At 38.6% G+C, this 54,179-nt stretch overlaps 1 protein-coding gene across 1 annotated transcript; it reads right to left on the reverse strand.

Moving 5' to 3' along the window:
- Window positions 1-22,552: 22,552 nt before the first annotated feature.
- Window positions 22,553-49,135, reverse strand: crip2 (cysteine-rich protein 2). Its single transcript, XM_036594200.1, has 8 exons — window positions 48,983-49,135; window positions 34,585-34,679; window positions 30,510-30,567; window positions 28,079-28,216; window positions 26,509-26,577; window positions 26,331-26,425; window positions 25,588-25,645; window positions 22,553-24,827 (listed from the first exon to the last, which is right to left on the reverse strand). The coding sequence occupies exons 1-8, from the start codon at window positions 49,023-49,025 to the stop codon at window positions 24,760-24,762; spliced, it is 624 nt and encodes a 207-aa protein (XP_036450093.1). The 5' UTR covers window positions 49,026-49,135; the 3' UTR covers window positions 22,553-24,759.
- Window positions 49,136-54,179: the final 5,044 nt, after the last annotated feature.

The following is a 54,179-nucleotide window of genomic DNA, read 5'->3' on the forward strand; positions in this document are numbered from 1 at the left end:
GGCTGAGGAAACATTTTAGTGGGTGATAATAGGTCAGCTGACTTAACTAGCCAGCCATGTTTTCGAGTACAATGCACTTGAACACAAAGACTTCATGATGGTGAGTTGAGTTAACTCACCAAATCGTAATTACAGTTTGGTTTGGGTCATTGGCAACTCGTTGGTTCATTGGTTTGCAGTGTTCACCTGGAGTGTACTGGCTGGTGAGACATTTTAAATTGTAAACTTGAGTAACGTGGGACTTTGTAGGCCACTTAACTACAGTTTCCTAGTGGTAAAGTCAGAAATGTATGTCTTTGGGAGTTCACTCAAGTAACAAGGGACTTGTATTTATGACTTTGTAAGACATTCAAGTACAGTTTCCTTGTGGTAAAGTCAGAAATTCATGACTTCAGTACTTAACTCAAGTAACATGGAACTTGTATTTATGACATTGTAAGACATTCAGGTAGACTTTCCTTGTGGTAAAGCCAGAAATTCATGACTTTAGGAGTTCACAAAGACTGTTTTTACCACTATAAAAGTGGGAAGTGGGGCCATCCAGTGATCACATGAAGGCAGAATTATTGGATGTTTTTATGAGCAGGATATTTGTGGGTGTGGATGATGGATCTGGGTGTGGAATGAAAAGAACAGTGTAAACAAACACAGAAGCCTTTGATTAGGTAATCAAGGCCTCTGGAACAACAGACAGTGACAGGGCTGAAGTCATCGCTTCTGTGTGTCTAGCTGTGGGGTGGAGGTGCTGGGAATAAGAGTGGCTCAGGTGAGCTGAATGGAGTCAGGTCTTATTGTGGACTGAATGTTAGAAGAACAGATGTTAGAGAATGATAACAAGCCAGTGAGTTAAAGATGAAGAAGTACATGCACATACAGTCACACGGCGACAGGGAGATATCTTCAGTGCTTCAGTGCTTCCAGCTATTTTATCACAAAGACAGCAGTGCTGTTTCATCATATGAAAAGGACAGAGTGTACTATGATGTTACAGCTGTGGCATTTCTGGTGTTTAAAGTTACATTCTTTAAGACCTGGGCTGTCAGTCAGAGCCTTCAATTCCATCTTGCTAGCAAGCAGACTTCATATTATTCACGCATAAGTTTAAGCAAATTTGTCCCTTATAAAGAAGTAGTTCTTGTCTGTTTCTTCTGTCATTTAGTAACACACAGGCAATATGTATGGTTACTGCTGATGTTGACAGTGGGTTATTAATGAGATATGGGACAGATTTTGCTGTTCCCTCCTGTACTCTGCCCTAGATTGCTCAGAGTTGCTGCATGGTGTGACCATAACAACTGAGCCAAAAGCATGTGAAGAGTATATATTTGTTAGACAGGTTAATGGGGCTTTTCCTCCCAGAGTCTGTGATTATTGGCAACGATACAAGCTTGGACGCAAGTCTTGGACACGAGTGTTGAGTCTGCTTAAGGACAGGGCTTCAGAGTAACACACTATGGCATAGATGTTTGCTTTGGATTACTATGTCAGAGCACTTGTGTAATTATTGCAGCACTGGCAAGGTACAGCGAAATATTTAAAGAGAGACTATTGCATGTGTAGTTCTAAAATAGTTTCCTACTTTTGCCATATGAATAAAATAGGTATTCCATACACTGTGGGCAATTGCTGTAATTGCACAGCAAATATTCACGGTAACAAATTACAGTACGTTATTGTATTTTGCCTTTAAGTCTGTCAATTTTGAACAGTTTACTGTATAATTTACACAACGCTTCTGCAAAAATAAACTATCCCTGAATTCCCAGAAATCTCTATAAAAGGCAATGAGAAAATTATGAACCTTGTTTCAAATTTTACATCGTTAACACAGAATAAACACAATTTCATGAACAGAAGATTTAATGTATATATAAAGTTTAAATGCATTAGACATGATAGAAAAATGTGAAACTGACCATGAAGTAGATTTGCTGGTCCAAATATAAGAGGTGGAGTCAGTAAATCAGTAATGTTGTGGGTAGTGCTATAGTTATCTGTAGAGTGTGATCATCAATGCCTTCACAAATCAGTATCAGTGATGCTCGGGCTCTCTGGGTTGGGGAACCTGTACTGGAAAAGTATCCTTGAAACCTGTAAATAGTAATTTCTATAATGCATTATAATTTTGCTGACATGACATCTATTAATATATTGTACTATTCAGCATACTATTTAGTACAATTTAGTGTGCTAGTTTATATACTGAACTATTGTAGTGGGCTCTATACCAGTTTATACCGGTTGAAATTCTTCCTAAGATGTGAGTTTTGCTATAATCTTTATACTGGCATGCCACAAATAAGTGGAGATAATGAAGCGTACATACATAGACAAACATGCTAACGTTTTCTCATTTAGCTGAATGGCTGAGTCAGGATGGTTTCAGTGAAAGTGTAAATGCAGTAGTTCCTCATCTCCTGATGAGTAGTCATTTGCAGTCTGAGGCAGTCCACTTTGTTTTCAAGGCAGAGGACATAAGACAGTAATATGGAAGGAACAAGCTTTCTCTTGGGCTTAGCCTTAGCTTTGCATGTACACCAGACTGTCTGCCACGCTTCTGTTTCCTTTCCTAACAGTGAAGGGAGAGTGCATAAAAATAAGACACTATTAACCTTGAAAAATAGGCTTACTTTAGCATCCAAAAATTTATTTGAAAAAAAAAATACATATATGAATACAATTTACCATGATACATAGTGAAACCAAACTTTACTGTGATGTACATTTTTGGCCATACCACCTACTACTAGTTTGTGTGTGGTCTCTAATCTTTAGCTGCAAAAACACAAGTATAACTGTAGACATACAGAAGCATACTGTGTTTGCAATGATTTTAATGCTGTAATTTAAAGTAAACGTTTGACAGTCTAATGCTGTGTATTTACAGTAATGTACTGCTGACAAGGCTGGCAATTATTATTTTTTTTACAACATAAAGTTAGATTTGTGTGTGTGTGCCTGCATTTACACACACGTGCATGCATGTGTGTTCATGTGTGTCCTTGTTTCGCTTTTTGCATGCACATGTTCACTTTTGCATGTGGTGACATTGCAGTGTTCATTCACATTTACATTTTTTGCCTCTCTGCTGCTGATTAATCATTTGTTGACTGTTGGACTTTCAACAGAAACAACACTCTGCTTGGAAAAATTCCGTAACTTGCTTACTACAGAAAGTCTTCCGATCTGTCCATGAGGCCCCACAGCAAGGTCAGAATTCTGATGTGTTCCAGGTCTGAACACAATTGAGCCAGAAAAGCAAGTACTGGTAACAAACATGTGGGCTGGCTGGAGGTCTTTAAAGATTGGACTGAGAATTTCATGTTAAATTAAGCTGTGACAAGTGACAGAAAACACAACCATGGTCATTGCTGAACTTCATAGGAGAGCAGCACTGTTATATTATAAGCCTGTTTAGAAACAACTACAATTTGTTGTTTGTAGCAACCTATTAAGAGCCTTTTTAAGAAGAGATAATGTGATAAGGTATAAGTTCATTATGTATTGTATTATTGCTTTAGTATTTTTTTTTCCTGTTGCTTACTGCCCTTACATCTGCTTGGGCCTCTAGTGAGCTATTTCTGTTTGCTTTGCTTCCATTTACATACAGGTGAATGTGTTAGATGTGTTGCAGATTATGCTCCAGCAGTTCTAGAAGCCAGGCTTTAAGAAGTACTTTATCTATCACTGTCACTGGACCAGTTGTGCTCACTGCAATTAGTCTAAACTACAAGTCATTGCAAGCCTGAGATATTGCTTAACACCCTGTTATTAGGAAATGGCTCCACTATCACACCCCAGTGCAATTTGTTTGACTTGTGATTGTTCTAAATCTGAGAACACAGTTCACATGGTTTCAGGTTTGTTTAAAGTGATTTTATACCCATTTGTGTGTGCATCTGTGTGTGGACATGTATTTAGTGCTTTGCGGGGACCAAACTGTGTCCATGATGGAGGCAGCACATTTTTTGACATTGTAGGGACATTTAATGGATCTCCATGAAAATATTTTTTTTATGTTTTTTGAAAAGGGCAAACTTTGATTTTTATTTTATTAAGTATAATAGAAAAAAGACTAAAATGTAACATTTAACTACAATAATACATCAGTTATTGGCAATATCTGCAGCAATATGAATTCAAAATTCTTTTATGTCTTGTGTAAATAAGTGGTCTGAAACACTATATCGTATGCTGCTCTGATGTGTGTTCTGTTACACTTTAGTAGAGCGTGTTTATTTTCATTCTTTCCTCGAAATGAGGGTAATCTGTCTGTATATTTTAGGAAATTGTGGAAAGGAACTTATACACGTATGTGTTTCATACAAAAGAATTCATATCAGTTTATAAAATCAGTTCAGAAAAGACTTTCAAACCATAATAATCTGTCTCCACCACATGCAAACAATCATCATTAAGGACGGTTTCTTGTGTGCACTCTACTGACTGGCAAACAGCTATTCTCCCCAAAAATAAAACAAGCTAACAGCAGATCAGTAAGAACGTTTCCTTAGCAACCCATAATTATTTGTTTGGGGTTGCTTCCTGTGCCATGGTAACAAGAAGTGAACATTAAAAAAAATAAAAAAACAGGAAGTGAAAAGCTGTCATGATTTTATGTGTATTTTCCGGTGCTCTGCTGTGCAAGAAAGTCAGCTTCAGAGCAGTTATATCTGTCCAGGCAGTTTCAGTTTCATAAATATCCTCACATGCTCTAGTGGTAGTTTTTACACCATGAGCAGGTTTATGTTGTCTCATAAAGCATACTTTGTTGATGAGCTGTAAAGGTTTTGAAAAAGTCAGAATAAATTGTGAAATGTGAGCAGGTAGTGACGTTTTCTTCTCAACATTGCTGTAAATGATTGCTCAGAGTAGCAATGAAATGTCTTCACTGATTATCCCGACATGTACAACAGCTAACAGTGCTCAGTTAACTCACTTATAGTTGGTTTATCAAATAGAGTCCGTATATGAGAAGATAGTACTTTGAAAAATTTGGGTGTTTGAGTACGTATTTGTGCCCTGTGATGGACTGGCGACCTGTCCAGGGTGTATCCTGCCTTCTGCCCTTTGACCGCTGGGATGGGCTCCAGCACCCCCCCGTGATCCAGAAGGATAAGTGGTTTCAGAAAATGTGTGGGTATGTATTTGCTTTGACAATTTGTGCTATCACTTTAGACCTCAGTATAAATGGTTTGAAACCAATTAAGCCTTTTAACCTTTTGATGGACAGATGGACGGATGGATGTATGGACAGAGATTGATTGATTGGTTGATTGATTGAATGATTTACAATTAAAGTTGGCATAATTACAGCTGCCAGGATAATACTGGGTAACTAGAGCTCTAAAAAGCTCTAAAACTTCTGATTTTAAAGAGTGGATTGACAAAATATTTGAAACTGCATGACGTTAGGTTGGAAAATAAATCAAAGAGAAAATCAAAAACATGGGATTATTTTTGGCATCACATATAGATGAACTGATTATGCCAACGCCCTCTGTTTTTGCAATGAATGCCTGCTTTACAAAATTGTACATATGTGCTGTATTGTATCTGTTGTATATTACATACATTACATATACATACATTGTATAAACATTAAAGTTTAATAAGTTAACATATCCTCTACAGGATTTCTTTTGCAAATTGTAGTGCACATTTTTTATCTATTTGCTGAGTTTAACATATTAAGGAAAAAAAAAAAAACATAAAATATAAAAGCCATCTTTTTTTTTAACCAAGTATGTTAAATTCTGCAAATATTTATTGCGTACAAATAAGCAAATGTTTGCTTGAATGTTATATTTTCATGTGAAGTATTTTGACTTAGTTATTCATTGTACATATTAAACTTATGTATTCAGTTTTCCTGGAGTAATAATTGACAGAATAGCACTCTATTTAACTAAAGTGCAGTTAATTGCAGACTTTACAGTGAAACAGTGCTCACTGAACCTTCTGAAGTTTGAACAGTTTTAAGATTGAATGGTAAAACCTATTTTAAAGAATTTCTAAAATAATCTATTATTTAAAACATGAAAGTTTAAACTGCAAATAGATAGTACCTCAGGACTTTTAGCGCCTGCCCCGTGTCGTTCCTTCATATTTTTCATGAATAAATCATGCAACACTGGAAAGAGGTGGGACATTCATAATTTGTGGCTAGTTTAGCAAATATTTCACCTGGCTCCTTGATTGTCATTTCAGTGTAGTTTCAGCTGCAGCTAGGCTCATCCTCCTACATGACAAATTGAAAGAACATGTCATCTGAGTCTGAAGAAACATCCCACAGAAATAACATAGTGATGACAGCTGCTGGATGGACTCAGCATACAGGAAGAGTCCTCTGTTAGCTGTAAGGTTCAGTGGTATAAAGGCACCACCCATTTACAATTCCTGATGTAATGCTAAATTCATTGTGGTACTGGTGAGGTTGCATAACCAAGCATCTAAAACTGTACAGAGAAAGAAAAGAGGTGAAACTTCCTTTGAGAGCAGTTTAAGGAGGGGTCACCTTTTGTCGGCTTTGTACCACCACAATGACATCATTGCTGTCTGTGAACAAAGAGTAATTCTTTCAGTGCTGACAGTACAAATAGCTCAAATATTTTCCTTTCATTCACTAACATCAAAACACACAACACATCGCCACAGGTTTAGCTGTGAATAGTGAAGAGTGTTTTCTACCACAATAAGACATAAGCATCAAAACATCTCATGTATCCATTACATCAGATGTGTTAATCTTTTCCTAATGTCGGTGTATAAGGTAATAATAGAGAGGTTCACATTTCATGGATCGTTGCTGTCGGGACAAACGTCATATCTTCATCTTGTTTTTCTGTTTGTTTTTGGTTTTTTTTTATTTAAATTTATTGATGCCTGCTGCCCTTTATGTTGTGTGAACACTGAACAGCCCAATAGAAATGGTCCAAAATCACTTGGGATTAAATCTTTTTACATGAACGGAAACTGATTGGTTACTTGATTGCAGAAAGTGTGTTTCCTGATGTTCTTAATGTTTGGAGATGTCGTGGGGCTACAGTGTCTTGTTAGGGAGAAAACCACAAGACATCCTTCCATTTTTGTAAACATAAAGAGTTTCCTCATCTGTTAACCGAGCAGCTTATTATTTTGCTATAAAACTTTTTGTATTTTGGTAGTGACATGAAAACGTGAGACAGCAGTTTTTGAATAAAGTTTTTTTGTGATAAATCTAATTCTTTCAACTTGACTTTTCAAGAAATTAAAAATTGTTGTTTTGATTGTTGTTTTAAATTGTTTTCTTACTGTGGGATTGCAGTTTGAACTAATTCAGAAGAATAGTCTATATATATATATAGTGGGGACTAAAAGTCTTTTTTTTTATTTAAGCCCGAAAGTAAACATAAAGTTGTACATTTTTTCACTGTTTACATCTCACTATTCAAATTTGTGACATTAACATGTTAAAGCCTTTGTACAAAAAGTTCTTTTTTTAGTCTAATCTCTTCCTTTTAAGCTTGTGTTCAGATGACTTTGGGGTTGATCTAATCTACTTGTCTGAGACTTTCGCACAAACTTGTGGAGTTTAAGCCAGCTTGAGTGCACGCTGTCATTTAAGCAAAATGGTGACGAACCAAATACTATCCTGTAAAGCTACCATTTAGAGACAGGAAGACAGGAAAAATGACTGGAAAAAAAAAGACTGGAAAAATCTAGCCTGAGAAATCTAAGATTTCTGCTTAGGCCCACAGATGGTAGGGTCAGAATATGGTACCAACAGCATGAATCCATGAACCCAGACTGCCTTATATCAACAGTTCAGGCTGGTGGAGGTGGTGTAATGTTTTTTGCCACTCTTTGGGCTCATTAATACCAATCAGTCATCGCTTGAATGCCTCAGCCTATTTGAATATTGTTACTGACCATGTGCATCCCACAATTCATAATTTACCTATATTCTAATGCAGACATGTCAAACCGGGAACCATCTGGGCCAAAGTGCTATGAAGATTAATGTTTGTCCTATTCTAACACTCTGAATTCAGTTTATGAAGGCCTTGCTAATTAGCTGATGAACTGAATCAGGTATGTTTAATGAGGCAGAGAACGGGTGATTCACAGCATGAAAGTGCGCCTGAAAAATCATGTCGATTTGGACCAGCATTACAATGGAATGTTTCCAACATCTTGGGAAATCCAGTCCATAAAGAACCGAGGCTGTGTTGAGAGCAAAGCGAGGCTCTACCTAGTATTAGTTTAGTGTTCCTAATAAAGTGCTCAATGACTATATATACCAACTAACATATTATTCCCACTGTTAAGTGTAACAAAGCACAAGAAAGGAGCAGCAATGAAAATACAATGTAAAAAAGTATTTAGGCATGTCATTTATCATTCATCTTATGTCCAATCAAGATTCACCAAAGTTGTTCAGATAACATTATATCCTGCATTTTTAAGAAAATCATAATGCTTACTTTCTAACAACAAATATATTTTGTAAATTGTATTTATCCTGATAACTAACAAAAGGTCACTGGTGGAAGCCTCAGGCCGTTGTCCTGGGCTGATTCTACAGTGCTGAATTTCTGCATTTTGATGGAATGATGCAAGACATTGAGCCTCAGGGTGGAAATCAGTCACAAGGGCTGTGGCCACTAAAGGGTGCTAAATGATGAGATCAGACTTAATGGGATGGAAGTTTGGGTAGGGCCTTTTGCTCTTTGTTCTTCAGCATGTGGAGGCGCTGATTTCTTGCCTACTGGACATACCCAATTTTCCAACTCTTTGCAGTGCCAACTTTCCAGCCCTTCTCTACCAGTCTCACTGCCTCCACTTCAGTTCACATGCTGTGATTCAGATGGGAGTTGGTTTACTCCCACATTATAGCTCAAGGTTATTCTAACATATATATAAATAACTTTAACAGGGCATCCAGGCATTGAGTATGTAGCCCGGCAATTTTTTCTGCAGGAACAGAAGTCATGGAGTGATTGCAATCTTTGAATCCTTTATATTATATTTAGCAGGCTTGCTCTGAAATTTTAATAAGCCTCGCCTTGTTTAATATTGCACTTAAGCCACTTAAGTACTGCAATCATCCACTCACCTCTGAAATTCTGTTCTCATTTGTTCCTGTGCTCTAAACCACCATAAACCAGCAGCATTACAAATCAGACTGAGCATTAATGCACACCACAAGATATTACACATATGCTTAGTTCTCTTTAGCTCATTCATAACCCAACACATGGTATAGATCAACACGTAATCAACATAAATGTAGGTTTTCTGGTGTATTATAGGGATTTGGACTTCTGGTTTGGCTTTTTTTGCGCTGTGCTTAAATTGAGCTTCCAATGTGGCTGCATTTGAATGGAGAGACAGTATTCAAGTGAATTAGAGGCAGTCTTAAATAGGTCCATAGCTGCAGTGAAAAGGCTCTGCTTCTGAGTTATGTCATAATGGAGGAACAAGCTGGTCAGGAGCAGAATGGACAGGAAAAGACTGCGACAGATGGGAGCTGATTATACTGCGTTACACTGACTATGGTGTACACCGATTATTGTTGTACAAGCTCCTTCCAATATAAGATTTAGGGTAAAATGGCTTGAATTACAGTGGAGCCTTGTACATAAGAGTGAGAGCACTTGCTGTTCTCCAAAGAGCTTAATCTCAGGCCCTGTAACCCTTTTTTGTTCTACTTTGACTAATTGGTATGCTTTACCAAGCGTCTTTATGTGGAAAATATGCTGTTAGAGAAATATGTGAGACGGCAGGAAAGGAGGCTGCGTATCAGTGTTTCTAGACGAAGGCTGGAGAAGCAGTCATTCTCCTCTCTTTGGCCTTAGTCCAGCATCAACAGGACTGCCAACACAGTTCTAAGGAAAATTTCTCAGGGTATACACACACACACACACACACACACACACACACACACATACACTGTAAATATATATTTACAGGTGGATAGATAAACATTTCATGCTGAATGGACCAAAACAAATGGCCCCACATTGCTTGGAATATAATTTCTTTACATTGGCATGCATTGTATCTACAAAAGATTGTAGTCACCTGCTCATCCAGTGCTTCTTCTAAATTTAAGGATAATAATAGAGGGTTTGCCCCTGCCCCCCGCCCCCCTCTTTACTGTAGTAACATCATCTACTCTTCTGGGAGGGCTTTGCAGTACAAGTTGGAACATTGCTGTGAAGATTTGTTTGTAATTAGCAACAAGAGCAGCGTTAGTGGAAGTACTCATGTTGGATGATTAGTTCTGGATCACAAACTGCACTCCGATTCACCCCAAAGGCACTGAATGGTGCTCCATCACTTCAGAGAATGACAAAGCTGCTGCCTACATTGCAAAACTGGAAGGCTTTATACCTCTCTAGCTGATTTCACATGTAATGTTTTGAAGATAAAAGAGTGTTTATGACAGCAGAAATATGTGTTTACACTTGATCTATGAATAAATTGACTAACATATAAGTTTATGTACTTTAAGAATATAAGTAATGCATTTGGACTGATTTTAAGTTACACTCGAAGCTCAGGCTAGGAATGCAAGCTGTCAAGTAGAAAGGAAAATTAAAGCTTAAGAATATTCAAGCATATTGTTGAAGTTCAGACTGATATTGGCTAATGCTAAGCATAACATGTGCATGTTACATAATCAATCTTCATCAGTCAGTCATCAAATATAATGCTATTAGTCTGTTGTTAATGCTGTTGTTCCTATAAAACTGCCCATTAAACATGGCATTTCTGTGGAAATGGCTAGTAAATTTGCAGCAGAGTGCTGTATGGATTTATGGTACAGTAATTAGAAACACACCTTACTCACTTTGGCCTCTCAAATCAGAGCAGCTAATCTCAAGATCTATTTTCTGTCTGTGTCATTAAGGCTCTTTGGCGGTTCTTATTAAGCCTTCAAGTTGACACTCCACAGACCACTTGGGTTCACATTCATTTGTATGTGTTCATTTTCCTCAGTGGTAGTGCTGTACGTAACCATATTTTTGGTACTTTGGTCTCCTTTGCACATGGAAATCATCATTTTATTTCAAGAGTTTTTTTCAAATGCGTCTGTTTGATGTGGCCTTGGCTGAAGATGGAAGCTGTGCAGTGGTCATGAGTTTTTAGGCTCAAAGGAACTTGGACACAGCCAAAGCAGTGGACCTGCTAAAACTCTGGACTATAGCAGGAGGTGTTGGGCTGAACTGATGGACAAAAGGGCCCAGACTTCTTACGGTGTTTATTACAAAAGTTATTATGTGTAACATTCAGTATGCTTATTAGACATCAGGCTCCCTGCATCCACAAAAATGTTGTTGGTTTTCCATGGTTTTAAAGCCATTTTAACCAATTTAAACCAATTTAGCTATTTTAAGACTTGTAATCTTGACATTTTTCAAGTAACCAATGTCTTTGCAGTGGTTACAATGAGTAGACTTTTTATTTATAAACAGGATTCCCAAATTTGAGGATGCACAAGGAAAGATACAAGACAGGAGTAGACATTTTCTAGAGAATAGATCTGAAGCAGTCAACTCTGATCTCGATTGCTAAGCATTTGCAGTCCACAGTTTTAGTGCAATCTAACATTTATCATGTGTTTCAGTTGCTGCTTTAGTATTAAATAAGTAGGTGCTAATCACAAGCGGTTTAGATGATGTATGTATGTATGTAATCACATTTTAGCTTAGCAGGAGTTCACAGCATCCAGCCTTTCGATTTTTAAGGGAGACCACATTTTACTAGCATCTGTAGTATCTCTGTATTGAAGAAGTCATTCTTCTGCATTTTGGCCCTTATGAACAGGAAATTAGAGATTTAAAATTCCTGCAGTATGATATGAAATGATACTGACGGTATTAAAATACTCTGGTATGCTGGACGTCTGAGAACGCACTCGTCTCCAAGGAAACCATCATTCTCAAAAACAAACAAACGTTGATTTGCTCTCCAGACAAGAAAAGGAAAGCTCAGGGAAAAGTTTCCCAAGCGACAGAGTTGGAACGGAGGGCTTCTGTGGTGGGTTTATATGGGAACGCTTTCAGACCACTGAAGAATGTAGCTCTGTGAAATAGTAGCGGATCTGCAGCTGTAGGAACTTGAGGATATTGCACACAAAGCCCATCTAGTCATCACATATTTTATGTATTTTGTCTCTGACGTTTCTCTTTGACTTGCACAGAGTACTAAGATAAAGCAGGGGTTCCCTGGTCCTAGAGAACCTTTCCTTGCACATTTTAATTTTTTTCCCTGCTGTAATCAGGAGTGTTACATTATTTTCTGTGCCCTCTAACAATACAGCCTTTGTTGAGCTGATTAGAAATTTTTAAATTGTACACATGCCTGACCCCTGGGCACCAGCTTCCCGCCGCCTCTTGTGGCTGTCATCGGTGCTCATGGGTCAGGCACCTGGCCTAGTACACCAAAGCAAACTTTCTAGTCCAGGCCCCTTGAGAGCCCCCTCCACCTACCGATTGACTAGTCACAACAGTAGCTGGGCATGTCTGGGTCTGGTAAGTGTTCATGCCGCTGCTTTGCGTGAGGAACTTATAAATCAGACAACTAAAATCCCAAGAGTTTGGAGACAGGAGTGAAATTTTATTCTAAAACAAATTCAAATGTCCTAAACTGAGGACATGAACAAAAGTGTAGGATGTGAATTAACCCTTGTGTTTTGTTCACTGCTTAACAAAGAATGTACTGTTTATAGGTCATATTAACCCATGCCATCTTTACCAGCACAATAGCTAATATATCTTTGCATCTCAGTTATTATAGAGCTTTCCAACAATGTCAAAACAACAGGATTTTAGTCTAAAGTATAAGTCAGTTAAAACCATTCTCTTTCAGCTCTGACTTTGAACCAATTTAGTAGAATGACACATACCCTTTTCACATCCATCTGGCTTGCATTAATAGTAGTTCAACAAGTAGATCGCTCTACAAATGTATGCATTTTGTTTTTTGACTAAAGGGCAATACCTACACTATTTTAGCTCTAATTAAAGTCTCTTGAGCAGGTCATTTTGACCAGAACATGGCACAAGGGTCAATCAGTGTAGAAGACTCATTACTTATTAAACATGAGAAAACAATCATACAAAACATTTGCTGGATTTAGTGTCATACGTAGCTAAAACAAACAATGAAATTGAATCAACATGAGGGAAGCCACAGAATGAAAAACACAGGTGAATTCTAACATGCAGTAAGTCTGTCAGCATTTTATAAATGGATGACCTGCTCCTGAATAAATTCCTTCTCTGCCCTTATTGTTTAATGGGATATGCACACTGTTGTCTGTACATACTTTACAACCCACAAAAGTTGGGACACTATACAAAATGAAAATAAAAATAGAATGTAATGATGTGCAAATCATTTAAACCTTATATTTAATTAGAAAAGTACAAAAAACACATCAAATGTTGTCTACTTTGCCTCAGTCCATCTTAAATGAGCTCAGGCCCAGAGAAGGTGGCAGCATTTCTGAATCCTATTTATATAGATGGTTTCTTCTTTGTGTTGTAGAAATTAACTTGCATTTGTGGCTGCAGCAACAAACTGTGTTCACAGACAATGGTGTTCCTGAGCCCATGCAGTGATTTCCACTACAGAATCATGTCTGTTTTTAATGTAGTGCCGCCGAAGGGCCCGAAGATCACAGCCAGCCAATATTGGTTTTCGGCCTTGTCCATTACATACAGAGATTTCTCAGGATCCTCTGAATCTTTTAATGATACTTTTTACCATAAATGATGAAATCCCCCAAGTTCTTTGCTATTTTATGTTGAGAAACGTTATCCTTGAATTGTTGCACTGTTTATCTGCAGTCTTTCACAGAGTGGTGAACCCCTTCCCACCTTTACTTCTGAAAGACTCAGCCTCTCTCAATCATGTTACTGAGCTGTTGCCAATTAACCTAATTAGTTGTGATATGTTCCACCAGGTGTTTTTTTTAGCATTACACAACTTTACCAGTCTTTTGCTGGCCCTGTCATAACTTTCTTGAAATATGTTGCCGGCATAAAATTCAAAATGGGCATATATTTAAAAAAAAAAACAATACTGTTTCTCAGTTTCAACATTTGATATGTTGTCTTTGTACTATTTTCAATTAACTATAATATTTAAATGATTTGCATATCATTGCATTCTGTTTTTATTTGCATTTTGCACAGTGTCCCAATTTTTTGGAAACAAGATTATACACTGCGCACACTGTAACTATCCTGTTTAACAAGTAATGAAAGTGTACACTAGCTCAAATGCTTTCATCTAGAATGGCAAAGTGGCAAGTGCCAGCCCTGGTAGTCATTTCCACTGTTTCCCCATGAGCAAGAAAAACACCAATATATGCAGGACAGTGGTACCCAGGACAGATAAGGCATGGATATTTGAAGACACTAGTGTAATGCAACAGTGGAATTTCATGGTCTTCATTGTTTAGATTTTGCTATATTTAGAGTGACTGCGACCCAGAAGGATAAGCGGTTTAGATGATGTATATATGTATGTATGTATATTTAGAGTGTCTTGGTTCTAATTTACTCTTGCTCCAGCTTTTAGTGTTCCTCAGACAACATTTTCTCTGCATTTATCTTTTTTGTCTGCATCTCTGTCCCCTTTCTCCACCCACTGTATTTTCCGTGAATGGACCAGTGGGCGAAGCACGAAGAGATGCTGACGTCACTGGGTGTTGCCTCTTTGGCTTCTGCATTGCTGCTAGTTTGGTCCTTCTAGTAAACACAGAATATTCATGTAACTTAAAAACACAGCAACAAATACAGAAGCCATGAAAACAAACAGCCTATATCCACTCTGTCACATATCTTAATCATGATACACCAGACAGTGTATGCTTGTCATATGTGCTCTAAAAACAAAATGACTGGTCCCTGAGGAATGGAACAGATGAAGAGAGAAAATACAGAGGAAAATTGGGTCTGGGTTAGATTAATTATGGGATGGCAGCCCAGATTAAAAGCCACAATGGGGTGGCTGGAAATAAACACATGCATGACAGGAAGAACAGCGAAAAAAGTAAGGAAAAGACCACCAGAGACATTAGGAAGAGCCGACAATTTCACATAAGTATCTCAGCAGGCTTTGTTGCAAGTCATAATGGTCCAGCCAAATGTAAAACTGGAAATAACCAGAGGCTTTAGAACCAATAACTCAGTGCTATATGAATTTATCAACTATTCATTACTTCCTCGCTGGAGTTATGGTGTATACACCTCAGACATTGTTTTTCTAATCACTTACTGTCTTGCTGGTGGGTTGAGGGGAGCTGTCCAATAAGGAACACCCTGCCCTCCACCACCCCAGCCAACGTGAACAGTGGAAACTGTTTCATTTCCCCAGATCATGACTATTAACTACATTAGAATCCCAAGCAGACAGATAATAAGAAGAACAGAACAGCAGATGAATAGCTCTTCTGTTTGACTTGGCAGGGACATTCAGTGGAACTGTGTTGCAGGCACATCTCAGACTTGTCTGATCTATGATGTGAGTCCCTGGACTGAAAGAAGCAGAGCCCAGGTCTGTGTTTATCCTTGTGTACCTATCCCAGCCTAGTTGGTCCAGTCCAATCACTGGCACACAGAAGGAGTCAGATGATAAGATGATGAAGCAGCTGGTTCCTGTTAGATACAGTCATCTTGGAGAGCCCCTTGTCTGTTTTCTATATCTAGGTTCTTGAGGCATGTGTGATGGTGAGAGGAGTTGAATGGAAGCTGAGCCCAGAAGGGAAGAGAAGAAGCAGGGACTTACTGTATCAAATTAATGATTAAAGCTGTGGTTCAGACAAAAAGCAGATCTACACAATCTTTTTTCCCTTTCCCCAAATGTAGACAATCTGCCAAGAAGTGTTTGGTGTCCAGAGTTTGCTTTAGCTTTGTATTGTTGCTACGAGGCTAATGTAGCTAAAAATAATGGATGCCTAAAGCCACCAGGTTACTGTGTGCCAAAATAGTCACATACTTGCATCAAACCACATCAAATTGTTAAGTAATCTCGAACTTGTCTATGTAGGTTCTGACACTGTAAGATACAGTTATCTTTAAAAATGGACTAACGTATATAACATACCTAAAACCAGTAGCAGCAGCCATCTTGAACCCTGACTCTTGTCCAGTGTTATTGATAATTTGATCATTTTCAACATAGTTTGAGGCAAATTTATGATGATTTAGGCAAACAGTTTGCACAGTGCTAATGTGGTAGCTACAAGCTGCAGTTACTAGGTGCAATAGTCTTGTAGCTCCAGTACAAAACTAAAAAAGCAAACTTCAGACACCAAGCTGTTTAGGATGATCTACTACATTTAGGAGTAAGAAGAAAACTTTGTAAGCATGGACCACTGCTTTAAAGCTTACAGGAAGGAGCTCATAGTCTCAAGTTCTGCAAATTGTTGGACACCATTTTCTCAGACAATCAATTTGAAATGTACCAGCCCACCTGTGGTGTGATTTTGGAGAAAAGCAAAGCTCTCGGGATCACATGAGGTCATGTAGGGCATGAGTGGGGGTGGCATTCGGCTAATATTGCCCGGATCCTTGGGGAATATGGAGCTTTAATGTCTCCTTTTTCAGCCTCTCAGACATTTTTCAGACATTATGGAAATCAGGCCTGTAAGTGGTACATAATGACCCTAGGCTGGAGCAAGTAGAGTTGAAAGAGGGGCGTGCCTATGTGCTGTCGAACTTTTGAATCCGAGTAACATCTGGCAGTGCATCTGAACTTGTGGGGCTCACGATAGATAGGAGGGAAGATGGATCGGACAAATAAATAAGAAATGCAAAGTGTTTTCAGGCTGAGGAACATCTGCGGCTTTGGATTACCATCTGCAGATCGTTACGAAAGAGGAAGGAGGGGAACAAGATCAGAAGAGGAAAGAAGTAGAGGCCAAAGGCTGGAACATAGCCTCATGGCAGCAAAAAAGTGAAGGGATGAGGTGTCAGAGTGAGGGAAAGTAATGGATGAAGACTGATGCTGATAATGATTTTGCTGTCCAAGCTGCAAGTAGTAGGAAGTTAGGTCATATACAGGGGAGAAGATGATCATATCTGCCAGTTAGCGTAAGCGCCAGTCACTATACAGCTACCAGATTGCAGCAGCCAGCATTCTCCCTGCTCTCAGTCACAGCAGGCTTGTTAACAGCAGGCGCCAACGTTGGCTCTCCGCTTCAGTTTTAAAGGTTTAATTGTCTGAGAGGAACATAGACAGCTGGCAGCATCACACCAGTGAGTGAAAAGAATCTGGACTTAATCTGAAGAGGGATAGAGGCTGTTAGAGGCATCATCAAATAGTGTCCTCAACTGACTGTGCCTGGGTCAGCTGCTGTTTATTGTCACATGGATGTCCATCCAGTATGTCAGAGAGGCAGATTACTACCACTTGATCTGACGATAGGCAGATTTATTTTCATTTTAGCTGGTCTGTACTGCGGTTTATCTCGTAATGAATGTGTGCTAACCAAGTGTATGTGCACAGCATTTGAATGCTGTTACCTATACCTTGCCAACATTGTCAGCTGTTCAGAAATATTTCAAAGTGGTTGAAAAGCTTTGTGTTTCATATCAGTGAGCTCATTTGCTTGAAAAGTGCTACCTTCAAGTAAAAAGCAAATAAAAATGTTATTGTCTTTGTTTTCTGTTGTTTAAAAAAATGGTTATAAAAATCAGATAAAAAAAAATCACCCATTGGCCAGTTTACCTGTAAAGAAATCAGAAAATTAATGATTGGCGTAGCCCTAACGGTTACTGAATAATAAATCTAAAGATTAATAAATGAGTAATAAGCCAAGTGTGCAAGGAGTTAAGAATTAACTTTAACGAAGCATTGTGCACATGTTCTATAAAAAGAGATTTGGTTTATCAGTGGAAAAAACAAAGGAAAGCTGACCGAAGGCCAAGATGATGTAATGGGTGCTCTGAGTTTGGCCCCGAAACTTAGTGACCCATTCAGACCCCACATAGCATAGCCACTTTGTTAAAAGAGTTAGCCATCTGGTAGACGAATCTATGATTTTTGCTCCAGTGGAAGATTTTGTTATTTCTATTTGGAGAATAAGACTGCACAAATGTGACTGTAGGGTGTGATTGAGAGAAGCCACACTTGCTGCAGACGGTGTTCCAGAGGAAAAGAAAAATAAATGGAAAGAGCATTTTTATTTCTCCTTTAAAATGTATTATATAGATAAATGTAAGGGCTTTGCAACTACAAGGGTAAAGTACTGGGCTTAATACTTTTACTTTAGGTTTCTGAGATGTATCATTTATTTTAAGCAGCAATTTTTGTGCTCCCTAACTGAGAATTACACATGAAACTTTCGTTCGATGTGGAAAAAAGCGGAGATATGAGCGCAAATCATGAATCCGCTTCAGTGCATGAAATCAAGCACAGCCTAGCAGAACCTCATTTACATATCATTTACCTGAAACACACCTTTATTCATGCTGATGTTTTGGTAGGGAGCCATTAACACTATAGAATTCAACAGCTCATGATCCAATGACTGTGCTCGTAGAAAGTGAACTTTATAGTGTTAAAATTGCAATCACTGGAGAAAATAAAGTTAAAAATAAACAAATTGACTTTTTTAAGATGGTAGAATGATATCATTGTGTAGTGTATTTTCCTAAAATAACACATTTAAATACTATATTATTACAGTGTATGATAAGCATCTGCACTGGCTGTGTTTTTATTTTTTTGGCAGTGTTAGTACTATAAAATAAAAAATCAGGGTAATCTGTTTTTCACTGGAACATTGAATATTTGTTTATATCAATGTACATGAAAAATAAGTGCATCCATTTTTGAACTGCATGGCCATTTAGAAAAATTATGATTAGTATTATTGTTATTTTCTATTTTTCTTCTTATTATTGGTATTATATATGATTTTGATAACAGTTTTGGTTAGTTAACCACAAATCAGGCATTTTTCAGTTTGCATTTTACCAGTTGCACTCGAATATACACACTTCTACCAGATGCAAGATGAAATTGATGACTGCCAGTGAAATTTGTGTGTGCTCAAGTTTAGATTTGACCATTCACAGCTTTGATCATTAAGGGCCATTGTTGATTCTTTTGAAATGGGAAAAATTGGTGGTGGTGAATTCTCTTGGATTGAGATAACATTGTTTACAGCAGCTTCTCGTGAAATGTAGTGGTCCACTCTGTAAGCATGTTCACACTGCCAGGTCGAGATCAGTAAGGCCAAAGTGATGGATGTAGTGTTAGCTGGTTTATTAGTGATAGTGACATGCATTCACATTGATTTGTTACATTTATAACACATTTTTTTCTGGGGCATTTTTGTCCCTCTACTTGGGTTTTGCCCTTTCCCGCTGGTCTCTGCTATATGTTTGTGTTCCTTCACTGTTAAGGTCTCAGTACTGAGAGCGCTTTATCTGGCAGGCCGTATTTTATTTGGCAGCCACCATCAAGGGACTACTACAGATTTGTGTGTGTCTGTCTGAGGTCAGGACTACTGTGTTTTGTTAGTAAGAAGTGTGTAATAAGAACAAGAAGTGCTCAGTGCTGGGACTTCTCTGATTTTGCAGCAGATGTAATTGGAAAGTTGTGTATCCAGGAAACAGCTTACTTCCTTGGGTGGGGTAGGATGAGAGAATGTCCAGTGGAGTTACAGACTGCATTTTTTTTCATAGCTTTGGGATTGTGCCATATTTGGAAGAACTGTAGGGATGAACAGTAGGGATGAACATTGATATCAGAATTATATCATAACCAATGATATCAGAATTGGTACTGGTAAGTAATTGCCTAAAAATGATTAGCAAAGGACAGATGTTTAGATTTGGACAGTATTTCAAACAGTTATCTAATGATGCATGTATTGTACTTATTGAAGAGCAGAATGTTTAGGGGACACTGGACTACTGTGCTAAAATAACTGTTATATTCATTTTACTGTATTTGTAACCATAATGAAATGTATGTTTTATTTTTCCATATTATAATCCAGGTGGAGTTAGCCCCAGTTGAACTGAATGAATATTAATTTTGCATCAAAATGTGCAGAAGTGTGTTCTCTGTAGAGGATGTGTTGTATTCACTTAAAAAAATCAACCAAATGTGATTTGACGACTGTACATGCATGAAAAATATCAGGTATCGATATCATGCCCCACATTCCCATAGTGATGCATCCCTAGTGAATAGTTTCATATCACGTAATATGATGACATTAGTTGCATAATTCCTATGAGATAGCACATGAAGAACTCTTTTAAAAGAAGCAGCTTGTTATATAACAGATATATGCAGAATGTTCTGTGCTCAACTTGTTTCACTTTTGTTTTTCACATTTAAGAGCATTTACAGTCTGTGTGTGTGCATGTGCTTAAAAAGAGCTATGTAACGTTATCAGTTCTCTATGTATGCAAATAGAAACTCAATAATTGCTTCAGGTTTTATGAGGTCAGAGTGAAACTCCACTGCATATTGCATTACCTTCCAATGGAAACAGGGCGTGCGTGTTTTATTCCTGTTTCTATGCAAATTTGAATGACATTTGCAGTCAGCCCCCTGTTTGACTGCTGAAATATGTGCTCTTCCTTCGTACATCTCAAAGCATTTTCTTTTAAGGCCTATTATCAAAAAGCTGCTTTATGAACTCCGCAGACGCGTTTACCTCACACCAAATCCATCACAGTGACAACAGAAAGAAGGCATCTTTGGTACAATTGCAATTAGCCAGTATATAATGGCTAGATCAGTTGGATTTTACTTCATGTGAAGGTGGCGTGTTTCCCAGGCTGTCATGGCTGAGGGCCTATGAAAAGTAATCTGTAAATGTGTGGTAATCGAAGGGCAAACATTCAGCTTCTGCTCAGCTCCAGTTCTGGAGGGAGTGTTGTGGTTGTGGGAGTGTGATGGAGGTGGCCTTGGCTTTGAGTTAACAGCAGGGTGTGGTGGAGGAAAGGTCTAACAGTCAGCCTGCTGTGATCAAGGTGCTGCTGTCAACAGCAGAACACGTGACAGGAAACATTTATTATTAACTTGCACATAGTACAGCATCAGAAACACAGTTGTCAAAACTTTTGGGGTGGGCGTTTGGGTGCTTCACTAATGATACAGTCTAATTCTGAAATACAGTATAAACAGAAAGAGCAACAGAAACACTCATTATAATTCTCATAGTTCATGAAGGTAATGCCCTCTAGCTATCTAATTCATTTATAGTTTGCTTTGCTATAAGAAACTCTCACAATAGCTGCATGGTTAAAAATGTCATTGTGGGATATAGTTGTCTTCAAAAGTTTGGGTATCCTGGTCAAATGACATGTTTTGATTTTTTACATTTTGTTATACAATTCCTTTTTGCTTTTTCTCCCATTAATGACTCTCACTAGCCACTTTATTAGAAACACATGTTAGCTACATTCTTTGTCCATTGTCTCAAGCCAAAAACCATATAGGTGCATTTTGCAGTTCTAGTCACAGATTGTGTTTGCTTCTCTGCATAGTTTGTTAGCCCCATTTTATCATCAATGGTCAGGAGCAGTTGTTTAAATACTAGGGCCGCTATCCTGACTGGGCCCCCAAAAATCTTCATTGAGCCCCTTATATAGATACTGACACCCATGATTCACACGAAGTTTGTTTCTTAACAGCATATCTCATCAGTGAACTTCCATCAACACTAGACAGACAACCCTGTTGTCTATTTATTTTCCTTTTATTCATAATGCATCTTGTCTATGGAAGCATTTTCAAACAGATCCTGTACAACCTGCATGATACACTTACGGGTTCTAACTCAGAAATCTTAAAAGATCAAATCAATCCATTCAGGTAATAGATCAAAATTTGTATGTCGCACAGCAAGAGCTCTTGGAAATCTATGTAACATTCTTATTTGGCCGGTGGTGTGACAGACAGCTAAATATGACATATAATTATTGCAACCCAAATAAAGAGTTTAACATAAACCTCTAGGTTAACATTAGATGCTAATGGGTGGAGTAGCATGCCTTGAAAGAATCAACTTGATTGATACAGAACAATAAGCAAATTACATTGTTTTTTTTTTTTATTCACTGTGGGTCCCTTTTTTTTTGCATGGGTACCCGTAAGATTCTGGTTACGACAATGGTCAGGACCCCCACAGGACATGATTCAGATATTTGGGTGGTGGATCATTCTCAGCACTGCAGCGACACTGACATGGTAGTGGTGTGTGTGTGTTAGTGTGTTATGTTGGTACGAGTGGATCAGAAACAGCAGTGTTGCTGGAGTTTTTAAACACTGTGTCCACTTACTGTGGACACACCTACTTTTTCAGTCCACCTTATAGATGCAGTGTTGGAGACAATAGTTCATCTGTCACTGCACAGTTTATGTTATCCATCCTCTAGCCCTTCATCAGTGGTCAATTTTTGGTCACAGGCTTCTGTTCGCTAGATAGTTTTGGTTGGCACACTTGTGCTGAGTTTTTCCACCACTCAAATATTACCTGCTCAATTGCGAAGACTGATGAAGAGAGTAAAGAAAGGCTAATAAATTATGTAGAGAAACAGATTTATCTATAATTTCACTACAGAATGCTCCTAAGCAAGTGAACCTGAAAATGGACAAGGAGTGTACATACAAAGTAGCTAACAAAAAAAATAACTACCTAATACAGTGGCTGGTAAATGTATTCCTTATCCAAATGACATTCACATAAAAGTAGTGGTAAAAAAATATATTCTAAATAGATGAGCAGTGCACGGAAGAGCCATACATAAACTTTAATATGGGATTAAAAAGACACAAGCAGCAGGACTTAAGTGTGGGCTGTCTATGATCAAGGAACAGTTAGTCCTTAGAAATATACAACCCTACTACAGCGAACAAATATCATGGCAATAACAGTCATTGAGTACTAATGCACATTCCATAAGAACGTATTGTCATTAAAGTTTAACTTAAAGGTTTCTATCAGCTACTTTCTACTTGCAAATGTATGTAGTTTCATCACAAGGAGATATGCGGGCAGTTCTCTAATATTCAGACCACACAATTCACTGAACAGCTTATTCGTTTCTTTTACTCCTTGATCTTAGGCCAATGTTCGAAAACAGCCCCATAAATAGTTGTCTCAGCTACTCAATCAGTAGGCACCTATCACAAAGCCCTCTGTACCTCTCAACACGCTGTGAGCTTTAACATATACAGGAGTCTGCACCCTCTTAAAATAAGAGTCTTTACTGTCGGTGTAAATTTTAAACTAAAGCTAAAATACTTTGACTTAGGAATGCTGTTAGGCAGCCAAAGAGCAAATCTTGGTTGGTGAATATCTCATAGATTTATGGCAAAGTGCTCCTGTGCTGCACCTGTGTGAGGAGGCTCTGAGGTGAGATTGATCTGCATGTCAGCAGACCATTAAAACAACCCGGCTCCACCACATCTGAAAAAAAGCTCCCTTAGAACTTTTGTCTTTGTTATATTTAGCTGATATCAATGCAATGTAGACAAAGGTGTAAAGTGGCCAGGCCCTATTGTTTTATATTGGAAGAAGCTGAGATCTAGCACTACTTTAAAGCAATATTTTGATAAAAAATCTAATTTACACAATGTTTGGTGTCTGAAGTTAGCTTCTTTAGCTTGCACCGGAGGATAACATAGCTAACAATGCAATAGAAGCTAATATCTACCATTTAGCCTTGCAGTTTCACTAATATCTACCATTTAGCCTTGTAGTTTCACTAATATCTACCATTTAATCTTGTAGCTTCAGTGCAAAACTACACAAGCAAACCTCGGACACAAAACTTTTCTTGGCTAATGCACTGCATTTAATGCAAGTGGAAGTTTCATTTTTCACCAAACTATTGCTTTACCTTTAAGAAGACATACACTTTATGTCCAAATGTTTGTAGACATCTGCAATCAAGGGTATTAACAAGGAGCTTGTCTTCCCTTTATTGCAGTAACAGCTTCTACTCCTCTGAAAGAGTAAAACTGCTGTGAGGATTCAATTGCAATCAGCAACAAGAGCATTGGTGAGGTCAGGTACTAATGTTGAATGATTAGTTATGGATCTCAAACTGCACTCCAACTCATCCCAAAAGTATTGTATGGTGCTCCATCACTCCACAAACCACAGTGCCACTGCCTACAGCCCACTGTTGAAGAGTTTTTTTATACCCCTCTAGCTGATGCTTGAATTTGGACAAGGTGACATTAGGCTCATGTGTGGCTGCTCCAGAGTATTCTATTGGCAATGCTTTTCTATTGATATTATACACATGTGAGTGCAGCTGAACATCTGTGTCAGCAATGGGTACACCTTAAAGTAGTTAAACGTACTTATGAGGAGGGGTGTCTGAAAAGTTTTGGACATATAGTGTATATAAACTTATAGAAAACGTAACAGACAGAGTAGGTGACAAGGTGGTCAGATTAATGACTTCTTGTAGGCAAGTTCTTGCGTCACATGCCGTTGGCACACTGCAGACTGTGCCATTAGAGTGCAGGAGCAGGACTGTTTCACTCAAAACTAAGTGATCAGGCATAGTAAAAAAAGGGTAAAGTAGTAAAATAAGAAAAGGTTGCAGTATGTGGCATCACTTTTGCAGAGAGATCCACGTTGGCACTGGTTTCAGTAGGCATGGCTGGAGGTTGGGGTGTGTGGGGTGTGTATGAGCATGTGTGAGCTGATGGTAGTGGCTGTGTTTGTAGTGGAGGTTTGTGATTGTAGAGTAGAGAGGTTGCGAAGATGCAGGTTTATGGCTGGGCCTCTGTGTTGGGCTCCTTGTCATAGATGTAGCTGCCGACACCACCTGTGTTCACTCCTGAAAGCACAATAATGGAGCAATCCCTTCAAACAACGACCTTCCACACACATTTAGACTTTGAAAGTAGAACAAATGATGTACAGAGAAGAACAGACTGTGCATTATGACTATGAACATACAACACAGTAAACAAGTTGGTTATAGGAAGTTATAGGAAAATATTTGCTTCTTATCAAGATTATATACTATAGGTGTATTGATTATCACAATTAGGGATACACGATCATAATCAGCTAAGATTGAAATCAGTTCCAAACATGCATTTGGCAATCAATGCTTATTTTAACCAATCTGTGTGGCAATTTTATGATGTAAATATCCTGAGGCAGGTAAGTTCACTCATGCTGTATTTGAATGCTGCTGATAAACGTGCACCTTCATGACATATGTATAATAAGTAATAAGTATAATTATGAATAACAATAACTGAAGGTGTTTAATAGCCAGTTGCCTCTTAATTTGGTGCAGCATTTTATTTGACTCATGTTATTTAAATGGGCAACTGATTTTTTTGTTAAAGATTGCCAGTTTGGCTCATTAAAGTAAAAAGTAAGAGTAAATCATATTTATATTGCAACTTTGGCTGATAGAAAGTATTGGAAATGTGCTAGTGTGTTGGCTGTAGAGAAATAGGAATCATACATAAATATTCATGACCAGTACAACCTTAATTATAATACATTAAAAATCTGCAAGCTGATGGCAGCATTATTGAATTGAACAACAGCACCCCTTAGAGGTTAAACATGTTTTGTACCTTTTGGCCCAAAGAGCACAGCATAGCATGGTTTATGACAGTAGGGCTGGCCATCATGCTGTCAAAACATAGAAACAAAAACATGTCATCAGAATATGTGAACATCTTACACAAAAACAAAGCTTTAAAGTGAAAGATTTTTTTTATGAAGAATTGAAATGGTCATTTAAACTAAACATTTAAAATAAATTAATGAAATGATTTATTAAATAATGGTTTTGTAAAACAAACTTTATGTAACCTGTGAAAATTACACTGCACTGATACCTTACTGTCAGTGGTACATCTGCAGGTGTTACTGTATAGTTATAGTGAGTATTGTTTAAATAGTAATAACACATACATATCTGTAATAGTACATCCAAATCATTGACTTTATCTATACACTATTCTAATGTCTTTAGTGACTTTTGTATATTTCTTACAGTCATATGCAAAAGTTTGGGCACCCTGGTCAAATGATATTTTTTGTTGATTTTCTAAGTGAAAATAAGTTACCACATCCTCTCCAGAAAATACACATCTGCACCAGGGGTGTTCAAACTTTTGCACATGACTGTTTTTGATGAGTACAGTTTCTGTTTGTAAGTCTCGATTTTGCTCCAAGATCCAAAGTTTCTATCCATGCATTGAAGATAGTCGCTGCATACAACCTTTCCGCTCATCCTTATTCTGAGTGAAAGGTGCAGAACTGTAATTACACTGTCATTTCAGCTGCTGAGTCTTTGATCTCGTTCCCTCACCTCTGCATGACTGCCTGCTGCCAGAGTCTTGCTGCACCTCTCACAGCGCAGACAGGGCCGATGCCAGTCTTTACCCAGAGACGTCACCTTCTCGGCTGCCACAAGGAAATGAAGCATTGTTAAGCTTTCTGTTATCACGAGCTATGTCATATGTTACCAAGTTCAAGCAGATACCTACCGAAGTAGACCTTCTTGTTACATCTGGGGCACATGCTGGCCTCTCCAGAAAAGGTGGTGATGCTTCCAGCTGAAATGAGAAAAACACATTTGAGCCAGTGCGCATAGTCACACACTCAGACAACTGACCCTGTCTTGCTGTTTTTGCTGGGCTTTGCGTAATGAAGAATAACAGTGTTCAGGATGTGTGGCTTCTGGCCTGCAGTGTGGGAAAAGCTGGAATGACTGGCCTCAGGGTCCCCAGAGTGAGCTGCTTTGAGGTTCTTGGCCTTTTCACTGAGAAAACCACCAGCTTTGACTTTCTTAGTTCAACTCAGCCAACAGGCGCAAGTTCATTAGTAGCAATATCACTGCTTAAGATTCTACAGTGAACCTCAGTGCCCCCTCAGCTTTGCATTCCTTTTTTGTCCTGCAAGGTGCAATTCACAGCAATGACTTGGATTTCCCAGATGAGCAGACCTGTGACCCGTAATATCACATGAGCCAATCAAATATATCTGTGCGCTACTGTTTTCAGTTTGGTTGACTGTTGGCATATTGACATGTTTACTCTTGACATATTGGCTTTTCATCACAATTATATTTTTATGGATCTGGATAAGAACATAACACTGAGATTTAAAATCAGTGTTGCCATTGTAAATATGTATTTTGTTTGCTTTTCACAAGAGTTTAAAACTTGGATTGGAAATACTAGTGCAGGTGGTATGCTGCTGTTTAGTTAATATTTTACTTCAAGTATTTGGTTAGTAGGTTATAATATAGCTATAATATAATATAGCTATAATAATAATGCAATACATTGCTTGTACTTTTTAAAATGTCTTGTATTTGCACAATGATATTTCTTCATTTTATATTGTGTATCTTCCATTTTAGGTATCAGCACTGACTCTTGTTTCTGGCCATATGTTAGCTTAAGGGTATAGTCTTATGCAAAAGGTTGAACATCCCTGGTCAAATTACATGTTTTGTTGATTTTCTAAGTAAAAATAAGTTAACACATCCTCTACATAGAACAAACACAACTCAAATATTACATTTTTCTGCCAATTTAATGCATAATTTCATATGCATAATTTTAAATACATATTTGCTGAGTTTAATATTTTGGGAATAATAAACCTAAAATATATAATGTACTATAACTTTTGCACAGGCCACATTTTATATTTCATATTTTTTTTCCAAAATGTTAAATTAAATTTAATTTAATTTCATTGTGTATTAAAATTAGCAGAAATGTGTTCTCTGTAGAACATCTACAAAATGTACTCAAACCTATTTGGACTAACATTTGAACCTATTTATAGTAGCTAAAGATACATTCTCTGAGTGGAATAGACAACAAAGCACTTTTGTAAGTCAATCTGGATAAGAGTGTCTGATAAATGCCAAAATGCATATGCTTGACGAAAGACAGCTGTTGTGCATTGACTGGTTGTAAAAACAGATAAGCCTGTATAACAGCCATTCATTGGGTGAATGTAGTTGTGCCCCCCCTGTAATTTTTTGCACCCTAGCCTAAATAATCCCTCTGCCAGGTCTGGTGTAGGTGTAGTTGAGGGTACCTTTAGACGGTGGCTTGCTGGTTGCTGGGATCCTCTTCTCTTCAGGTTTGGATGCTGAGTCCACGGAGGTGGCTGGAGGTGGGTTGTTACTGACAGGGGTCTCATACACATAGGATCCTGCTCCCCCAATGTTAACACCTGCGGAAGAAGCAAATACCAAAGTCATGACATGACCACTCAGGAATATATGTGTTTTAAAGTAATTATCTTTCTAGTTGAGTCCAAGCCTCATAACAAGTACAGTGTTTAAAATATAACACGAACTGTACTTGTTCTGGTGAAATTTAAATTCAAATAGTCTTCACTACTCATCATTTTTGTTCATTTTTACCATGCCTTCTCTATTGCCCAGCAGGGAGCCCTCCTTAATATGGGAACACAATAAGAGCAATCAATTTCTTTTCATTTACAGGAAATTACATGCATGAACTAGCATGAACTGTGCACATCAGTTTGAATTAAATTAATTCATTTTAGTTTCCCTTCGTTTATCTGACCTATTTTTTATTGGCAGTTATAATGGCTTTCAAGATATAGTATGGTGAGGCATAGGCTCTTACTGTTTACTGATTATTCACAGTATGTATGCCCAAAAAGAGAAAGTCTCTATGTACACTCATTTGGTGATGATGGTCTTCCATTGGTCTTGAATTCGGTATTATCAAATATAATCACAAGGTACAAACTTCAATTAAAAAAAGAATTTGGGACAGTGTGTGGAATACAAATAAAAACAAAAAGCAGTGATTTGTAACTCCACTTTGACCAGTATTTAAATGGAAACAGTAGAAACACTAGTTATTTTATATTTCACCTTATCAACTTCATTGTAATTTTTGTAAATATATGATCATTCTGAAATTGATGCCTGCAACACATTCAAAAAAGGTTGGGACAGGGGCAATCTAACACTAGGAACACAAGGATCATGTGAAAAAAAAAACAAACAAACAAACAAAAAAAAACAGGTGATGCTATCATACTTGGGTATAAAAGGAGCATCCAGAAAGGGCCTAGTCCTAGTTGAGGCTCACCACTTTGCCAAACAATGTATCAGCAAGTCATCGAACACATGAAGAACAATATTCCTCAACGAGTGATAGCAAAGATTTTAGGTATTTCTCAGTCAGTTTTTCAGAGATCTTTTGATGATTTTACAAAATCGCATGGGCTCAGGAATACTTTGACAACATGTTGTTTGTCACTGCAAGTTAAGACTGTACTACACACAGCGGAATATACTTGTCAGCACCCTCCAGAAATACCATGATTTCTCTGAGCTCCAGCTAATAAAATAGACTTATGCACAGCAGAAATGTGTATTGTGATCTGACAAGTCAACCTTTCAACATGTTTATGGAAAAAAATGGATGTTGTTTTCTGGGCCAAAGAAGATAACAAACAACCACCCAGATTATTACCAGCATAAAGTTCAGAGTGAGGTTCTGTCTGGTTTGGAAGCATATTAGTGAAGCACATCTGTGAAGGCATCATTAATGCTGAACGATATATGCACATTTTGGAGCAACATAAGCTTGGAGCAGCCTAAGCTGACTTTTTCAGGGACGTCCACGCTTCTTTCAACAAGACATCACCAAGCCACTTTCTGCATGTTACCACAGCATGGCTGCGTAATCAGAGAGTGTGGGTGCTAGACTGCCCTGCCTGTAGTCCAGACCAGTCTCCCTTTGAAATATGCTGCACATTATGAAGTGCAAAACATGACAATAAGGACCCTGTGCAGCTGCGCAAGTGAAGACTTAGAACTGAATAATGTCAAAAAATTATATCGATCAGTTGGTGCCTTCAGTCCCCAAACGTTAAAAGGAAAAAGGAAAGGGGATGTCCCAGATTTTTTGAAACATGTTGCAGGAATCAAAGTTTTGTATATTTATAAAACAAAAGAAACAATATAGTTCTTAAGACAAAACATAAAATATTGTGTTTTATACTTCTTCAATTTAATACAGGTCAAAAAGAAGTTAATAATCGTTTCTTTCTGTTTTTATTAACATTTCACATACTGTCCTGACTTTTATGGACTTGAAGTTTGTACACTCTCACAAGCCTACAAGTAAAATGATGTCATTTACACATCACGATAAGGTTCGCTTGTATAGGATTAGCAACTCTCAGCAGATAACCATGTACTAACTGCATATAGAACAAAAGTAATCAAGTAATAATAGTAATAATAATAATAATAATGACAAAAATATTCTTCTGTTGTAATAATTGTGCTGTTTTCAGATTAATACAGCTCATAATATATTACTGAGGATTATTATTAATAATCAGCAGAATGTGCTAATCATTGCTTTCTGTTTTTATTAGCATTTATCAGCATTTCATTTTTTTTTTTAAACTCTAAACTTTGTAGTAAAGTGTGGCAGTACAAACTTTCACTCATAAACATGAAGTCTGTTCTCACCTTTTGGCCCAAAGAGGGCAGCATAGCACGGCTTGTGACAGTAAGGCTTCCCGTCATGCTGTGAGAAAGATGGGGAAGAATGTGAGGAAGACATGAATGAGAAAAAATTGGCAACTGTTTATACCTTACAGTGCTCCCCCACCCCTTTATACCTCCATCCATTACGAGTGTGATTGAATCTGAAAACCTTAATCCAGTTGTGTGTGTTTGTATTCTCACTGCTTCGTCCGTGGTGGCTTTAATTTGGCTAGATGCTCGCTTTCCATTTTAAGCTGATGCTTGTACACAGTCCTTCCCGAACTAATCCACTTGAGTCTAAAAGCCAAAGAAAGGCTTGTTATCCCTTGGCACCTGCTCTCTTTTCCGGATAACACTGACAGCGGTTACCAGGAAACAGTCTCTGTTGATTCATAAACTACTGTCTGCAGACAGGTGTGTATGTATGAGTGGAATATGGATAACATTCACTTTTGTTCACTTTTGTATCAGACTTTAATAGAATAGTCAGAGGCACACTGGGGTGAGGTTGTCATGGGAACAGGCAGTTGTGGGTAAAGTCACTGACAGGGTCAGCACCAGTGGCCCTGTGCCAACAAAGCTATGCTGGGGGAAAAACCGGGTAATGGCACAAAGGCCCTCAAGCCAGACACCATCACAACATGTCAAGTGGCCAAGACCGGTTCTTACATTATCAAGCCTGCTAAAAAAGGAAATGAGCAGAAGCTTATCTCTTCAGAGTATGACTGTAATATTGACATTAATATAGGGTCCTGATAATATATCATACATAAATTCTGCTGACATTAATCTATGGATTTTGTAATCATCAGTGGAAATCCAATTGATAAAGCACCAATAATATTTCTTTAATCTTACCCAAGAAAAACATTTAGAAACGTGATCCTGTTTAAAACCAATGACACATAGTATAACTGATGCAAAGCACTGCTTTTATGAAACACCAAACTCTAAATTTGAGTGTTAATAGCGCACCCTTGTGGAGAATTTTTTGCATGCTAAACATGAGGTCATTTGTGCCTTGTTTCATTTTCATATTTTAAGATGTGTTGCTTATTTAATTTTAAGAAATCTCTCAATCATATTTAATAAGTCATAGTCATATGCAGTAAATCACCTTTTAACTAAAACTACTGGAGTCTGTGTAGGTTTTGACCATATAAAGTTATGTCGACCAATATTATTGGTTTTCTGAATTGTTAGCTCCTGAAGGTCAGTGTGAATCAGAAATCCGAATGTATTTTCCTTTCGTACTGTGACGCATTTCTGAGTGAAACGTGGTATCAGGGAGGGTCTCGAGTTAGCTACACATTTTGCTCAATGATAAGTGGGAGTTATGGGAGTGGCAGGTGATATTACTGGATAATATTTTCCCTGCTCGCTGGTGCATGGTGATGTAATTAAAACTCAGAAGGCCTTTTCTAAGGTGGGCAAAAGTAGCTACATTTCAAACAAATGGGAAAACAAGAAAGATGGCTTTTCCAGATTACCACTGCAGGCAGGGATTCATAGAACTGGTGACAGCTCTCAACAACCCCCCATCAGCTCCCATTTCACTGCAGCAGCATGGCCAGGCTTCTTTCCCTGAAGAAACCAGGGAGATGGTCTAGCATCCCCAGCCCACTCATTTCTTAAAAACTTTAGGTCCCACAACCTGATATTTGAGTCTCTACAGTCTCTCAGACGCCAACTACTGAACCCCTTATAGGTCCACCAGGAGGAGGACACCTGACTGACGATTAATCTTTCTGTGTTAAAACAGAGTACTGTCAAGTAATTTCTGGAAGACCATCTGCCATCATTCATGAACATATCCCACAGAGCATGTCCACAGGGAGCCATGCTGGGTTTCAGCCACTAAACAGAAACACACCTCTGGACCTTAGTGCACTAACCTTGCTATTTCAGATAACTACATCACTATCAGTGATTAGTTCAGTGACAGCTTTCAAGGTGAAAAACACACATCTCACCCTCATGATTTGTAAACCTGACTTTATATCCATGAGAACAAAGTACAGCCTTAACAGAGGCCATGCCCTCACCATAGCAACCATGACCTACATCCAGATTTGGTGGTGATGTCAGTCGAGGGTACGTATAAATCCCCATCCAGAGATTACAATTGCACACCAACTTCCAATCAGGGATGACAAAGGCCCTCTTTCCTGTAGTAAATGCAAAGGTCAGATACTTCCTGCACTTAGCAAGGTCCTGGGAGTCTAATGAAAAAAACAAGAGGACATTTTGGGGTTCACAAGGCAGTAATCATTATGCCTGGAGCCTCTGTTGTTGATTGAAATGGGACTTATTTCTCCCTTGGTGCCTGTGAATCATCACATCCTCCTGTTACTAGCTTAGATCTACACTCCTGTAAAAACTATTGTACACCTGTGGTATTATTAATGGCTTTTTTGCAGTCCACCAAACCTCAACCCTATTGAGAATGTTTGGCATCTCACATCAAAGCCGGTGCAAGACCGGAAGCCGCAGCAGAAGTACGACGTACAAGAAGATGTGGTTAACATCTGGCATCATCAAATTCAGACAGAATTTGAAAAGAGCTGGCAGCTACTATGAAACAGTGTAACTCAGGGAGGCCAGCTAATAAGATTTACAATTATAAAAGCTAGACATTTCTGTGCACCTCTGCTGTGTTTTATATGACTCCTTTTCATGAAGCTACAGTTTGATAATTGACAGTAAACTGTGCATTAGCAGACTGAGTAGGCTGAGTGACAAAGGATTTCCATGTTCTGTATGACAATGAAGTAGACAATCAATATTTTATGAATTTGGTACAAAAATGGCATAGTCACAGCTGTGGAGACAATGTAGACTGTGATGTCTCAAGATGTTGGATTATGAGGAGCAAGAGGAATTTCATTAGTGTAGAGGCATGAAAACAGGAAGGCCCTGACAGCATAAGAATCCTAGCCAATCACAGCAGACTATCCTCTGGGGATCGTTTAAATGCTTAATTAAAGTGCAGCAGTCTCTCAGCTAACTGCAGAAGGAAAGAAAGAAAAGGCCTCTGCATGATGCACTACAATTAAATAGCATGACTAAGTCTCACAGTCAAGGTAGTTTGACTGCATTCTTTTTGTTGTGGCCTTTATTCATTTAATTAGTCCTTATATAGTGTTGCCTCACTGAAGATCCTCGTTTGAATGTATTTCTGCCTGCTAAGTGAAACTAAATGGAAGATCCGAGTCGAGCTGAGCACAGTGCTGCCCAACACCCCACACACAACGCCACACACCATTCGCCTGGGGCACTGAAGGCCAGTGTTAGTTTCTTCGAATGGAACAGCTAACTGAGCATCTGATGCAAACGCAAAGTGTCAGAAAGTCAATATGTAGCTCTCTCTGCTAGCCTGCAAAAAGATGGGGGTATGTGCTCAAACAAGCTCATGAATGTGCTCCTTCACAGTGTCCACACTCATTGTTGGGCTGCAGTGATTAGTTGATAAAATGATTAGTTGTTTTCATGATGCTGATAATGTAAAACAGTTCACCTGTCAAGTAAAAATAAAAGTATCTTACAATGTTCATATACTACATAAAGTCATTCAAAATCTACAATACACTACATGTATTGTTGGGACATTATGCCTTTTATTTTGTTTATTTTATTTTGTTGTAACATAAAAAGATATATATAGTGTAATGATGCCCTCAGTCCACAATTCTAAACAATTCTAAATAGTGGGTTCAAGACTGTATATTCTCACAATATATTGAACAAAATTTGAATAAAGAAATCTGCTGGTGACTGTTTTCATATTGTTGTACAGCTCACAAATGAACATGCTGGACAGAGTTGCTGTTGTTGTTGTATACTTTGGTGTGTACTTCACAATGTACTGTCACCTTTTTGCATCACAATATCATGATGGTGCAGCACATACAGAACTTTGAACAGCTGCAATGGAGTCAAAGTGAAAGGAAACTGGTTCATTTAGCCGATTAATTAAATAAGAGTTGAGAGAGATTAATCAGTTATAGAAATAACTGTTTGCTGCAGCCTGACTCATTACTACCCCATTCACACTCACCTCAGCATGGCCACCTGCTGTCAGGGTCTTGTTGCAGCGCTCACACTTGAGGCAGAACTTGTGCCAATCCTTCCCCAGAGAAGTCACCTTCTCCGCTAGTAGATGAACAAAGAGAGCGAGAGGGGGGTGAGAGGGGAAAAGAGGGAAACAGAAGAAAGAAAGAATCTTGTAAAACAGTCTGATTAACAGAAGTGACGTCACCACTGTACTCTGAAAAGGAAATGGTAACATATATGTATGTACTGAAAGTTAAGTTGGATCTGGACTCTTTGGGGGGTCCCTCCTGAGGACTGGTTTAAAAGAACCTTTTTATATAACTTATAATACATAGTATTAAGTGTAAAGCCTTTATTTTAAAGAGTGCTCACCAGTCATTTTAAGAACTTGTACAGTTACCTTCAGCTGCTTCCCTGAATCTTAGCATTTACTCCGATGGTCACCAACCCTCCTCCTGGAGTTTTGTTTTCCTGTATAGCAGGGGTGCTCAGTCCTGGTCCTGGAGATGTACCACCCTGAAGAGTTTAGCTTCAACCCTAATCTAACACATATGATCGAGGTAATAAAGGCTTTCAGGGGCATCTGAATGTTAGATCCAGGAGTGCTGGATCTGAACTCTCCAGGGTGTTAGATCTCCAGGACCAGGACTGGACACTCCTGCTGTAGAGTTTAGATCCAACTACATCCAACCCACCTCTTACTTTACACCACAGGTTCCCAACTTAAACACTTCAGCTCAGGAAGTGCTTGTTCATTAGCTGATAAGTTGAATCAGGTGTGTTGGGAGCAGGGAAAACACTAAAATGTGCAGGGCAGGGAGTACTCCAGGACCAGGGATGGGAATCACTGCTATACACTAATGAATCTGATCCAGCCAATCAGGGACTTCTGAAGTTCTTAATTAGCTGGAGTAGGTACACTGCAAGGTAAATCCCAAGGACCAGAGTTGGCCACTGATTTACACTATTCTCTAGATTGGATGCAAGAATACTTCAACTGGTTTCCAGTATACTATGACGTTTTTCGCACCACAGTAGAGTAAGCCATTAAACTAGTAAGTGTCTTGAAAGTGTGCATCACTTTAGAAACATCTTATTGGTCCTTCTGTAGCCTAAAGCACCAGAAAGAACAAAGCATGCTTTGAATTTCCAGAGAGGGCTTTCTTCTAATTATGACAAACACTCTAAAACATTCTATGAAACTAAACGGACAAAGGACTACTGCAGGGTTGTCCAGTCTTATCCACAAAGGGCTAGCATGCCTGCAGGTTTTCATTCCAGCAAAGTGTCAGCACACATGACCAATTGTTTGAAGATTGAGACAAACTGATAAACAAGTCAGGTGTGCTGCTGCTGATTTGGAATGAAAATGCTGGTTTGGCCCTTTTTTGGTAAGACTGGATACCCCCGGACTACTGGTTTCATTTGGGATTTTTCAGAGGCATTAGGTCTTTGCTTACTTCACTGGCTATTAAAAAGCAATGAGCTGAGTTTAAATGGTCCATTATATTTGTAATGGGTGATTTCAACTAAAGATGGGGAGTTCCCTTGTTACATGTATTTCTCCTTTGCTAAAAGGATGTTTTGATGCATATGAAAAGGAAAAGCAGTGGCTGCGGTCCAGCTGCAGCTGGATAGCCTGGTGTCAACAGTTCATACAGATTCCTTTGTATACCCCCTCTCCCTGTTCCTCCGTCCCGTTTCCGTCCCTTCATAAGCGTCCCGAGTGGCTTCCCCAGACAGAACCCCCAACCCTAAGAATACTCATTCCAATTATAAATCTCCTCCATCTACACAATGCAGAATGGAGCCATGCTGGGGAAGCCAGAGGAAACATCTCGTCTTATCAGGCCTGGGCACAATCACCAGAGAGAGCAGCCAGTTTCCTCCAGCTCCCTCCTCCTCCCTGGCCTTCCCGCCTGAAGAGGGAGTATTGTTTTTAGTCTGTCAGTCCAACTGCCCCCTCACTCTCTCTCCAGGGATCTGGCTCAGGGCAGCAGGGATCAGGTTCGCTGCTAGCAGAAAGCTTTCTGTATCATCAAATGCACCGTGAAACCTTGAAACAAAATGCTCCCTGTTACTTGTTGTACTCCAGCAAAGAGACATAAATTACCTTTTAAAAACTTGGAATCATATCATATTAATGCAGAACTCATAGAGGCCTTCCCAATAAATAAATAAGTAAATAAATGAATGAATGAATGAATGAATAAGAATGATTTTAGAACAAACACTAAAAATTTAATAAGAATGTTTTTCAATGCTCTATAAAAACAGTAAATTCTCAAAAAACATTGTAGTGAAACCTTTTTTAATGGTCTTTTTATTTTCCTATGTAGGCTATTAGGTTATTAGTCAAGAAGCATATCAATAAAAGTACCTGTATTAGTATTTCTTAAAAATGTTCTTAAGGTTAATAAATAAGAAATTTAAGTGGTTGGTATAGTGTAACGGGTAACACCTCTGCCCTCCACGCTGCAGACAGGCTTTGATCCCCTGCCTAGGCAACCAACCTACATTATCCCAAGAAGGGACCTTGGGCAAGACTCCAAACTCTGTCATACAATTCCAAAATTCTGAAGACATTTTATGTTTCTTAACTGCTCTTTTTTTCTTACATCTGACTTCCAGAAAAATGTTTCTTTCATAAATCTGCCCTAAAAGGTATTTTTTTAGATGTTTTATTAAATATTTCAAGTTTTAAGAACAAAACGATTAATAATATACAGAAATTATGTATTTCTAATCATTTTTTGTCAAGATAAAAGGCATGGATATTATTTTTTATAACTGAGAGGTTCATTCAATGCTATACAGCTTTCTCAGTAATTCTGGGAATTACTTACAGCTCTGTTCATCATTCTAGACACATCAAACATTTCTTAATGTTTTACAGCTTCCTAGAGATTACGTGGAACCTGAAAGTTGCAGATCACTGGAATCATAATGGAGTCATTTTAAACAACAAAATTGGTTTAACATCATGAAAACTTTTGAATGGTAGCTGGTAATACGGCTAAATTTGATTATATTGAGGCACATTAATGAGTTCAAAAGCTGTTCTGCACTTCCAGACAGCATAAATCACTGCTAATAAAGCAGAGGCTAATCAGTGCATGCAGACATTAAGAGTCAAGGGCCTTTCAGGGCAGAGGCTGAATGTGTTCCTGTGGGGCAGCAGCCAGTGCCAGTCTCACCAGTCAGAGTGTGACAAAGCACAGACATGCAGACTTACAGTTAAAAGGGATGCTGTTATTGTAAGAGGCGAGAGGTTGTTAGATAGTCGTCTGGGTGTCTGCAGAATGCACAGTCATTACTGTCTCATCAGTCTGGTTAGTACCTGGACACTCTCCAGTTACTAAAAACACACATTCACACTATGGTCCAACATGGTCTGGAGCCAAATATTGTAGGCTACTTTAGCATGTCACTGTGCAATTATATATTTGTTTTTTAAATCATTTCAGTTAAACAGAATAGGCATGGTGGTCACCATAATTCACAAACAAGCACTAAGTCTGAACGATATATTTGATGGAAACTTGCTTCATACCTTTTGGTTCTGCCCTAAAATGTCCTCTTTTTGAGCTAATCTATTTAATTGGTTTTCTGAAGTGTACAACAGAGAGATTTCTCCTGACCCAGTATTGCCATATTACCACATAGTCAACAGCCAGCATTAATGTTTGGCATGATTTTGGAGAAAAGGATTAATCTCAGAGAGTGGAAATCTAAATGTTCTCACTCATCTAAAATATGGCCTTCTGAAATGGTTTCTTCTATACACTTGGAGAGATTATGATATATTAATACAGGCTCAGTCAAGAAGTTAAAAATTATATGGACCATTTCATTGAATGCCTTCAGATGAATCAACTGTGACTCTCCTATTTGTAACTTGACTTGAATTATATCTCCTCCAAACTATTAAGAATGTAATAATACCTGTTATCATATATTTTTAATTGCTATCTTTTTGGTTTTTTTGTTTTGGAATGGGTTGTCATGTGTACAGTTTTAAAACTTGGAATAGCTTTTTGGTTCTTCTTTATTGTGAGATAAATTCCCCAAATATTCTGTTTCCCAAATAGAGCTAATATGGGGTGGGTGATATGGCAAAAATATTTTTACGATACATATCACAATATTTTGACACAGACTTAATGCACTAGTAGTACCACATTTAAAAACTGCCATCAAAAATTCTTGCCACAATGATTTCCATTCAACATTTTGCATACTGCACTGTGTTAAGTACTTACAATTTTCATGATATGCTCAGAACAGCATATTGTTTATGATGATAATAAAACGTATCATGATAAAAATGTGTCACTGAAGCAATGGAAACGGTCCATTCAAAAGGGTAAGTAGGGCAGTACTTCAATACAGTGGTTAACTCATTCTCAGAACGACTGCATGATTTGTACATAATACTGTTCTTGTTACAAATTGCATTTACGATATGTCTTACAACATATTAATAACTCACTGGTGTACCTTTGATTACATGATTCAACACTGGCCTGCATTGTTTTGACCAAAATTACTTAACTTTGTTGGATCACCCTCAGAAACTCTGGAACATCTGATATTGGTCAGAATACTCATAACCTATAATACAAAATAAGTAATTTGTCTGAGGGTTAATTTGCAGCTTTCTGTGATGTGAGCATGGCAATGGCCAGTGTCATGATAATAGCCTGAGAGAGATCCACATAATGGTGTCCCCATCAGACTGAAAACAGAGGACTGTAGTAGTTCATTATGGAGTCATGTTTCGCAGAATGAACGGCACAATAATGGAGGAGTCTGTAAGACTATCCGTATGTGTGTGTATGTGTGTGGGGGGATACACTGCCTCACACCATCAGGCTTTATCCAGCATACAAAGGTTAGAGTGCAATATGCACACCTGATTGCAGCTAAGCTTCTTAACGTCTTGTTTTGAGCTGCAGAGGTAAGCTCTTCAGTCCTGCGCTCCTTGCTGTTGTTAGTAAATGTCAGCTACAGTGAGAGATAACTGTTATGCTTAGGGATGCACAATTAGAGGCTTTGCCAGGATCAAAATCACCTGATATTTGCTCCTTTTATGCTACTTTTATGGTACCAAATTCCTTAAATAGTACAGAGCACTGAACAATTCTGTGTCATTTAATGCCTGATTTCGAATAGTCAGTGTCATCAGCATCACTGAACCAGAATCTAGACTGCTGACTGGCTGATAAGCATGACTAACATCAGGAATCTGCTGAACAACAAGGGATAGCATTAGCTACGCTGAACACCCTCACTACATCCCTCAATTCCCAAGACCAAAATTAATTTTAACTAAAATGAATACAATATATGGGATATGGGAATCCAGAGCTGATGCAGGTATCCAATATTTTTTCACATACATATCTCCTCTTACGTCAATACTTAAACGTTTATAAAATGTAGAAAGTGGCTTTGCTTGTCTTTTTCATCTGTTTCAACTTCAAACTAATCATTGCAATACTTATTTTGTATCATGAAAATGTTTTGAAGAATCTTGACATTATATTTTTGGCATATCACCCATCCCTACGTATCTGTATCAAAGTCAATGTATTGATATTGCCATCGTAACTGATGATAAAAATTCATGATTGGTGCTTCCCTAGTCATGCTTTATGATTCCTCCTTGTGCTTTTGTCCATGAGGAGGTTCCTTGATAACACCTCACATCTAGAGTACCCCATAAATAACACAAAGATGAGTTGAATTGGTTTATACTGGAGAAAGGTCAGTGAGTGTAACAGTAGCTAAAGGTACAGTGGGTTCCACAGCCTCAGCAGAATGTATGCAGGTTTGGATGCACTGCACTGTCTGCTCTCATCACACTCAGACTTCACTCACTGCAAAACGGTCCTCCTACTTCAAGAACTATGAGAATCATATGAGAGCTCATATAATCAGCATTTAACATCCATCTGTTGCATATCAAATAAATAAGTCTCTCTGTAAACATGTCTAGCCTGATATCGGATTATGCTCGGATGATATCGGATGTTCCAGAAGGGAGGAGCCTGTTTGGTTCTTGTAGAGTCTTCCACGCTGCAAGCAAGGAAAGAGAAGTACAAACAGCAATCACACCCAATTATATTTGCTTAGATCAGTTGACACTGTACAATATTTTCATGGCACTGGTAATTACTTTGTCTCTGAGTGTTTGTCTGTGGCCAGTGAGAACTCACTCAGCACAAACAGGGCTAATTGTTTAAGTGGAGCAACTGTAATTAGGCGGGTAGCAGGGAGGGGGGAAAAGATAACAGGGCATTGGTAATTTAAAGAGGGTCTTTAAGGGGGCCATTTGAATGGGGGTTCTTTTTCTGGTGGGCTAATTGCTGTTCTGTAATTGTCAAGCGTAAGAGGTCAGCAACACAACAAACCTATGCCACGGAGACTGAGGGGAAAAAAGGCAATGAAGGAGGGTTGTGATTTCTTGCTTGCTGGCTATGCCTTCGGCAAACTGAGTTGTGTAATCACAGATAAATAAGCACCAGGCCTTCAACAACATTTGTACAGTTGAACTCCCAGCATGCATCACTAATCTCTATCCCCCGTGTGCCGAGATACAGGAGCTGAATAGTATATGTAGGTGGTAAAAACGTTCATGTAACTATTTCAGTGGTATGTTTTGTTGGACGTTCTTTCCACTGCAAAAACCATAATATGGACCCATCTGCTCGGATTGTATACTGTAAACCTCCCCACCCCCTTAACTACATCTCTCCTTTTTATCTGCCTGCTACTGTTCTGCATGCATGCCAGATGCTTCCACAGTAGCTTTTCGGTTAGTGTCCAGTGATTACTACATGATCTGTTCGCTTTGTACTTGAGGGCTTGGGGCCAAAAGACAAGCACTCCCATCACACACACACACACGTTGCCTTGTTAAATGGCTGAGATTGAGGTTAGTCCGGATGATTACAAAGAGGACCTCCATTTTGGTGCAGTTAGCAAGCTAGCTCACTCACTAACCATACACAATAAAACACAAACGAGCATAAATATATAAGATAATTATACTCATGCTGGACACTGATCTGTAGCAAAAAGCTATATAGAAGTGGCATAGTTGGTGGCAATAGGGTGACTTGGCAGCTGCATATATTCACAGACCTAACAGAGCAATTAGCGAACTAGACTACCATAAACAGTTAAAACACAGTTAAAAAGTAAATAGCATAATAAAATCTCTTAACTGACTGTGTATCATGCAGTTTCAGGTGTTTATTTAGCACCAGTGGGGATGAAATGTTAAAAGGGTTGTGCTTGGACACTGGTTAAATTAGCATTTCCTCTGTTTTGGATATGCAGTTCTGCTATATGAAGGGCCACCCCTTAAGGAGGTCATGCAGCCAAAGCAGTAGCACCCCTGGATGAAGACATGAATTTAGGTGTTTAGGTGGCTTTGGCTGCACTGACCCGTTTCGCACATGAAATTCACCTTTTTGGCCAGTAGCGCTACTGTTTTGGCTGTGTTGCGCACACAGAATCTATTCACCCTGCAGGTCTGCAATGCTAAATCGGCAGCAGCGATTTCCATAGAAATTAATGTGATTTTGCTCGCTGACAAACATGGGCACTGAAAACTAGGGCAAATCAGTGAGCCATTCTATCACATTCTCCGTTCACTGACTGCTAGCACAACACTATTCACAGATTAGCATCATCCTTTTTAATGTAACAACTCTTTTGATCCAATAAAGGATAAATCAAATTTACATAATTTTCCCCTTAATACAAATGTAGCAATCAGCCAAGAATGTTCAGTGTCTAAGGTTTCCTCCTTAGCTTTGCATCAGAGCTACTAGGCTAATGTAGCTAACAAGTACTAATTAGCACTGTACATAGATTTGCCTCAAAGTGAGTTATTAAGTCATCCCAAATAGATTTGCTCATGTGGTTCAGGCATTATAGGTCAGTCACCGCTGGACAAAAGTCTAAGAACAGTAGCAGCAGCTATTTTGAAGCCTGCATTTTGTCATAGTATTAGCTTAAACTTAATTTTTCACCCAGCTATTCCTTTAAGGCAAAACATAACCAACCTCTACCAAAGCCTTGATTAGAGGAAGCATGCCATGGCTTCTCTAAACATATCTTAAATTGTTCAGTTGAGTGCAAGCTTTGACTTCCAATTTGCACTGGCGTCTGAACTTCTGCATAGTAGTGCGGTAGCACTGGGTGTGGCAGGAGGCCTCTGGTGTGCAGATGTGCCTTCCTGGCTCAGCTCCTTGAGGCTGATGCAACGGCACTGCAGATGTGGCTCCATAGAGCCACTGTCGCCTCAGTCAGGGTGAGGTTTCCTTCAGGTCCAAACCAAGCAACCTTATGAACTCACTTCTCTGGCATGCATGATTCATATACGTGGGTGTTCTGTGCCCGTCTCGTAGTTTTCCTCTGGCAATCAGCGTGGGACATGTTTTCCTCAGAGAGCTTCTCTCAGCTCTACTAAAGCCAATGCTAAACTCCAATTATCCAGACAAGTACCAATTTCCAAACCTCATATTTCAACTGTTGTCACATTTTCATAGTCAGATTTCTTCACTACATTCATTTTACAGTGTGTAGCAGGGATATATTTTTTTTTTGCCCCCAGTCAGAGCCTGCCGATATAGAGCCTCCGATCTGATATTTGTATTTTTGTAAATAATACAACTGCACAACTAACTTCAAATACATGAAAGTAGATAAACAATATACAGTCCAATACTAAGGTATGCAAGATAGACTATATGGCCAAAAGTATGCGGACACTCTTAATTATTGTGGTTAGGTGTTTCAGCCATACCCATTGCTAACAGGTCTACAAAATCAAGTACATAGCCATGCAACCTCCATAAACAAACACTATTAATTGAATGTTTTGCACTGAAGAGCCCAGTGACCTGAATTGTGGCACTGTTATAATATGCTACCTTTGCCAACAGTCAGTTTATGAAACTTGGGCTGAATGTGATGAATCACGCTTCACTATCTGACAGTCTGATGGAAGAATCTGGGTTTGGTGGATGCCAGGAAAACATTAACTATTGGACTGCCCAGTGCCAACAGTAAAGTTTGGTGGAGGAGGGATAATGGTTGGGGGTTTTTCAGAGTTTGGGCTTGGTCCCTTGGTTCCAGTGAAGGGTAATGTTAAAGTACAGCACACAAAGCCATTTTCGAGAATTATATGCTTCCAACTTTTTGGCCACAGTTTGAGGAAGGCCCTTTTCTGTTCCAGCATAGTAGTGTACAAGTAGCATATGTGCAATTACTTTGCACTCAGACTTTACAAGTACCTAATTTATCTGTGTTTTGACCAAGAGGTGGCTAGCTAAAAATAAAACACAAGTTGTGGATAATTTAAGTGTATCTCAGCTCTACAACTCTGGTGTAAATAGAATGCAAAGGTGTACAACATCCTGACAAAGGATTGGAACTGGATAGTGCTTAACATAGCTGATACAGACACCGCTTTTTTAAATCAAATCAGGACATCCCAAGTGTATAGAGCAGTGAAGGAATTCGGTACTAAAGATGTAAGTTGGTTATGCAATAACATATTTTATTCAGAGTGGAGTCTGAACAAGCATGGCTTTCCACCAGAGGAGCTTCTGTGGCTCTGAGCCCAAACAGCGCAAAAACATCTCAGTCTTTGCAAAAATAAGACTCCAAAAAAGCCAAGATCCTTTTAATGCAGCAAATTGACAAAAATGCTCCACAGAGAGCACATCAAGGGGGATGAATTATGCATTTTTGATGCCCCAAGGGAAGCCTAATTTAGAGCAACATCTATCATAATACTGGGTCCCACATACACATCAGCCATTACATAATGGCATAGGCCTTCACCCTTGCTGCAAGGTTTGAGACAAGGCCATTATACTGTGGTGCGGGTCCATGCCTGCCAGGAGAAGGTTCCAGAGTAGATAGAGCAGCCCCCAAGGGGACATGCGGGCGTCCAGGTTACGCAATGCCACTGAACAAGAGGCGCAAGCTCAAGAAATGAGCTTATATAACAGAGACAGCACATTCACACAGCTTGTAGGGTAGCCAGGCAGAAAAATACAGGCTACCCTACCATGTGGGAAGGAAAAGCATGAAGGAGAAAAATAAAAGAGAGAAAGCGGATGAATGAAAAATTGGAGTTACGGCTGCACAATATGGATAAAACACCAATCTTGCAATTATACTGATGCATACTGCAATTGCAAAAAAAAGGTAATGGTAATAATGGGAGACACAGAACTGAAATGAAAGTGAGTGAAAATGAAACAGGTGTCAGAAGGAACGGAACACTCTTCCACTACTGAACTAGTTTAATGTGTGGACAGAAAACAGTGCAGGAGCGATGCGAATATGGACGTCCTCTCTCATTACCATGCATAAAGTGATCTGAGAGCCTGACTCACTTTTTACGTACAGTCAGGGAGGAATGCAGGCCCTGAGGGCATAAAGAAAGAAGCAGACGAATAGCAAGATCGACAGCGAGTGAAGCCAGCCTCATTCTGAAGTCACTAAAGTCTTACGTCAGCTCCTGGTTAGTTCATTGTCATGCAAGACGGTGCTGGATCCTGTTAGTGGAGGACAACATGATGGAGCACTTTGGCTCTTTTTTCCTCTCCTGTTCAACCTTTCTTTCTGTTCACCCTCCAATCCACCCACCCCATCTCTCACAGACCAAGACAGGCAGCTCAGTAGAAACCAACACATTCCCACACTCAAGCACTGGGTATTATTTCTATCTGCTTCTCTGATTTCACATTAGCTCTAACTAAATAAAAAATATTATTATTAATTTAAAACTGAAAAAAATAATAGCAACAATTTTTGAATTATCATTACTGTATTGAATGTCAAGTAGGATTGATCGACTGATATGGAAATCGCAATTTGATAGACTACAATGATAAAACCGCATAAGCTGTACTTACTGTACTTACACTGAGCATTCAAACCTCAAGTCCAAGGTTACCAAGGTTGCCAAGTTATGACAGTTCACTTTGATATTTACAGGTTTGCAAAGCCCGGATGTATCATTTTGGGCACAAAGGATAAAGAAGAAAATATATAAGCTCACCACTAGATTCACAGGAACTAACAGCAGGAAGCGACCGCTGTGATTTATGAGAGACTATAGGCTATTGATTTTTGGAACCCTGTGTACACTTTTATTATGACCATCTAAGCTACTCAGACTCCTGTGAATGACCCACATGAGATTTAGTTAAGAGAATCCTTTCCCAAGCATTCAGTTAAGTCAAAACTTATTTCTGTTATGAGCTAAAGGAAGCTCTGAAGAAGGAAAATTAAGATGGAATACGGCTTTATGCACCATCCATTTGAAAAGTAGCTGTTTTCCGCCAACCTTCACAACAGCTGTCCAGCTGCAAGAATAGTTGCAGGATCACCTATCAATAAAGAGATAAACAGAGTAATAAAATGTTCAGCCTAAGCCTTCAAAATGCTTCACTCCAGACAGCGGCTAACCACTTAGGTTTGAAACAGGATACACTTAACCAAAGAGAAAAAAATGCCTATAACCTCATTTGGAAATACCATTTAGGCCAAGTTTTACAGACAGAGGACGTACGGTAAAACCAATCAACCTTTTTATAATACCAAAGTTCATTTAAATTCCTAATATGCTAAATATTAGTAAATACAATGTCAAAACATCAAATAAATTAAAAGTATTCTGACTGTGTTTAAAAACACTATAAAACATTTCACACAAAACCGTTTTCTATGCTTGTTTACATTACACAAGTTAGTCCTTACATTATAAAGTAGTGTCTAATCTGAGTACTGCTCCTCTCTTTCTCTCAGAGTCAAGCACGTATGAGCGAAAGTATGAGGCTGGGTGAGAAATGCTCAGATGTTTCAGCATCAGACGTACTGGAGCAGCAACGTCCAAGTGGGACGTCATCAGAGCTCCAGGACAGGGAGGAGCGGAACACACCCATGACTGACCACAGCTGCCGGGCGATAATATTAGCACACTCCACTTCATTCATCCTGCCCAGCTGCCCTATGACGTACACTGAGCCACTGGGTTCAGGCCCAGACCCTGGAGAATCTACTGTCACCACAGCCTTAACCTCTCAGAGGCGTAATGGACACACATCTATTTTATATTATCATGGGATTGTTTAAACGTACACTACGTTGTATTATATTGATAAGACTTTTTATTAAACCTCTTGTATTTATTTGACATTGGAACAATCAACTACAGTTTAAATAAATCTGAAATGATCATCAGCACTACTGCTGTTTACTGTTCAGTAGCCTAAATGTGTTTTCTGGAGCATGTTTTGCAGGGAGACTGAAGCAGTAGGCTGTGTATTTCAACTATGGCTTTATGTACATTTATCTAATTTTCCTTGTTTGTTCATGCCCCTGGTCACACAAAGCACAATCTACCACATTCTTTCATTTTTAAAAAAAATATTGCCTTTCCATAATTCTCCATGAAAATGTAATTACTTTTTTTCTCGCCTACAATTCATCTAAGTTTTGATTGTCACTTTTTTAATAATACGCAATAATATAATATTTAGCCTCCAACTCCTACCTATCATTGTGCAAAAATGCTCAGTTAGCACAGAAACCCTCCCTGATACAGTATTTCACCTGAAAATACATCACAGTACAGAAGGAATGTGGGCTAGGATTTTTGTGATTCACATTGCCTTTAAAAAGATGGTCGTACATGGATATCAAAATTACTGCACTTTAAAACAGTACAGTTATAATTGGGTTTTATAAAGTGATATAGCATTAAAAATGAAAAATGTCTTAACCCCAGTTGACTGCACTGGGGCTAAAGCTAAAAGAAACTACTCAGAAATGGGATAATGACAGCACATCACACCAGTGTCAAGACCCCCATTAGCTTTCAGCAGATTCAGTGATCCAAATACCAAACAAGTGATTTAGTGTCCTTGGTGAAGTGTAATCTGATGGTGTCTAGCCAGTGTAAAGTTCTCTGTTTTTTCCCCAATTTAGTGATTTGAGGGACATTGCTAGTGCAAGCCCATAAGATGAACTGCTGCGAAAGCTGCACTTGCTGTTATATAACCCTGCTTCCACTGACCCCATTGATTTTAACCTCCTGCCAGCTTTGCAGACATCATGAGTTACTGCTCAATTGCTGAGCTCCACACCATGTAAAGAAGAATATGATATTTTCATCAGTCTCTGTTCACCACACAGTCACTTTACCACCGGCTCACCTTATAAATAAAAGAGAAGAGATAATAAGGTCAAGTATCAGAGGGATAATAATAGTTTGTGCTCTTCCCGGCCCAGCGCAGCCAGTAATTGAGACATATCAAAGAATGGGAAGTACAATAGAGCACAATGTCAGTCAAAATTTAATTCTGGGCACAAAAGAACAGAAATGAGCAGGACAAAAATAGGGATGCTACTGTTTCCATTACAGTATAAAATCCCAGAAGCCTGACCAAACCAAGAATCCACTGACAGCTGTGAAAAGAATGCACAGACTGCAAAAAAAAGTAAAAGAGAAATAATAATATTAAATAGTTCCTCATCTGGCTGAGAGTGTTTATAAGCAGTCAATTAGAACAAGACAGATGACCACAAAGAGGATCAGAGCAAAGCTGCTGTCTGTGTCATCTCTGGGTAGTAATATTTTTATACTCAAAACTGACCATCACTGCAGACCATCATGTACAGTTAGGAGGTTAAAATACATTGATTCTCTTATTCCTCAGGTTACAATATGAATCAATTCAGTATATGTACTATATTAGAGCATTTTGCAAATAAAGTGTTTTTGTTTCCTCATTGCTTTGGTCAAATATCAATGATGAAACTCATTTTAGGGTGATCTTTTGACAATAATTAGGGTTTTCATTTGTGCTGATCTTAAAGAAATCTTAATTTGTTGAAGCTGTAATCTGAAATAGAAATAGAAATATTTTTGCTGGATGTATAAATCTCATCAACAGTAGTCTAATACTAAACATAGTGTTACAAATCAAAATTGTGGCGTTATATACCCCGTGTAAACTAATTTAACTGAGAAAGAAAATCAAAGCTTGGAGAAAGTTAAAGCTGTACATCTGTCATTAAGAGTTCTGCTGTAACCTGAGAAGCTTTTATTTTGGAAATGAGGGCTAAATCAGAATCCACATGCTACCGTGATGCTACTGTGCGCGCTTGAGTTTTGGAATTCAGTAAACACTTTCAGCACTGCCGCCTATGGTGCGCAGGTTAACTTTACTTCACTTTTTAATGACTTACATCGGATTTTGTATTATACTTCAATGCAGGCATGTAATATAATAACAGATGAGACTGTGACAAGTTACTAGCCTAATCAGCTCATTTAGAGAACAAACCTGAATGAGCGAACTTACCGAAATACACGGTCTTCTCGCACTTAGGACACTTAGACGCCATGCTCGAGCTCTCTGTTTGAATAATCAAACGAAATTACGTAGGTATAAATGGAGCTTTCAGGGTCTCTTACTCCCGCGCTTGCATTTCACTGAGCCTGGGAGCATCCCACTCTGAATACGGCTCTATATTTGCATAGCTACGCCCCCTCGCAGGTTATCCGCTGCTCTGGTTCGCCCGCTCGCGGATGGGCGGGGCCAAAAGGGGCATCCATTCTGTGCCACCGGAGTCTCTCTCTTTCAGCTCGCATTTTTTCCCCTCTTTTTTCCACCCTTGAGCGCATCCAACAAAAGCCCCTTTCACTGCTTATGAATAGGGATTCTTCGGCACATGCCAGACCGTTACTATTTGAAATGTCTGCGAATGATATTGGCAGGTCCGTCAGGCTAGTCTTGTTTTTCTTAGGTCACACTTGCAAATGTGATGTTTTTATGACCAATTTGGCCACTTATAAAATTTTTCCATGGTCAAAAATGTCCATACATATTTTTTCCAAGTTCTTTTTTTAGATATAGTCTGCTCCCACACTCACTTCTCACCACTCCCAGCTCCTCCTCCTCCTCCTCCTTACTGCCTTTATCATTCACCAAAGGAAATTATGTGCTTGTTTCCAGAGTGTGATGGTGTTAGCTCACACGTTCAGTCGCAGACACACACACACACACACACACACACACACACACGCCCATGGATTCTGACAGTAAGCAGGTCCAAGCATTGAGAACAGTCATCCTGCAGCCCAAAGCATAGGTTTCTCACACTATAGGCGTGTGTGAGACCACTTCATCTTATCTGTTTAATGATAAGCCACTCAGTGTTTTCAAAAGGTCCCCTGAAACCTAAATCTAAACACCCTCTTCTGCTGGCTGTATAAAGTAAATTTGTGTCATGTTTACAGATTGTAGTGCTAGTCGTTTCCAAGTCAATAAGTTTTTGCTATTAAGTGAGTGCTGCTTTGCGTGGCTTTGCAGTACAGAGGACTGCTGCATAAGCACTGCAGAGCACAACTGTGAACCAGGCTGACCATAAACATTCATTTGGGATGTAGAAAATCTTACATTAGGGTGCAACTTAAAGGGGCCGTGTCTTACATTTTATTTGGATTTTATTATTTCCTCCCCTTGAGGTCCACTTGTAATGTTTGTGTGGGTTTTATATGTTATAAATAGTGTGTATTTTATTGCTGTGCCTTTAAGATAAAAAAAATTAAATAATCTCTTTTCTGGATGGCCCTAGACCATATCTACAATTATTGTCTATTTCATCAGGTCCACTTACCATATAGGTGCACTTTAAAGTTCTGCGATTATAGATTGTAGTCCATCTTTGTGATTTGTTTTTGTTTTTTCTTTCTGCCGTTCTTCAATGGTCCAGCACAGGACCACCACAGAGCAGGTGTTATTAGGGTGGGGGAACTTTCTTAGCACATCAGTGGTGACACTGACATAGGTCCTGACTGAGGTCCTGTGGGGGTCCCGACCATTGATGAATGGGTGCACTACAATCTGTAATTCTAGAATTACAATATGCACCTACAGTCATATGCAGAAATGTGAACAGCCCAAGTCAAATTACATTTTGTTAACATATAAGTGGGAAATTAAAAATTAATACATTCTCTACAGAGAACTTAAATATGGCATTTCTGTGCAAACTTTAGTGCACAATTTCTATAATCAAAAAATAAATAATAAAACACGAAATGTCACTTTTCTGTTATGTTATTTTATGTGAAATTCAGCAAATAAAGAAAGAAAAATAACATGGCCAGTGAGTGTATGTAAATTAACTGATTTTTGTGACATTCCAAAAACTGAATAGAAAATGGTCTGTTTTTGCGGTTTAATTTCTTTATATGGACTATAAGGACTGCAGAATAAAGGCCACAGAATCTCACACCAGCCTGAAACTATTTATACTGGATCTAAAACTATTGCAGTTTAATTTACAAAACAGTGCTGTTTAATTTCTGTGGCATGTTCATTACATGCTTCACTGATGCCTCTCTCACCTTCTGTGTTCTTATCCTCAGGGTGAACAGGTGCCAAAGCCCCTTAATCATAAATGTCTGCATGCTCTCTGCATTTACACCCTCTCCACCCAGGATTAAGGCCCTGAGTAAGTGAACACTTGTGCCAATGCAATACTGTTCTCTGTGCGTGCCCCTCCTAAACTGGCATCAACCCACTCAGCAACAGCAGGACCACATTATGTTTCATGTAGCGTTTGAAAAATCTGCATCCTTAAAGTATACGCGCATGTTTTCAGAAGGATACCAGAAATAGCAGTGGAATTCCAAGGGTGTGGTGGCTTGCATGTGTCCTTACACTTAAATGAGAGATCGAGACAGAAACGTCTGCTATTCTAGAGCAATAAAAACATTCTGAATACCTTCCGTCTCAGTTGAGGTCTTCAGCAGTGTTACTACTGCACACTGTGTTAGTCACTAAAAAGGACTAAGAGCGGAAAGTCTTATCAGGTCTTAGGGAGAACGTTACAGACTAACAGTCTCAGAGAAGAGCAGCAGGTGTCTGTGCAGGCTGATAAAACTGACACAGAGCAGATTCAGTTTTTCTAAACTCTGTCATCAGTGTCCATCAGTCACATAGGAATGAGCAGCAAGAAGGGGTTTTATTTGAAATAAAGACTCTTACCTTAATGATTTTTTTAAAGCGATTTTTTTGGCATTCAGATTTTCACAATTTTCAAGCTTTGAGATGGCTATTACTGTGGTTTTTAGCTGTGTTATGTGCTTGTGTCCAATTCATAGATACACAGATAAAAGTATCTATGTTTACATGCACAATAGAATGACCAATATCTTAAAAACACTCTTAAAAATAATGGATTCCAAAAGGGTTCTTTGTGCAGTGCCATAGAACAGCCATTTTGAGTTCCTTAAAAATCTTGCAATGGATGAAGGACCTTTTTAAAGTTTAAAGAACCTCCACATGATGTAAAGGTTCAAGGAAGAACCCTTAAATTGGTATAGAACCTTTATATTGTGTGACGGATCTTTAAACCTTTAAAAGTTTCTTCACACTCACAAACCTCTTTTTCAAATATGGTTGTTTAGGGAACCAAAATTGGTTCATCTATGGCATCACTCAACAAACTTTAAAGAGTGTAGTCTAAGAAACTAAGAGTTGTATAAAAAATTAGTCCATTTGCAGTCCAGTTTTCATGCATGCCAGCACAGTCTGAATTTACAACAGTAAACACTTCCTTCATCATGCACCTAAGTTTATCCATGTCTATGAGTTTCCTGCTGTTTAAAAATATCAGCGCCCCCCCCCCCATGTTTCAAAAGTTGTGATCGATCTCAAGGCAGATATCTTGACAGAAAATTAATGTAAACAGATATATGTGGTATATTATTTATTTTATTCACTTGTTCAAAGAATTCATTATACATTGAATAAAACACCTAAAAATACCTTTTGGTGAATAGTTTTTGAATTACATTGTTAATATATTATTGTATACAATATAACAGAAATTAAAAGGCAAATATATAATAATTTCTGATTGTTCAACATGAGGGATGTCTCTCTACAAAAAGTGTCCTTCGCCTTTTGTCACTTGTTTTTGTTTTGGTGCCATAAAGCCGTGATCATGTAAGGTACTGCAGAAAATGCTGTAAACTCCATGTGAGTCAGAGGGGTGATATAAGCATTCACATATTCAAATCTATCGAGTACTCTGGCCAATATCGGCCTGGATTGCATTTTAATCAAATTAAGACCAGACTAGACCTTAATCAACCATGTCAATCAAACTGTGGTGTTTAATTGATCATAGCTAGTTAGACTAGTCTAATGCTACTGTCGAACCATTCATGTGCATGTAAGTGTTTTGAGATTACCTAACTGGATGCAGTTTGAGGTATGATTTTGATTTATGCGGTGATATAGGCTAGCAGTTTGCATGGGATATTAATAAGTGGGGAATGAGCTGCCATTACATTAGCCTTTTAGCTCTAGTGCAAAACTAAAGAACCAAACCTCAGACACTAAATATGTTTTGAATGTTTGACTTGATTTTGAGGCGAGAGAAAAACTTAATTATTTTTAAAAATTAAAATTTTCACCAGACTTTTGCTTTGGAGTCCACCCATAGTTGGTGAAATTCATGCCTTGAGACATTGATGCACTCAGAGGTTGAATCTCTCCCCCTCCCCCGCTCTGACCACACCGCTCTCAGCTTCCTTCATGACCCTCTCAGTGTATCCGGAGACGTGGCTGCTCTCTCAGCACACATCCTTCAGTCTCCTGTGGGACCTGCCCTCTTCTCCAGAAACTCTCTCACTCTCTGCCAATCAGAACCTCTTTATTTAGCCAGGATATTTACAAATCTGTCATGTTGCTGTCAGCCGTGTGTTTGTCTAAGTACAAGAGGAGAAGTTAATGCCACTCAAGAGGAGGGGCAGCCATGATATGTCATGAGGAGGGAGAGTCAGGAGTGGCCCATAGGTCCTGTTTCAAAACTATTCAGTCATACCAGGCTCAAACAGAATGAAATCTCGATGGTATGAGTTTCAGGGGCATATCTGAAGAAAACAATATCTAAAAACAACAGAAATGTAAGCAATATATCTAATATTTCTCGTTATGAGTCTGTTGTAAGAATATTCAGCTCGTTTCCAGACACTTTTTAAGCATATAAGGTCTTATCTTTCATAAAATAAACTACAGCTAGTTCAAGCCAAGGTTGGGACTATTGGATTGATTAGTACATGTGACTGAGTACCATGTGAGAGTTATGTCAAATCCATTCTGTCACTTGATGCCTAAAATCCATCTTCTCTATCATGTGACACCATTCTTGGTCAATGCAGTTAATTAATGTGTAAATGTAACTGAATATGGACTCACAGTTGCTCACCATTTGTCCCCTTTGATCTATATATATATATATATATATATATATATATATATGGTCACTGTCCAAAGAAACAATGATAAATTGATAAATTGATAACTCTTACCTACCTCATTGAACAACATTGTGAAGATAACAGTTATCTATTTTTATTTTCACATCTCCTGACTCTTGACTAATTGGCCAGAAAAGATTTACAACAGCTTGTAGCTGCCTTGCTAACTTCAGCTTTTACCCTGTTGTCCTTGTGTTCACATCTGTGATTTGAATGTAGGG

The sequence above is a fragment of the Colossoma macropomum genome, unplaced genomic scaffold (assembly GCF_904425465.1).
Source record: "Colossoma macropomum unplaced genomic scaffold, Colossoma_macropomum, whole genome shotgun sequence".
NCBI classification, from domain to species: Eukaryota; Metazoa; Chordata; class Actinopteri; order Characiformes; family Serrasalmidae; genus Colossoma; species Colossoma macropomum.

Excerpts from the sequence above, each read along its gene's own strand:
- crip2 (XM_036594200.1), bottom strand. The coding sequence starts at position 49,025 with ATGGCGTCTAAGTGTCCTAAGTGCGAGAAGACCGTGTATTTCG. Across the intron at positions 34,680-48,982 it reads CGAGAAGACCGTGTATTTCG|CGGAGAAGGTGACTTCTCTG; the intron begins GTAAGTTCGCTC and ends TTCATCTACTAG. Across the intron at positions 26,426-26,508 it reads TAACAAGAAGGTCTACTTCG|CCGAGAAGGTGACGTCTCTG; the intron begins GTAGGTATCTGC and ends TCCTTGTGGCAG.